The sequence below is a fragment of the Homo sapiens genome, chromosome 3, assembly GCF_000001405.40.
Source record: "Homo sapiens chromosome 3, GRCh38.p14 Primary Assembly".
Lineage (NCBI taxonomy): Eukaryota > Metazoa > Chordata > Mammalia > Primates > Hominidae > Homo > Homo sapiens.
This window is the reverse complement of record NC_000003.12, coordinates 95,634,147-95,706,235: the sequence shown is the minus strand read 5'-3', so window position 1 is coordinate 95,706,235 and position 72,089 is coordinate 95,634,147. Positions and strand designations below refer to the sequence as shown.

Sequence of the window (72,089 nt, the reverse complement as noted above, 5' to 3'; positions counted from 1 at the left end):
AAAGTAAAGCTTCCACGCGGTGGAAGGGGACCCAGAAGAGTTGCTGTTTCTGGCTTGGGTGTCTTATGCTTATATCCCCTTATGGCTCCTCCCCTTTTCCTTTTTCTGCCCTATAGGATTAGCTTATTTTCTATCTGCTTGTGGGTTGGGGGGCCTGATTGATTAAAAACATCAGACTGCAGCTAGAGCTTAAACTCCCTATATGATTGGTTGAAGTTTCAATCCCTTAGCTTGCAGCTATGACTCATTTTGGCTTAGGGGAAAGTCCCCTTAGGGAAGTCCAGCCAACTTAGCCACTTAGTCCTTCAATTTAGCCTATTTTAATTTTCTCCTCTTCTAAATAAAGATCATAGAGGTATCTTTCTCCTAAGTTTCTTGTTACGTTTAAAGGGAAAATAAAATGTAAAGTACCAAATAGCTAATTCTGTTTGAGCTCTGTATTAGACTGTTTTGACATTGCTATAGAAAAAATACCTGCTCTGGCATCAGCTTCTGGGCAGACATTAGGAAGCTTACAATAATGGCAGAAGGCAAAGTGGAAGCAGGCACTTCACAAGGCAAAAGCAGGAGAAAGAAAGAGAGAGACTCGGAGGTGTCATTCTCTTTTAAATGACTAGATCTTGTGAGAATTCACTCACTATTGCAAGGACAGCACCAAGGGGATGGTCTAAACACTTCAAAATAAATCTGTCCCTATGATCTGATCACCTCCCTCCAGGACCCACCTCCAACAATGAGGAATACATTTCACCATTAGATTTGGATGGGGACAAATATCCAAACTATGTCATTTTTCCCCTGGATCCCCAACCTCATGTTCTTTTTACATTGCAAAAAACAATCATACCCTCCCAATAGTCCTCCAAAGTCTTAACTCATTCAAGCATTAACTCAAAAGTCCAAAGTTCAAAGTTTCTTCTAAGACAAGGCACGTCCTTTCCACTTTTGAGCCTGTACAATCAAACACAAGTTAATTACACCCAAGATACAATGGGGATACTTCCATTGGGTAAACATTTCCATTCTAGAAGGGAGAAATTCACCAAAAGAAAGGGGCTACATGCCCCATGCAAGTTTGAAACCAAACAAGGCAGTCATTAAATCTTAAGGCTCCAACATAGTCTCATTTGACTCCATATCCTGAATCCAGGTCAAACTGGTGCAAGAAGGGGGATCCCAAAGCCTTGGGCAGCTTTGCCGCTGTGGCATTTCAAGCTGAGGTTGTAAGCTTTTAAGTTACTGGTGGCTCTGCCATTCTGGGGTCTAGAGGACAGTGGTCCCCTTCTCACAGCTCTACTAGGCAGTGCCCCAGTGGGGACTCTCTGTGGAGGCTCCTACCCACTTTGCCTTTACACTGCCCTAGTAGAGGTTCTCTTTGGGGGCTGCACTGCTGTAACAGGCTCTTTCCAGGCACTCAGGCTTTTCAGTAGATCCTCTGCAGTCTAGGAGGCTCCCAAGTCTCAACTCTTGCACTGTGTGCACCTGTAGACTTAACATCACATGGAAGCCACCAATACCTATGGCTTGCACCATCTAGAGCTGTGGCCCAACCTGTACCTAGCTGCTTTTGAGTCAAGGCTGAAACCAGAGCAGCCAGGATATAGGGAGCAGTGTTCCAAGGCTGTGCAGGGCAGTGAGGCCCCAAATCATTCTTCTTTATTAGGCTTTGGGTATGTGATAGAAGAGGCTATGAAAAGTTCTCTGAAATTTCTTCAAGTCCTTTTTCCCATTGTCTTAGGTCTCTGCACTTGTCTCCTTTTTTAGTTATGCAAATTTTCTAGCAAGTGGTTGCTCAGCAAATTGCTTGAATTCTTCTCCTGAAAATGGGCTTTTCTTTTCTATCACATGACCAGGCTGCAAATTTTCCAACCTTTTATATCCCACTTCCCCTTTAAATATAAGTTCCAACTTTAGGTCATTTCTTTGCTCACACATGTAAGCATAGGCTGTGAGAAGCAGTTTTGCTAAATCTTGAACACTTTGCTGCTTAGAAGTTTATTCTGCCAGATACCGTAGGTAATCACTGTCAAGTTCAAACTTCCACATATCCCTAGAGCATGAACAGAATGTAACCAAGTTCTTTTCTAAGGCATACATGAGCTGTATTCTAGTTCCCAATAAGCTCTTCATCTTCATCTGAGACCTCCTCAGCCTGGACTTCACTGTCCATATTACTATCAGCATTTTGGTCACAACAACGTAACCAGTCTCTAAATAGTTCCTAACTTCCCTCTGCTTCCTGTCTTCTTCCAAGTCCTCTAAACTTTTCCAACCTCTGTCTGTAATATGGTTTGGCTCTGTGTCCCCACTCATCTTATGTCAAATCATAATCCCCAGTGTCAGGGGAGGGACCAGGTAGGAGGCAATTGGATCATGGAGGCAGATTTTCCCCCATGTTTTTCTCATGATAGTGAGTGAGTTCTCTTGAGATCTGATGGGTTAAAAATATGGCACTTCCACCCTCACTTACCCTCACTCTCTCTTTCTCTGCCATGTAAGATGTACCTTGCTTCTCCTTTGCTTTCTGCCATGATTATAAGTCTCCTGAGACCTCCCCAGCCATGTGGAACTGTGGGTCATTAAACCTCTTTTCTTTATAAATTACCCAGTCTCAGTTAGTTTTTTATAGCAGTGTGAAAATAAACTAATACAGCCTGTTATTCAGTTCCAAAGTTGCCTCCACATTTTCAGTTATCTTTATAACAGTACCCAACTCCCAGTACCAATTTTCTGTATTAGGCTTTTCTTACATTTCTGCTATAAAGAAATATCTGGGACAGGGCAATTTATAAAGAAAGGAGGTTTAATTGGCTCAAGGCTCTGCAGGATTTACAGGAAGCATAGCTTCAGCATCAGCTTCTGGGGTAGCCTCAGGAAGCTTACAATCATGGTGGAAGGCAAAGCAGGAGCTGGCATATCACATAGCAAAAGCAGATGTGAAAGATAGAGAGAGTCAGAGGGGAGGTGCCACACACTTTTTAATGACTAGATCTCTTGAGAATTTACTCACTATCACGGGATAGCACCAAGAGGATGGTGCTAAACCATTCATGAAAATTCTGCCCCCATGATTTCGTCACTTCCCACCAGGCCCCACCTCTAACATTGGGAGTTACCTTCAACATGAGATTAAGGTCACCCTGTGCCACCATGTTTCTTAGTCAAAATGAGAGTATGCCAAAACCAGGTAGTAAAAGGAATCCTAGCTGAAGTCGGTATAACAGCAGATACAAAGGTTTCCCACAGAATTATACAGTATTTATTTCTCTAGTCTCTGAGCAGCTATTGTGTAAGGATAATTTAGCTGCTAATATAAACATCACATTGCTTTGCTAACCTGTGGAAGAAAAGTCATCATAGTTGGAAAGTCAAGTGTATTCTCTACCCCATGCAAATTGCAAATCAGAAGCAATATGGTATCTCAGGTGGAAGGGTGGAGATAAGTGATGCTATCCATGAGACTTAAGTCATGTAGAATTGCTTGTCTCAATCTTACTGTCATTTAATTCATCATTCTGGCTTCAAATAAAGACAGATGGATACTGGCAAATTATGGTGGTCTAGAATCAAATTAATAAAGAGATATTACCAAATGTAATTGTTGACTGGATTTGGTAACTTACCAAAATAGAGCAATTCAAAGATGCTGTACCGGGAAATGCAAGTCAAAACCACAATGAGATATAACCTCATACCTGTTAGGAAGGCTATTATAAAAGAGAGGGGGGGGGGATCACAAGTGGGAGACAGAGAGAAGGAGAGTGCAAGAAGGAGAGAGAGAAGGGAACAGAGAAGTGTTGGCAAATATGTAGAAAAATTGGAAGACTTTTATACTGCTGGTGAAAATGAGAAATAGTGCAGACACTATGGAAAACAATATGGAACCTTCTCAAAAGGTAAAAATGAGACTATCATATGATCCAGCAATCTAAATTCTAAGTATTTATCCCAAAGAATTAGAATCAGGGTCTTCATTATCTTCCTGTAAGCCACCAGTACAACTTAGTACAAACAGTGATTTTCACTGTCCTTATTTATCATTTCCTCTGTATATTCCAAATCCCTAAATTATCAAAGGTGCCAGTGCTTTTTCCTCTACTTTAGGAATGGGTCTTTCGTACTGATAAGGCAGTTAGTGACCCATACCCCCAAAATTGATTTACCACCTGCTTTTCAGACCATTCCTAGACAACTATTAGACCGTTATTGGACAACTCAAACATATGACAGCTTAAGTCGTCTAATATTCAATGCTGAGATGTAATTAGGAGTTCAAAATCATTATTGGGGAAGAATATGAAGCAAATCAAGATTGTGTAGAGGAGCAGTCTTGCTTCATTGTAGATATGACAAAAGTCTCTAATAACTAATGCAGAGCTCTAGAGAAAATGTTGCCTGTTTAGAGGAGTCCTTCACTGGGGCTTGCTTAGTTATGGCTGATTGGCTATTGTCAGTGAGAAGAGTGAGGCATCAACTATTTTTTTTTATTTTTAGTTTTTGTGGGTGCAGGATGGGTGTATATATTTATAGAGTATATGAGATATCTTGATACAGGCATGCAATGCATAATAATTACATCATGGAAAATGAGGTATTCATCCTCTTAAGCATTTATCCATTGTCTCACAAACAATCCAATTACACTTTTAGTTATTTTAAATGTGCAATTTGGTTATTTTGACTGTAGTCACTCTGTTATGCTAGTAAATACGAGGTCTTATTAATCTTTTCTAATTTTTTTAATGCATTAACCATCCCCAACCCCCCACCCCCAGCCTCTGGTAACCATCCCTCTGCTCTCTGTGTCCATGAGTTTAATTGTTTTGATTTTTAGCTCCCTCAAATAAGTGAGAACATGCGATGTCTGTCTTTCTGTGCCTGGCTTATTTTACTTAATGTAATGACCTCCAGTTCCATCCATGTTGTTGCAAATGACAAGATATCTGCTTTTTTTCGACAACTAAATAGTACTCCATTGGGTGTAAGTATCGCTTTTTAAAATCTATTTATCTGCTGAGGGACACTTAAGATGCTTCCAAATCTTCGCTATTATGAACTGTGCTACAACAAACATGGAAGTGCAGATATCTCTTTAGTATAATTTCCTTTCTTTGGAGTATATATCCAGCAGTGGGATGGCTGGATCATATGGTAGTTCACTTTTTAGTTTTCGGGGCAACTTGCAAACCATTCTCTATAGTGGTTTTACTAATGTACATTCTCACTAACAGTGTATGAATATTCCCTTTCTACACGTTGTCTCTAGTATTTGTTATTGCCTGTCTTTTGGATATAAGCCATTTTAACTGGAGTGAGTTATCACATTGTAGTTTTGATTTGCATTTCTCTGATGATCAATGGTGTCAAGCACTATTTCACATGCTGTTTGTCACCTGTGTGTCTCCTTTTTGAGAAGTGTCTATTCAAATATTTTGCCCATTTTTAATCAAGTTATTAAATATTTTTCTATAGAGTTATTTGAGCCCCTTATATATTCTTGCATTAATCCCTTGTCAGATGAGTAGTTTGCAAATATTTTCTCCCATTCTGTGGGTTGTCTCTCTCTTTACTTTATTGATTGTTTCCATTGTTTCCTTTGCTGTGAACGAGCTTTTTTTTTTTTTTTTTTTTTCTGAAATGGAGTTTTCACTCCATCACCCAGGCTGGAATTCAGTGATGCAATCTAGGCTCACTGCAACCTCTGCCTCTCAGGTTCAAGCTATTCTTGTGCCTCAGCCTCTGAAGTAGCTGGAGTTACAGGTGTGTGCCTGGTTAATTTTTGTATTTTTAGTAGAGACAGGGTTTTGCCATGTTGGCTGGGCTGATCTCGAACTTTTGACCTCATTTGATCCACCCATCTGGGCCTCCCAAAGTGTTGGGATTACAAGTGTGAGCACTGTGCCCAGCCATGTGAAGAAACTTTTTAACTTGATGTGATCCTATTTCTCCATTTTTTTTTTTTTTTGGACTGCCTGTGCTTGTTGGGTATTACTCAAAAAAATTTTCCCAGATCAATGAGCAGACTATCCCCAAAGTTTTCTGGTAGTAGTTTCATGGTGTGAGGTATTAAATTTAAGTCTTTAATCCATTTTGATTTGATTTTGGTATATGGTAAGAGATAGGGGTCTAGTTTTATTCTTCTGCATTTGGATATACAGTTTTCCCAGCACCACTTATTGAAGAGACTTTCCTTTACCCAGTGTATGTTCTTGGCTCCTTTGGCAAAAATGAGTTCATGCTAGGTGTGTGTATTTGTTTCTGTGTTCTCTATTCTGTTCCATTGGTCTTTGTGTCTGTTTTTATGGCCACTACCATGCTGTTTTGGTTACCATAGCTCTGTAGTATAATTTGAAGTCAGGTAATGTGACTGCTGGTGGGCATGTAAATCAGTACAACCTAATATTTTCCATATGGAAAATAGTATGGAGATTTCTTGAAGAGCTAAAAGTAGATCTACTATTTGTTATAGCAATTCCATTACTTGCTATGTACTCAAAAGAAATCATTATATTAAAAAGACATCTGCATACAGATGTTCGTCACAGAGCAATTCACAATTGCCAAGATATGGGATATATCTAAGTGCCCATCAACTGATGTGTGGATAAAGAAAATGTGGTGTATATACACCATGGAATAATAGCCATAAAAAAGAATAAAATAATGTCATTTGCAGCAATTTTTATAGAACTGGAGGCCATTATCTAAGTGAATAATTCAGGAATGGAAAACCAAATGCTGCATGCTCTCAGTTGTAAGTAGGAGCTAAGCTATGGGTACACAAAGGCATACAGAGTGATATAACGGACACTGGAGTGGGAGGTTGGGATGGGAGTGAGGGATAAGAAACTACCTACTGGGGAACAATGTGTACACTACTGTGGTAATGGTTATACTAATAGACTTCCCAGTGGGATATATTGTATCCCACTATACAATTCATCCATGTAACCAAAAACTACTTGAAACCCTAAAGCTATTGAAAAATAAAAAATAGCTGATATGTGACAAAAAAAGTTTTTAGACATTTCTTCAAAAATTTGACCTTGAGGATCCAGTATGTTATCATTAAATAACTTTAATAAAGTAGCAATTCTTATTCTTATATTAATACTAAGTAATACTGTTTGGAAGGCATTAAGAAATCAATACAATAAAATGGTGCATAAAATTATATTTGGCTTTACAAAGTTCACATTTAAATTTATGGAGATTGTGGGAGGGCAGTAAAAATTTGCATACACAGATAAGAAAAGTCACCAATAATTATTTATAGTCAAGATGGGACCTAAAGGAGAGAGAAGATCATATTTGGTATTTATTCTTGGAAATAGAATTAGAATAACAAAAAAGGAAACCCAAGAGGATGAGACAATTGAGATGGTTTTGAAGTGTAATTTCTGGATTCAGCGATAGCAGAATGAGAGCAAATCAGCTAGGAAAATAACACAAACAGAATGAAAAGCAAGGATATTGGCAAATATAGTTCAGGTCACCTGTATGGATAGGGCCATGTCCTTAGTGGGAAGAATGATTAATAGAAAGTAAATTACAGCCAAAATTTGGAAGCAATTGACTCTGAGAGTAAAAATACATATATATATCTTGTTTTTGACTGGCGAGAGGAGCTACTTTTGTTTTGAGAGCAGCGAAGTCATTGAACTTTTTCTTCAACACAATGTCTTACTCATGTGACACTCCACAAATTTGCCTTCTAAACTGAGTAACAGTATAGTGAACTATAATTATACAAGTTAAAATTATGAAATAGTCTTCAACTCCAGTATAACCTTAACATAAACATGTAATAATTTACAAAAGCTTGACTGTTTTACATATTAATATTTTCACCACTCCCTTAAATCAAATAATAGTGTCATCTGAACCATTACTATTATTATCTACTTTATTTCCTTTCTTTTTGTTTCTCTCTGTCTCAAAATATCATTCTCCCTGTCACTTTTTTTTCTTTTTTGAGATGGCGTATCACTCTTGTAGCCCAGGCTGGAGTGCAAGGGCTTGATCTCGGCTCACTGCAGCCTCCTCCTCTCAAGTTCAAGCTATTCTCCTGCCTCAGCCTCCTGAGTAGCTGGGTTTATGGGTGCCTGCCACCATACCTAGCTAATTTTTTGTATTTTTAGTGGAGACAGGGTTTGCCGTGTTGGCCAGGCTGGTCTCCAACTCCTGACTTCAAGTGATTCACCTGCCTTGGCCTCCCAAAGTTTTGGGATTACAGGCGTGAGCCACAGCGCCCTGGCTTCTTATCACTTTTAATCATCTCCCTAAAACACAGTAAAAAGCCTCATAAGTAGCTAAGTGCCAAACATTACTTTTCCTCTGAAGTTTTTCTAATCTAATAATAGTGTGTTGAATAATTTTGTAAAATGATTAATTTCAATTCGTACTGGATTCCCTTAGTTATTTTTCTAAAAGGTATATTTGGCAATGTGATTCTGTATGCAGAATCCATTATTACTGCCTTATAGTCAACAGTCTGGATCCTGTATAAACATCCAGCTCAGTCTTCGTACTTCTCCAGTACTCATCTCACATTGCTTTCATCTTAGTTTGTTTCCTGAAGCATTTTACCTTGTTTCAGACCTTCATGTTATTATACTTTCTATTTCTAATGTTTTCTTATTTCAGAGAGAGACATACAGCTCTTTTTGTTTAAATTTCTGTTAAATTTTATTACTCTGTGAAACTGTATTGTTTCCTTTAAAGCAGTATGCTATTTTTTCTTTAGTACCACTCAAGAGCTTTGAATATGCTTTTTATTACTTATTATGTAACTTAACTTGATATAATTCCCTCCCCATAAAGTATCCAAACTCTTAGAAAATGACTATGTTTCTAATCATTTTGCTTCAAACCTGTAGCAAAATTAATGCCTCATGATTGATGTTAAAGAAATGTTAAGTAATTCACATAATCAACTAATTTGGTAGGCCACATATTAAACCCTTCTATGTAGAATTTTTTATTTTATCTAGAGTTTTTATTCTGTTTACCCTGCTAAGAAGTCATCCTTCCAGCATTTTGTCTGGTTAATTCTGTTTGTCCTTCAGGGCTTGGACAAAGTTGCTCTGCCACTTTGATGCTTTTGCTTAAATCAAAGTGTGATTTTAGATGCCTAGCTCTCATAACTCGCATGTATATCTTCATCAGAATTGTAACATAGAACTATGTCATTCTTTATTCCTACTGTAAAATTTTGTGGGATATGGGATTTTGTCTTATTCGTGTTTGTCTCCAAGGTCAAGCTTTGCACCTATTACATAGTAAGAGCTCTGCATATTCATTATATGGATGAAATCCATATACCTACAATGGGCCTTCCCCATAGTTCCATGTGTAAAAATGTATCTCAGATAAACACTTGTTTAGATGACCTTCTTTGAATCCTTAAATAACACTAATCTCTAGCTTCTCAGTACATTTTATATAGGTACAGGGGTAGATTCTATATTTGTGGGGCCTAGAGGTTATATAATTGAGAAGTCAACTTAAATAAAACAAACATAAAACTACCTAAAAATACTGAAAAGGGTAATGAAAGTATGAAGCAATGAGAGTTTCATGGGAAATTTCATCTTTCTGATGTAAGTGATAAAAAGTTCCAGATTTTTTCCATTTTGATACTTAAATGTTACCATAACTGTTCCTTTATTTTTCTTTTCCTGAAAGTAAGGTTTACAAAAATCTTCTCTGTTCTCTATTATTAGTAATGAGTGTGCTGAACATTTTTTTTCAAGTGGTCTGTTTTTCTAACCTGCAGTTCCAAAGAGTCCATCAATAGATGTTTCCTTATCAAATAAGCATATTGTATCAGTAGGTATCTCCAACCTCAGCTATCCCTCATGCCACAAATATTTTCTTCCTATGACCCATAGGCTCATTAAGAATAGACACAAAGTTGACTTTTGCGTTCCTATCATTATGGCATACAACTCCATGACTCTTCATCTTATCACCCAACCTGCCCCCTATCAAATGAACACATGCTACCATTTTTTGTAGGTGACTTGTTTTAGTTTGTATCTCCATCAAACAAGGAACCCCTTTTTTGTAACATTGACTTTGATGCCATCTCTGACATTCACAGCTGGTCCTACCAATTTTGAGAATTAACATGTTAGGGAAACCTGAGAGCTGCCTGGTGGGAAACATATTCTCAATCTCATGCATGTAAATATACTTACCAAGATCCAGTTTAAGAGGTATCCCTAATATCCTAAGCATTGTGCTAGGCCTTATGGATTAAAAGAAGCTTGAAGAACTGCCTAAACCATAAAGGAGTTCTCATAGTAGGAGAAAAAATATTTATGCAAAATAATTTCAATAAACTGTTATAAATGTATGTGTAAAAGGTTTCAGAGAATGTAGTGATAGCAAAAGAAAAAAAGTGATATATAACCTAATGTGAGAATACTGGAAATGTTCAAAGGAAGGCTAAAGTAAAGAATTCATATTTAAATCGAGCTCAGTAAGTCCATGCCCTTTAATGCATGTGAATATATTTAGACAAAAAAGAAAAAGGTAACATCTAACAGCATGACTTGTTAGGAAGCTATATAGACCTCACAATTGCTGGTCTATAGGAAGTAAAAGATTAGTGGTAGAAATGAACCTGAGCAGGGAGGTAATGACAAAGCTGCCTGGGTCTACTATGCATGATAAGGAGTTTGGACTTCATAAACGGAAGAGGATACTAAATAACAAAACATATGTTTTGTTGCCTAAAATGTGTGAAACAGTATGCCACCCACTTAATACTTTCATTACATTTAATATTTTTTTTAACTTTTATTTTAAGTTCATGGGCACATGTACAGGTTTGTTATATTGGTAAACTTGTGTCACGAGGGTTTGTTTTACAGATTATTTCATCACTCAGGTCTTAAGCCTAGTATCCATTAGTTATTTTTCCTGATTCTCTCCCTCTTTCCCCCTTCCACCTTCAGCCAGGCCCCAATATCTGTTTTTCCCCTTTGTTTCCATGTGTTCTCATCATTTCGCTCCCACTTATAAGTGAAAATATGCAGTATTGGGTTTTCTCTTCCTACATTAGTTTGCTAAGGATAATGGCTTCCAGCTCCATCCACGTCCCTGAAAATGACTTGATCTCATTATTTTTTTTGTTCCTACATATTATTCCACGGTATATATATACCACATTTTTTTTCCATTCTACCATTAATTAGCATTTGTTGATTCCATATCTTCGTTACTGTGAATAGCGCTGTAATGAACATACATGTGCATGCATGTGCCTTTATGATTGAACAGTTTACAAAGGTCAACTCAAGATGAATTAAATATTTAAATGTAAAACCAAAAACTATGAAAACCCTGGAAGACAACCTAGGCAATACCATTCTGGACATAGGAATGGGCAAAGATTCCATGACAAAGATGCCAAAAGCAATTGCAACAAAAGAAAAAAATTGACAAATGATATCTAATTAAACTAAAAATCTTCTGCACAGCCAAAGATACTATGAATAAACAGACAACTTAAAGAATGGTAGAAAATTTTTGGAAACTATTTATCTGACAAAGGTCTAATATCCAGCAGTTATAAGAAACTGAAAAACAAATTTAAAAGAAAAAAACAAACAGCCCCATTAAAAAGTGGAAAACGACTTCAACAGGCACTTTTCAAAAGAAGATATATATGCATCCACCAAGCATATGAAATAAAAGCTCAACATTTAATCTTTACAAAGATCATGCAAGTTAAATATCTCCATTTGGAGATTTGTTCAAAAAAGAATATTTAGGGGAAAAAAAGCTTTGAAACTACTAAATGCAGACAAAATAATTTAATCTAATTCTGATTGTTTTAGAGGTCTCCGTACCTCCAAATTAAGAACTGTAAACTAGCATATGGTTCACGTACTGATATAAATATATTTGTGTTATATAAATTGATCTGGCCATATGGAAAAAGAAAAGAACTTGAGATATTTCAAGCAAGAGATGCTGAGCATGTGAACCAAGGCTGGATAGCACATAGGGCAATGAGAAGACACGAATATTTAATGATACACAATCTATAAGAATTGCTATAATGCAACAATTTACAAATATCAATGGAAATATATGAAAAAGAAAAGCAGAACAATATGCCAAGACTTCTTAGAATGTTAAATAATATTTTTCAGTCCGTGTTTAAGACAGAGTGATGCATAGGTATTTGTCAAGTGAGTGAGTAGAGTGATATCATTCTACACAGAAAAGATCTTCAATGTCTGTCCAACAATAGTAAATTCTGATACACTAAGACTGTGTATGGAGTTCCATATGTGAATGACAACTATATGTTGATGTAGCTTACTTGCATTGTTAAACAAGTAAACATTTACGTTGAAATATATGTCTCTGGTTTGCTTTACTGACATTGTCACATTCTTAGGAGGCTATGTGGATATAATATTAACATCTGGATTTTAAAAAGTGCCATTTTACTTTTCTGAATATTTGAAAGACTGAGTTTTTAAATATATCCTTGCTGTTATGTCTATAAGTCTAGGCAAAATATGTATGAAGAAGTATTCTGCATTGGAACTGTAACTGCAAAACATTTCCAACTATCGCCTGAAAGAGAAAATAAATTTTAATTTGTTTTATATCTATAAGTAAAAAATATTTGTAAATGTAAAGTTTAGCTTGACATTTCCCAAAAGAAAATACAGTTCAACTTTCCTAATATTTTATTTCCCATGTATATGGCCAATCTTATTAGTGTGGAGTCTTGCTTATGAGAAAACACATCAAGGAAAATTTTAAAGACTCAAAAAAGAAGAAAAAGTAAGGAGATTAGGAGAATTTTGTGTGTGGGGAACAACAACCAAAAAAACCTGAAGAACAGATTAATATTAATTATTATTTTTCCCTCTGGTTTGAAGTACAGGAGGTACTATATAAAGAAGACAAAAATTAAAAACCAAACAATGTGTAACTATGAAGCAGGATATAAAGCATTTCTTAAAAAGGAGAATTACTTTTACTTAGAAGAAATAAATAGATTATATATGAAACACAGCTGGATCATGTGTTAACTAAAATAATTATTGTGGCTTTTTTTGTACTTTATACAACTTGAATAAAGTCAAAAAGCTATGAAAACTGGATAATACATATTAGAAAGATAAAGACAGAAGTGTTTCTATGTGAAATTTCATCCCCAGTGCTAGCACAGCACTGGATCAAATAGTCATGTACCATGTGCCATGTCTGGATTCCACAAAATCAGAGCATGAGGAAAGGGTTCACCTAAAGGGAATTTATTTGGAAATAAATGATGGTTCACTTATTAGCACACATGAATAACTAGGAAGTGTGTGAAATGGGAAAGGAGGAAAAGGGAATTAGGAAAAGCCAATAAAGGATTAAAATAAACTTGGCTATCACTGTGGGTAACAGGTGATCAAGCCTACTGATAATGTATAAGTAGACTTATAAAATATATTTTACAATTGTTTATCTGAGTAATGCAAGGAAGAAGCTTTAGTGTATTTGTCTTAACTTCTATTGTTTAAGGATGGTCTTGGGGTGGCAGGGGTGAAAAGATATTAATCCACCTTAGTTCTGTGTTAGGTGTGGTGCCACTGAGTGGGCTCCAGCAGACATCCACACGTTTGGGATCATAAAATCTCTAAGGATAGAAGGAAGAGGTGCATGTCAGATGTTTAAAGTAAGTCAGTGTAAACCCCAAATGGCACAAAGCCTAGGCAGAGCTATTGTTAAAACCTGAGGCTGAAATCAGATAAGGTCTCAGTCAGATGAGGCCAAGATGACGTGAAGTCATGCAGAGGTGTCCATTAGAGCCCACTTCTTTGCAGTACTGCTCAGGTCTGCTCCTACCCCAAATCTACCATCACCACCTACCCCAATTCAATTAAATCCATCACCAGGTCTTCACTGTGGGAATATCAATAAACTCTATGGAAGACATAATTCAGAGAACCAATGGAACAAATTATATTTACTTTTAGTGTATAAAATCTAGTCAATATTACCTGAATTATTGTTTTAGCTGCATTTTTCTCAAATTTGTTACTTTTAAATCATAGGTGTAATTATATTTTGAAATCATTATACTTTCTCTGTTCCAACTATTACATATATATATTATATAAATATATATATATATAAAGGTGTCTTCCTAATAAGGATAATTTTAATTGCTCATTTTTAAAATGATTTCTTATTTTAATTTATTTGTATGTCTGTATGTATGTGGTATGATATCTGGCCTTTTTTTGTTGAAACTTTATTGATTTTATAACAAGAAATTTACTTACAAAAACATTGCCAAATACACGTACAAATCTAATGGAATGCTAGACTATGGAGATAAATCACAAACTGGATGTTACAGCTGGATTAATAGAGCAGTTCTGTGGACAAAGTATTTGGATGTGTCAATTTTTGAAATCACCATTTTTCCTTTTTAAAAAGTTTTTTAATTTTTTTCAACTTTTATTTTAGAATCAGGGTGTACATGTGAAGGTTTGTTACAAATGTATATAATGTGAACAATAGACACTGGGGGATACAAATGTGGAAAGAGAGGAAGTGTCACATTTGGTGTTTTGGGTTTTGTTTTGGTTTTGTTTTTTGAGGCAGCATCTCACTCTTTCACCCAGGCTGGAATGCAATGGTGTGATCACAGCTCAATGGAGCTTTGACCTCCTGGGCTCAAGTGATCCTCCCATCTCAACCTCCCAAGTAGCTGGGACCACAGGTGCATGCACTACATCCAGCTGGTTTTTTTCTTTAATTATTTTGTATAAATGAGGTTTTGCTATGTTTTCCAGAGTGATCTTGAACTCCTGGGCTCAAGCAATCAGCCCACCTTTGCCCCCAAAATGCCAAGAATACAGGCATGAACTACCACGATGGGCCTGTCCCATTTTAAATAGTGAATCTCAGAACTGCAAAGGCAATGCTTCTTGGAAGTTACCTTTCAGATTCTGAAAAGTATCATGGTGTTCTCCGTTGAGGCTTGCAGACACCCACAGTATTAATGTTAGATTGAATGATCAGGTACTTGATGAATGCCTGTATGCTTTCAGTATAGCAGAGATTTTCAGAATAATTTGTTATGTTAGCACAGCAAGTAGCCAACACACTTAGCAAATATTTACATCATACTTAAAAAAAGTTGTTAAAAGATTCATTGCATTTGTATTAATGTATTTCACATGTATAGAGCACTTAATATACTTTTCATATAGTATTTTATTTAATTCTCCTAACAAATGCAAGTGTTGGTAATATTTTCCCAGCTTTATATTAAAAAAAAAAAAAAGAAGCTCAGCTCTGTGAAGGTACCTCTCCAAATTCCAACAGCTAGGAGATATTACAGGTGGATGTCAGCACAAGAAATATGACCTAAGGTTGGTGCTCACCTATATGTTGCATAGATACATATTTATGGCAAAACCAACTAAATATTTTTTACTGCAATGTGATAAAACATTTTTGTATAAAGTATAGGTTTTTACTATGTTACATTTCCAGCACATCAGTTATGTAATGGAAGTAGCCTCAATATTATGTGCTAAGCATATTAGATATAATTCTCTTTTCTCAATCATGATGAGTATTTTCCACCTTTTAAAGATATGGAGCACAAAACTCAAAAAGTAAATTGCCCAGAATTACAATAGAAAAGAAAAGAGTCCCACATGCTTTATCTTATATCACCCTGGCAATATGAGGAGATTCTACACTAGGTGTAGGTATTCCATGCACTATCTTTTGCCTCCATGCTTTGAGGAGTGGAATGACAGCACAGGCGAGATGGGCAACCATCCAGCAGAACAGCGAGCATGAAGGAGGTGCTACCAAGTCGCAATACCAAATCCATATTATGAGAGTAATTCTACCCTATCACAAACCTATAACCTCTAGCTACGGTACATATGATTCTGCTCCATTTTCCTTTTCAGAATTCTCCTTGATATTCTTCAGCATGTTGTCAAATCTTATGGCCATGAGCCAAAGGGAGTACATAGAGTTTGATCTCAAGAAGAGCCAGGACAATAGACGTGGCTCTGATTGAGAAATACAGTTTATTTTCTGACATCATGGTTTATTATAATGCTACGTTGAGCATTATATATAAAATGCTAATTTTTCTGACTTCTTTTCCAACTAAGAAGTGACAAAAATCTACAAGTTAGAAAGAAGTTGATATTCGTTTTGTCCAGTTCCAACTCAATGGTCTGGGTTACTCTATTAACCATGAGCAAAGCCGCAATCACCTCACAGTAATTCAACATAGCAGAACAATTTGTGTTCAATAACATTAACCAATTAATCTATTGGAAACGTTTCATTTGATTGGCTTTTTATTGCTCCAATTTAAAAGCCATGAGTCTTTTTGTCATTGCTATTTATGAGACTAGTCAGCTCTATAAAATCTTTATCTGAACAAGGCAGAATAATTTAAAACAGGACTCAGGAAACTCTTTCTGTAAAGGATCAGAAAGTAAATATTTTCTGGCTTGGAGGACCACACCGTTTCTTTCACACCTACTACACTCTAGTGTTATGGAACAGAAAACACTGCCAATGTGTAAATAATTAACTGTGGCTCTCTTCCAATAAAACTTTATTCCATAAAATATTTTATGCACACTGAAATTTGAATTTTATCTTCATATGTAGTAAAGTATTATCTTTCTTTTGATTTTTAAATTATTAATAACAATGTAAAAACTATTTTTAGCCTGTGAGCTGTACAACAGCATGTAGTTGACAGGTTTTGGCCCATAGGTCATAGTTTGCTGACCCGTAAATTAAAGAATAGCATAAAGAAAGGAGACAAACAAAAACATTATTAAAAGGGACAATTGCTCAATATTAACAGTTGTTGCTTTATCATTTGTCAAAAATAATTTAAAATAAGAAACATTTGTCATGCGATTAATAAGTCTTTGGAAGACTGATTTGCTGTCCAAAAAAGATCAAATATGAAGTATGAGCACATTTATGCAAGTTGTAGGTATTTTATCAATTCCATCACTGACAATATTTGTAAATTTAAGCAGGGACATCATGTTTATACATTCTTATTAATCCTCCTTATTTATAAGAATGGTGCTCAGATCCAACTAGAAAATGTTACAAAAATGAGATTATGAATACTTCATGAATAAGTGAAAATTATGTCTCTGTCTTTATAATATAATCCATAAAATTGTAAATTGGTTATTTGTACAATGTTTATATGGGTAAGAAATAGGTATCATTTTGGAGATAAAGGATAAAAGAAGCATTATTTAAAAAAACAGTCCACCTCTGTAAATTCTCATAAAATTAGGAAGCAAATATGTCTATGATGAGCATAATAGATGTATATATTTGAATATTCATTAATTTGATTATTTTTGAGGAAACTTAAAACTTGTTTTGAATGAACTAAATTGTTTACAAACAAACTTCATCTTTTATGGCAAAATGACATCATAACACATCAGAAATTACAATAAAAGTCACAAGCATTTGTCCTGTTTTGAAGCAGATATTTCATACAAACTGCAAAAAAAAATACATACGTGTATCTATTGATTGAAAAATAAGCTTTATATAATATAAATAAATGATCACAAGATCCAAAACTCTTCCAAAATCAAAATAGAATACTAGTAATTACATAACTACCCAGTGCAAGGTCTTCTAATAAGCCCAAAGAAGATAAACGAAATATGTAACAGAAATGTTATGATATTTTTGTTTTCCTCTTTGTGTTAAAAACCAGTATCCAGGTACCTCAGATTTGTTAAAAAATAATTATTCTGTATTCATTTAGATTTGTATATTTATTTATTTATATTAAAATAGATGATGCTCTTAGTTCCCTAAATGTTTTTGAAAATGATCAATTGATGTTTGTGATGATATCTATAAAAGACACAGTAAAGGATTTTAATTTTGTCTAGTGAATGTGTAGGTTAGATAGACATTAAAAGATTGCCTTTAGTTTAGGATTCTGTAGCCACAGAAAAATAAGGCAGGGAACAAATACTGATTTAAAAAAAAAAAAAAGAAAAAAAGGTATTTATAAGAATACTAGGGCCAGGCACGGTGTCTCGTGCCTGTAATCCTCTGAGGTCAGAGCACTACTTAAGCTCAGGAGGTCAAGACAAGCCTGGGCAACATAGTAAGACCCTGTTTATACAGAAATACTTTAAAACTAGCTAGACATGATGACATGCACCTGTAGTCCCAGCTACTCAGGAAGCTGAGGTGGGAGGCACACTTGAGCCTGAAGGATCAAATGAGCTCAGGAGATAAAGCTGAAGTAAGTCCTGATCACACCATTGAACTCCAGCCTGTGTGACAAACAAGACCATGTTTCAAAACAACAAAAAAATTCTGAGGCCATCGTGGTGGTAATACAGTTTTTGAATCCAAAACTTCTTGTGAAGATAAGACAGGAATATCTGGATATCAAAACCAAAAATAACATGGGCAACATCTGCAAAAATCCTAGCCAAGAAGGTATTTTCAACAACGCTAAAAAACAAATGAGTGGCAAAAATCACTAACAAGCAAGCACATGATATTTATAAGATCACCTTCTCTTGGAGAGAAACAGGTTGAAAGCAATGAGGTGTCTGATGGACCTGAGAACAGGAAAAATACATACATAAGCAACAGATATTTCTAGAAAACATTGAAGTCTAATTTGAGAATAGCATCTGAATTTTGGACGGGTTTCATCCAAACATTGCATGAGAGTAAGGGTGGCTATAAGGTCAGAAGGAATTTGAATAGTTTAGTTCAAATTTACACTCAAAAGTGACGAATCAAAGAGCAATATGAAGTAAGGGCTACACATTTAAGAGAAATGTCTGGAAATTAAATAAAAATTGTACTGAAAGGACAGCAAAGAAAAAGACGATCCAGCTAAATATAAGAGACAGGAAAAGAGCCAGGAAATCTCATAGAAAATCTCCATAATTTTTCAGACTATAGATAACAATGGAAGATCTGTGAAATCACAAAATTATCTTGAAATGAAATTTCTAAATTTTTAGGGAACCAGATTTTATATAAAAGCGAGCTACCAAAAATAATCAAGGTCAAGTTTCATACAACACTTTTTTTTTTTTTTTTTTTTTTTTTTTTTTTTTTTTTTTTTTTTTTTTTTTTTTGTCGCCCAGGCTGGAGTGCAGTGGCGTGATCTCGGCTCACTGCAAGCTCCGCCTCCCGGGTTCACGCCATTCTCCTGCCTCAGCCTCCCGAATAGCTGGGCCTATGGGCACCCGCCACCACGCCCAGCTAGTTTTTTGTATTGTTAGTAGAGACGGGGTTTCATCATGTTAGCCAGGATGGTCTCGATCTCCTGACCTCGTGACCTGCCCGCCTCAGGCTCCCAAAGTGCTGGGATTACAGGCGTGAGCCACCGCGCCCAGCCCTTACAGCATTTTTATTAGGAAACAGAATAACAGAGTTGCAAGATAAGGAATAGCAGAATGGCATTTCCACAGACAATAAAAACAAACTTACCAGTGAGATAAGCATACAAAAGCGATCGGATTATGAAACTATAATCTACTATTCAAATGAGCTGAAAAAACAAATTGTATGAAAAATATAACGTAATTAGAAAACTCAAATTGGATTGCAGATCTTTGGAAAATAAAAGAACAAAATAAAGTGAGATTTGAAGATTAAACTGCAACTAACACAAGACTGTTTATATGCAACAGATAATTTTGTTTCAGAAATGGAAGAAAAAGAAGGAACATTTTTTAAATTTTCAAAATATAAGAGAAAACATAAAGGGATTTAAGTAAAATGAACAACGAAGATTAATAAAGAATATGCAACATTTCAACGTAAAGAAACACTGAAGATGAAAATAATAGGGAACAGAATAAATACTAAAAACTATATTTTAAGCAAACTTTCCAGGATTAAAAAGATATGAAATTACTTATTAAAGTAGCTTATAATATTCCTGAAAAGAATGGCTAATAACATATATTATCATAAAATTATTGATATTTAATCACAAAGAAAATAAAGTTTCTTGGGAATCTAGACCAGGAGTTGCCAAACTTTCTTCATGGATGGCCAGATAGTGAATATTTTAGTATTTTAGGCAGTCTGCCTAAACAGACAGTGAGATGGATTCCAGTTGAGACCACTGTTTGTCAATCCAGATCTTGTTACCCAGGCAGTAAGCAAAATACCTGATAGGTAGTTTTTTTTTTTTTTTTTTTAACCAAACACCTCCTCCTCTCTCCAGTAATTCACAGTGTCTGTTCCCAAAATGATAAAGTGCATAGACAGTCTGTTATTATCAATGCAGAATCAACAGAGAATATTGCTTTCCTTAGGTCTTTAGAAATCTACTAGAAGATGTGCTTAACAAAACCGAAGTGACTAGAGACCTAAGGAACACTGATAACTCTTAAAGATACAGTCATTTGCAGACTGAAGCAAAGTAGGAGATAGATATATAGATATATAAAGAGAGAATACGTAAGTGCTGTATGCTCTGACAATGTGGTTTTACTGGTTTTGTTGTTGTTGTTGTTGTTGTTGTTGTTAGTTTGTTTTTTGAGATGGAGCCTCGCACTGTCAACCGGGCTGGAGTGTAGTGGCGCGATCTCGGCTCACTGCAACCTCCGCCTCCCGGGTTCAAGCGATTCTCCTGCCTCAGTCTCCCAAATAGCTGGGATTACAGGTGCCCGCCACCAGTCCCAGCTAATTTTTCGTATTTTTAGTAAAGACAGGGTTTCACTGTGTTGGCCAGTCTGGTCTAAAACTCCTGACCTCGAGATTCGCCCACCTCGGCCTCCCAAAGTGCTGGGATTACAGGCGTGAGCCACCGCCCCCAGCCATGGTTTTACTGTTTCATAATAGTGGTTATTCTCTATAAATATAACACATAAAAATAAAAATATGAATATATATTTATATAAATTAAATATAAATAAATATTAGAAGTATCTTTATGAACCAAGATACACACACACACACACACACACACACACACACACACATACACACACACACATGGACCTGGACCTGTGCCGGTGGTGATTGTCATGAAGAGCTTCTTTGATGAGGAGCGGAATGCAGAGCAGTTGAGTCTATGGAGACATAGCATTCTTAGCATGATGCTGCCACGATGCATGCCAGTCTTCAAAGCTTAGATTAGGGTGAAAGGCCAGCAATGATCAATAACGTGAGAAAAATGTGGGTCTTATTGTTGTTCTCTTCAAATCACAATAATAATTGTTATGGGCAAAATACGCTATATTCCTATGAGGCTAAATAAAGTAGACAAGAGGCTACCAACATGGATGCAGTTAAAAAATTATTTTCAATGACAATTACCGTTATGGAACCTCTGTGGTATTTACTGACATAAAACAAACAAAACACAAAAGGTGCCAGAAATTTAATATAGCAATAGTTGAAGAGAATATAGACCATTTTACATCAGAGGAAGAAGTAAGTCTGCTGGAGAATGGAAAAGTTCAAAACACTAGTGTGCTCAATATTCCTCATGGTTGGCAGAGACTGGTCATTTGAATGCATTTGAAGAAAGGAGCCCGGAAACTCAGAAGGTATATTGTAAAATGCTGATAAAAGCCAGTAAGTCTTACCAAATGGCATAGCAAGTGGTATTTTCTTTTAGCCAAAATCTATGAAGCAATATGCTAGTCTATCTGTTTATACATTGTGTGAAGACCAAAGGTCTGTGATCTGGGCATTTTCTTATTCTTTTTTCATTATTACTTTAGAGACTAGGTCTTGTTATATTTCCCAGATTGGTCTCAAACTGCTGGGTTCAAGTAATCCTCCCACCTCAGCCTCTGGAGTAGCTGGAACTACAGGTGTGTGCCACCATGCCTTACTGAAGTGGATAATTTGAAGTACCAAAGGATGTAGTAATCGATGGTTCTACACATTCAAAAGTATAATGTTCTATTCTCAGTTATAAGAACAGAATGAAAAAATTCAATTAATGTAATAATGAAATATGTATATTTGATTAAAAACATTGTTGACATGCGCAGTGTATGGAATATCATTATGTCATAAGTAATGACATCTAGTCAATTGTGATAATTTATTTTAAAAGAGTAAGGTTCCAATTAAATCAGAAAAAATCTTGCTGGAGATGAAAAAGCATCCAGATCATATAAGAGATTTCTGTCTGAAAGAAACATTCAAAAGCAAGTGTTTAGTGAATAATTTATGAATAATGAAAAAGCTGACACTGAAATCTCAAAAAATCTTCCATTTCTCTTGAAGAATAGGGTGAAGATTCTTAAGAGTAGTGTCTCTGTCACTCCTGCTGTTGAAAAAATCTCCATGATCTTCTTTTAGAAAAAGGACCTTCACCTAACTCAATGTGGTCTGAAGTGCCTGCAAAAACTTTGATTCCAACTTTTTTTTTCGTCATTTAAATCTTGAATGGGAACACATACGGAAGTGAACATAATTGTGACTTGACACTTTTAATTTTAATTGGAATGCTAGATGAAAAACTAATCAAGGAAATCCAGGAGGCTTCTCCCATTTCTGAAGAACTATCTAGAGATGTTTGGAACCACAGTTGCTTTTGATCTGTGCCATTTTGAGCCTTCTTTGATGAATGATGTCAAATGCCTTTTTTGTTTCACTCCCTTTGAAGAACCATGCCATTATTCATCAAAGCCCAATTCAACCCTGATGTTTTATTCCAATATGTGTGCCAAGAAGAGATCTGGATGTTGGATAAGTGCCTCTCTTTATTCTAAGTGTGGGAGGGGATTTAAAATATCTTGAAAAAGAGCTCCACAACTTTTCTACATTTGGGGAAGCCTCAGCGATGAGCAATTACCAGTAATTTTTTTGTTATATATCCTAAAACATTCAGTTTCATAGCATTAATGCAATCGACTGTAAGGTGCAATTTTACTCATAATTTAAGAAAAATGCCAAGGAATGACAGAGTTATTTTGTAAAAACTCTCCTCCCATTCATGTGGGGATACTTCATTTGTTTGGAAAGAACATATGTCTTTGATGTAAGTCATGATAGTACATCTTTAATGACAGTTTTCATGATGATGCTTTTGGCTCAACCCATAGACTAATCCAGCGATGAAAGTTACAGCTATCATGTTTATGTCTTCTGCTTTTAATGAGACTCATGTGTCCAGAAATGCTATCTCTGAAATATTCACTGGGTCTTAAGAAACATTTGGAAATATTTCATTGAGGAACAGCAGTCTTGCTGTCCTCTTTTATTTACCTCGTCTGATGTTACTATTAGAGTATCTCACCTTTCAATAATTATGGTCAGATGTGTCATGTTTTTCATTTCCTCTGAGTTCAGTAGCCATGTTTTACCATGGATTGGTCTATACATTTTATAGTCTTGGAAACTGGAAAACCATCTCAGTTAGCTTTTTGTGACATTCAAGAAAAGTATTTATTCTAATCTATTCTCAAACTACAAATAGGCTTTTCCCTCTCCCCTCACCCAATCGTGGATGAAGCAAGCTCACTTGGATGGAATTGCTTGCTCTCTTCCTTCTCATTCAAGAAACCTTCTGAAAATTCATTTCTTCATTGTGGTGGAACAACTCCAATTTCCTGGATATTATGTAAGTACATAAGTATATACCTGTTTGTCATCACTACCCTAATAGAGTTTTTCTTACAGGTACCTGCTGATGCATAAAGCCTGAATAAATATCAAGCCTTTTAAGGAATTTCATTTTTATAAAAAATTGTATGTACTTCCAGATTTTAAATATATTTTACTTTGATTAGTGACACTGTCATTTGTTTTCAACTTACTTTTCCTTTTCCCCCCAAAATTGTGCATTTTTGAGCCAAACAAACTGTAAAGTTCGGAAAACAAAAATAAATTTTTTGGTTACAATGCAGAATACCTTTTAAACAGTAGATAGATGTCTGTATTTCCTGTAGCATCTAAAAATATCTTTTGGTTTTATTTCAGTTAATTTACCAATTATGGAGATTAAATTGTTTACATTGTCATAAAAAGTGTAATTTTTTTTTCTAATTCATAAATTAAAAAGTTATGCCAAGTAAAGAAGAAAAAGGAGGAGAAGAAAGAGGAACTAAAGATTGAGTAACAGGATTATTTACAAAAAGTATCCGAATGTTAATATCAGTCTTTCTTACTTTACATTTCAATTTTGATTTCTCATAATTACCTTAAAGAAGCTCCTCTATGTTATCAGATTTATTTTTTCAATCCCTGTGAAAGCAAGAAATTACTTTGCATCTAGATTCCCTGGACATATGAAATAATATGAACACAGCAAATATCTTAGAATATAAATTATTTAAGAATGAATATTCATGGTTAATTTTTATTTTAAATCATTAAGTATTTAATATGTTTTATTTAATTATTGCTTTAGATGTGGAATTTTGTTCAAAATGTAACTTCGTAAAACTGACTATTATAAGAAAGTTTATGCAATGAATGTTTAATTACCACATTTTCTTAAATTTATCTGAAATAATATTTCTTCAAATATTTCATCAGAAAATCATTTGTAACAAATTGAATCTCATAAACCCTATAGCACTTATAATCTTATAAATCTATAGCACTTATAAGATTCTTATGTTTAATTCTGGAGATAATTTAATAGGTAAAACTTCTTGTGATTCACAGAATACTGTAAAATATCTTATACACTCTCAACTTTTTTTAATTTATTTTTTCTCTTTTTGTCCTGTTTCAGTAAATTGTCTTTTCTTCTTATAGAGTAAGTATAAGTTTATATTCTATTGAAATATTTTATTGCAATTTTACATAAAAATCAAGGGTCACTAAATTAAAAGTCCAAGAGCCTATGGGAATAAATATTTTTATTTATAGAGGTAAATTTTTTTTCTTTTTTTTTTTTTTTTTTTTTTTTTTGAGACAGAGCCTTGCTCTGTCCCCCAGGCTGGAGTGCAGTGGCGTAATCTCAACTCACTGCAAGCTCTGCCTCCTGGGTTCCGGCCATTCTCCTGCCTCAGCCTCCCAAGTAGCTGGGACTACAGGTGCCTGCCACCATGCCGGGCTAATTTTTTTTTTTTTTTTTTGTATTTTTAGTGGAGACGGGGTTTCACTGTGTTAGCCAGGATGGTCTTGATTTCCTGACCTCATGATCCACCTGCCTCGGCCTCCCAAAGTGCTGGGATTACAGGCGTGAGCCACCGCTCCTGGCCTGACAGAGGTAAATTTTTGTAATTCGCTAAATTAGTTCCCTTCCTTGGAAACTTTTTTGCAGTATGAGAAAAAAACAACAACAGCAGCAAACAAAAACAAAAACAAAAACAAAAACCCTGTTTGGTTTGGTGACTTCTTATGAAGGCAGAAGAGTTAGAGACAGAATGTCTTTTGGTATATTTTTGGAAAACACTTCACTTTAACATTTTTCAGATCCTCAGCTACTAATAAGTCTTCTTTTTTGCAAAGTGTGTGGTGACATTTTAGACGATTGATGATCTGCATGCCTTTACCTCTCCATTTGAGCCGCACAGAATGACTGTGATATTGTACTGGAGAAAAAAGACTTAGTATTACCCACTCATCACACTTTTATTTTAAGACAACTTGGCACAACAATTAGATGCATTGTGTATTATCTCATGCATATAAATTACCTATAAATTAGGAAGATTTTTATGATTGATTTTAAAACTTAGAAACATAAGTTGTTTTAATTTATTGGCTTCAATGTTTGGAATTCTTAGACTCAAACATAGCAATATTTTCTACTGAAATTAAATTGTAAGTTAAGAATATAATTATGAACTCTACCTTAGAGGCAAAAGATTATTTCTGATAAATATAGATATTTTGAAAAAGTTATTTTTTCTTCATAAAATTTATAAACTTTTAGTAAATAAATATCTGAATGTTCTCAGAATTGTAACCTTCAGTAAAGTATCTGTCACTTTGTTACTGCATATCACTTCAATATAATTTAAGGTCACTTAGTTTTGATAGCTTAGAGCAAAGATTGATAACCCTTAATCTTTATTAAGCTGTTTTATTGAAGACCATCAAGATTTAATTTTTAAAAATCTTACCACTTGTTAGATAAATGGCTTATGAGTCCCGTTCTTTTCGAACTTTTCTAATTAATCTGAATGTCATTTGAGAGGGCAGGGAATAGAAGAGTTGGGAAAAAAAAGTCTTGCAGGCTAACTCTTACAAATATGATTTTTATCAATGTGAACTCCCAGATAATGCCATCTGTGCTAATCCCTAACCCTCTCTACTGTAGTGCTTTAAGTTATCTTTCACTTTGATTTATCAGACAGCTGACCCTAGCCTAGCCCTGTCAGCTTTAGTTCAGAGGAACTCTCACAAAAGATAGTCCTCTGATCTGACAAATTGATTGGCTACAAGGAAGTTTAACTGGAAAGGAATCTCCCTAGCAAGTGATAAAGTCCTCTTTTTATTCCCAGCTTACAGCTTTGGGTATGTGGATAGAATTTATAAAATGGCCAGCAGAAGATAAAAAGCATTATGAGTAATTTGGAAAGCTAAATATAGGGGATGCAATAAAAGGCCCACAGGTTTCTGTTTAATGACAGGTCTGAGGGTTTCAGCAACTATATTTTATTTAAGAGCTTTAAGTGGAGGCTAATTGAAAATGATCATCCTAATTAGAAAACAAATATTAAAATTCTCTTAGTGTTTCCCAGCTGGCTTCAACTGGAGCATAATTATTAGGTGTGAGGATAATAAATTACAATCTATAGAAAAGCTATTAATCAGATTAAGAAACAGGTTGACACAATATCCTTTCTCTGATGAAGCTGATGAGTAACTTCTGCCTATGACACTTTGATTCTTGTCACATAATCTTACTATTCTCAATCAATACTCTAGTACATTTTTATCCAAAAGGTGTATGACATTTATGGTTGAATTTCCCTCAGGTTTTAAGAAGAAAAATGGAGTTTTTAAATTTTAAAAAATTGAAAAAGTGTTAAAAAGCCAATTTCAAATCTAAAAGATCCATTTTCTAAACTATTTTGCTATTTTAATTATACCAAGCTGCAAAAATTAGGGTTTGCTCTTCCTTCCTTCCTTTCTTCCTTCCTTTCTTCCTTCCTTCCTCCCTCCCTCCCTCTCTCTTTCTCTCTTTCTCCCTTTCTCCCTTCCTCCCTTCCTCTCTTCCTCTCTCTCTTTCTCTCTTTCTCTCTCTCTTTCTTTCTTTCTTTCTTTCTTGTTTTGATGGAGTTTCACTCTTGTTGCCCAGGCTGGAGTGCAATGGTGTGATCTTGGCTCACTGCAACCTCTGCCTCCCAGGTTCAAGCGATTCTCCTGCCTCAGCCTCCTGAGTAGCTGGGATTACAGGCATGCACCACCATGCCGGGCTAGTTTGGGAATTTTAGTAGAGATGGGGTTTCTCCATGTTGGCCAGGCTGGTCTAGAACTCCTGACCTCAGGTGATCTGCCCACCTTGACCTCCCAAAGTGCTGGGATTACAGGCATGAGCCACCACTCCCGGCCATATTATTGATATTTCCTTCCTGCCTTCCTTCTACTTTATCTATTTTCCCCTTATCCATTGTACCCTTTCATTTTTTTTCCATATTTTCAATCCATGAAAGGTATGTACAAAAATGAACATCAGCCTATAACTTTTTCTTAGGGATATTTATGATGACTCATCTCCTTCTCATGATGTATTCCTAAAGCAGACCAAAATCAAGGATAGAGAAATTGATTTCATGTTTTGATGGAAAGAGCTTACATCACTGATTCAACATTGGGAGGCAATAGAATATATATCTTCAGTCCTCATTTATGCCAGGAATGGAGATGTGGAGCCCAGAGGAAAGGAAGTCATCCTGACGTGAAACAGTTAAAAATTATCCATGATGATAACATCAAATTGAGAGTCCAGCTGTGCAGCAGCAAAGATTACACCAAAGCAGTGCTAACCCTACTCCCAGTAAAATCCTGTGGCCATCTGAATGGCCATGCTAGGAATGACATGACTTTGTAGGTTTCCTCAGTACCTACCCTGCTTTTATTCTAACTTGATCCTCTCACCTTCCTGGCAATCATGTTAGCCACATGGTGACATTCTGTTTTATTCTACATCTGCCAAGGTTATCCAGAGTAGGTTTGCATTATATGTAGTTTTCTCATAAGATGTTGTTGGATGAGGGAAATAAATACTTTAAATTGACAGACTCTAATTTTAAAGTTAGGTATCTGAAATAATATTGGAGACATTTTCCAAGAATGAATACAGGTCTATTACTTGTAAGGACACAATTATCCTTTCAATGATGATGTTAAATAAATTTGTGAATAGTTTAATAAATATTATAAATAAACAACTAATAAATAAACCCTCTATTTATAGTACCTAGCATTGCCATGCATAGAGTAATTTTTCAATAATTTTTTAAAGATTGGCAATAACCAATACATGTAATTGCATATCTTATTCAAGTCAGATATGAGATTCTAGGATAAGAAAAAAATTGACTGGAAATCTTTTAATTTATATTCTAAATTAAATATATAAAAACATATTAATATTAGCTAAATTCTTTTTGTAAAATATTTTTATACTTTAACACATTTTAATGTGATTTCTTCTATCTTTTTAATGTTCACCACTTTTTAAAAACTACCAAATATTTATAACTATTTACAGCTTTATTAAGTAAATTACTACTTCCAGGAAACTGCTAAGGGTAGTAATATACACCCTTCATATTTTTAATTTTTTAATTACCTAATATGTTACTCATAATGCTTTTTTGTTAAGGATGATGCTAGATATTGGTTTAACAAAAAGAAAATAAAAGGAATTTGACAAAATAAAGCAAGGAAAAGGAAATAAAACCTCATCAATAATATGACCTAGAATTAAGGAAAAGTTAAATTATATTTAACATTTTGAAATATACTAATTGTATATTTAAAAACAAAGAAAAGAAAATATGTCTAATAGAATATGACCCCTCAACATACTTCGTATCTTAAAAGTCAGGTTAGATTTTGTCTTTTTCTTCGCTATATTAGGTGGAGTTATTTATTCCAATATTCAGATATTAAGGGCTGGTGAGAAGGATCAAACTGAGACAGTAAACCATGAGTGTTTATGTTGCTGAGAGTCCTTGTCTGCTAAATATCTCCACTTCATGTGAGTGGAAATTTCACCAAGGACTTCATAATTTCACCTAAGTTACTATTTGGATGGAAGCTGCCATTGTCCACCCCCAACATCTAGTTACGCAGAAGTATCTGAAGTCCGTGTGTTCAGTCTCAAAACAATGACAAAAGCAAAGGACCCTTAGACATACAGCATTTGGGGAGAAGGTACTTTGGAATTGAAAAAAAAAAAAATAGAGCACTCCAAGCTAATAAGGTAAGAAATGGTCAGTTCTGTTAGATGTATGCAATGTTTTAGAAACAAGGGTTGTTTTAAATTTGTTTGTTTTAAATAATAATGGCAAAAGTTTCTGAAAAAGTAAACTTCAATTGTCAAGGCAATCTATTACTAGGAATAACATTTTCCCCGATAATTTATTTTAATGACGAGAAATTGGGTTTATATTTAGCTATAACTTATGTCTGTCTTTGGGACAATCTCACTAAACATTTGATTATCTCCTTTTTGATTTATTTCTCAGATCTTGCTTCTGCCTTAAAACCATGGTGAATATTCACCTTCCTGTGCTGCTTCCAACATCTGCTCACTGCATTGTGGCACAGCACTTCTCTGCCCCCACTCTATACCTGATATTTCTAGCTAACGATTTCTTCCATTCCTCATTTTACATGAAATAATCATAGCCATTTCTTTCTAACAACATTTGTGTTCTGTCTCTCAATTTCACAACTGTTCTAGGTAAAAGTAACAACAGTCATAGAAATAATAATAAAAAGAGTGAATATTCCCTTTATGTTGTTTTAATTTAGCGTTCAGCTTAGACCAAGAAACACTGATGTTCTCAAAGAAACTGATCATGAAACTCCTTTTTGTTTATAGATCCAACTGGAGACATTTCAGTATGCCAATCTTAACAAACGTGCTATAAAAAAACAAAGATATTATAAGAGTAGCAGGTTTGTCAAATAATGTTATTGAAAATGCTACGAAATCTGAAAATAAAGTACTATACTTTCCTCTTTAAATTTTTGATTAGGCTACATGTCAAGTTGCACTTCTATATTTAGCAAGGTATAGAGTAACTCTTGATTTAGTAAGTGAAAAGATTTTTCATTGACAAGCTTTTTTTGAAAAAATCTTCTATACATAAATCATTATAAAAGTAGCTTGAACTACAGAACTCTAATAAAATGTTATTAAATTCGAAAATATTTTGGTATATATTTGATATACATTTTTTATTTCTTTTAATGGAAAACTGAATTGAATCACCCATTTTTTAAAAGTATCTATTAACCACTATAAAAGCACAGGCATCAAAAGCACAGACTAGATACCAATATTAAAGGTAAATTTTTAAACATCTTTGGTATCCAACTGATGTTTACAAGAACTGGCATTTTTGCATACTTTAAAATAATGTTTGCATTTTATAAGCTACACATTTTTGTTTCAATCTGCTTTTAGTACGATGATGTATCATGTTGAATCATTCAGTCATGCTGGTTTTGATCCACATGGTTTTCAAGCCAGTTGAGTTATTTTAAGCACAGCATGAAAGAAGAATTTTCTCTTTAATCCAAACCATTTCCTTCACATAATGTCAATGTATACATGAGAGAATTAGCAGAGATTTTGCCAAGTATGCTATGATACACAATAAACAAAAGGCAAAGTACAAAATTATTTTGTTTTTCAGTTAAAATTATTCCACCTTAGAAAGTGTTTTGAAGTAATAATTCTTGAAAAAATTTTAACTATAGTTGCATATAATAATTTCATACAGGTTTAATATTTGCTTATAATGCTACAAATAGGAGAGTATTTAAACAGAAATGCCATTTATTTCTGTAGTTCTTGATGATCTTCTAGGTACACATAATAATATATCCTGTTCTCTAACAATTATGAAACTAATTTTTCATAATACTGTTATTAAATTCATACATTTTTTTCCTCTATCTAAAATCAGTCTTGAACTATTTATTGTCACTCGTTTCACATTTCACTGGAGGGGAAAACACAAATAGTTCTGCTATCCTGTTTTGCCTATGAAATATTTCCTAACAAACATTGCCATGTCAAATATAAGTGGATTGGCTTTAGAAGATTAGTCAAACTGTTCTACTATTTACCTGTGAAAATTGAGGTCATGAGTTCACATAATGAAATGAATTCCCTTACACAGTATTTCTGCTAGTTGCTAAGTCATAGCTAAATGGATCCTTTTAGAAACAAAATAGCATGTTTTTGACTCAACACATTTTTATGGTTTAAATGTGTCCCTCAAAGCTCAGGTGTTAGAAATGTATGCCCAATGCATGTTTAAGGTATAATTAGGTCATGAGAGTTCTGCCCTCATGAATGGATTAATACCATTATTGCAAGTGCAATTTAGCTATTGTGAGAATGGATTCCTGATAAAAAGCGTAAGTTCAGTCCCTTTTGTCTCTCTCTTTCTTGCCCTCTCTCACACTCTCACCTTCCACCATAGGATAAAGCATCAAGAAGGCCTCAGCAGATGCTAGTAGTGTGATATTAGACTGCCGAGCCTCCAGAATTGTGAGAAATAGTTTTTTTCTATAAATTACCCAGTCTATGGTATTCTGTTTTAGCAACACAAAATGTACTAAAGCAGAAAATTAGTACCAGAAGTGGGTTTATTGCTATAACAAATACCCAAAAAATGTGGAAGCACCTTTGGAACTGGGTATTGGGTACAGACTGGAAGAATTTGGATAAGCAGACTTAAAAAACTTAAATTGCTGTGAATTGAGTGTTAAAGGCATTTCTGGTGAGGGCCCAGAAGGAAAGAAGAGCTGCAGGGAAACTGAAATTTCCTAGAGGTTACTTAAATTGTTGAAATGAGAATGTTGGTAGAAATATGGACACTAAAGGCCAGTCTGATGAGGTCTCAAATGAAATTGAGAAACAAGATACTGGAAGTTAGAGTAGAGGCCACCCTTGTTACACAGTTGCAAAGAACTTGTCGGAATTGTGTTTCTGACTTAGGGCCTTATGCAAGGCAGAACTTAAGAGTGATGAGCTAAATTATCTTGTAGAAGAAGAAATATCTAAGCAGCAAAGGGTAGAAAGTGCTACATGGCTTCTTTAGGCCATTCACCGTAAAAGGAGAGAACAGAGGAATGATCTAAAGATGGAATTTATAATTAAAAAGGAAGCAGAAAGTAAAGATTTTGAAAATATTTAGGCTAGTCATGTAAAGAATGAAAAGGCATGTTTAGGAGAGGAAACCAAGGGTGTGGCCAAGTGACCCTTTGCTAAAGAGATTACGATTGGGTAGAAGGGAGCCAGGTAGTATTCATCAGGACAATGAGGTAAAACTCTCAAGGCATTTCAGAGATATTAGGCTGCCCCTTCCGAGGCTGGTCCAGAGCAGAACCTTGAAGGCAGTTTTCAGAGAGGAGCCTGTGGGACCTCAGGATTCACCATCCTGTGCTGCTTCAAACATTGGCTCACTGCATCGTGGTGGAGCACTTCTCAGCCCCCACCACTACCCATAGCTCAGTGGGCCTAGTTGCAGCTTGGCTCACCACACTGGAGGGCACAAACAGTAAGCCTTGGCAGCATCCATATGGTGCTGACTCTGCGGACACACGGAGTGCACAAGCTGTAGGGCTGTGGTGGCCTCCACCTGGATTTCAAAGAATGTATTGGACAGCCTTGGGGCCCAGGCAGGGCAGAAACTTGATGCAGGAACAGAGCCACCACAGAGAGCCCTCACTGGGGCAATGCCCAGCAGAACTGTGGGGTCAGGGATATTACATAAACTCTAGAACTGTAGAGCTATCAGCATAAAACTTCAGCCTGGGAGAGTTGCAAGCCTGAGATTCCAACCTGTGAGAGTTGTGGTGTAGCCTATGTCCAACAAAGACATACAAGTGTGGCTGCCTGAGACTTTGAAGGCCCACCCCCAGTCCAGCATGTCCAGCTATATGTCCAGGAGGAGGAACATAGAGTCAAGAAATATTATTCTGGAACTTTACAATTTAATGTTGTGCGTATTGTTGTTGTGTTTTGTACTTGGGACCTGTTACTCCTTTCTTCTGAATTATTTCTCCTTTTTTGAATACAAATGTCTATCCTATGCTTGTTACACCGTTGTATTTTGGGAATAGATAATTTGCTTTGATTTCACAGGCTTACCTCTGGAGGAAAATTTGCCTCAGGATGAATTGTGCTTTGAGATTCACTCATATCTGATTTAGATGAGACTCTGGACTTCGACTTTTTTGAGTTAATGCTTTAATAAATTAAGAATTTGGGGGTATTGGACTGGAATGAATGTATTTTGCATGTGAGAAGGACATAAATTTTCAGGGCCAAGGGTGGAATGCTGTGGTTTGAATATGTCCCCCAAAGTTCATGTGGTGGAAACTTAATCTACAGTGCAGGAGTGTTAACAGGTGAGACCTTTTAAGAAGTAATTTTAAGAAGTAATTAAGAAGGCAGAGCCTTCATGAATGTAATAATGCCATTGTTGTGGCAATGTGTTCCTGATTTTTAAAAATGAGTTTAGTTCCCCTTTTGTCTGTTTCTCTCATTCTTTTACCCTCTTAACATCTTAACATGGGATGATGCAGCATAAAGATTCTTGCCAGATCCTGGCACCTGGATACTGGGCTGCCTTTCTTTTAGAACCATAAGCAATAAGTTTCCTTTCTAAATAAATTACTCAGTCTGTGGTATTCTGTTCAGAAACACCACAAAAAGTGTTCACAAAACAAACTCATTAACCCAGGTATTTTCTGGACTCCTAATAGCATGGCCTTAAAATGTATAAATTTATATAAAAATGGACCCATAATAATACTTTGCTAAACGTTTTGTTATCTATTATCTATAGGTCAGAAAGTGTTTTATATTTAGTCTTCTCTGGATATTTGTAACATGGAGAAATGAATACAATTATTATTCTTTACAAATGGAAAAACTTGAAGTTGGTTTTCAGATGTTTAGTAATTTTTAAGGTTATTTTTGACAGATGACTTTTAGAAGAGCAGCAACTAAAGTAAGAGTAAATATCACTTAAATGTCAATTAGTGACAGATAATTAACCAGATGCTCCATGGGGAAAGCACATACAAATTACAATAATTTTTATAAGTTGCCCAACATACTTTAGAGATAAAACTTCAATGAATTACATATGTTCTCAAAATTCTATGAGGGTAACAAAATGAAATGCAAAGATATTAAAAATATATTGAAAACTATTAGTGCAAGTTTTCTTCAAATATAACTGATAACTTTAAATTTGTAATTAACTTACTGACACGTACAACAATTATTGTTAGTTGTGCTTGAACATTATGGCTATGATGCTTTTTTATGTTCTGGTGTCGCATGGAAACAGTCTAATTAATTAATTTATTTTACTTATTCTGATAGCTCTTGCTTTCTAGTAAAATGTTAGCAAATAGTTGATATTGGCTTTTTGAAATCACATTGTTAGGTACCTGCCTCCTATAAAAAGCAAATAGAAAACTCTTCTATTCTTAAAAGTCATCATGATATCAGAATCATATATTACTCTTCTAAATAATAGATACATATTTCTGAATAATTTTATGTTAAATTACATAAAGACGGGACTTATTACATCTAATGCGATATCTCAGTCACAGGTTAAACATCACAAAAATTATTTCTTGATAAATTAAGCAGCTTTAAATCTTCTGTCATCACAATTCAAGGAGACTTACCTTCTAAGAAAAGCACACATTCAATCCAAAGTCATTGCGTGACTAGTTCTCCCTCGGGTAATGCAATGCCCAACGAAATGTTAAATACACTAGCGTGTCATGGTAGCAAGTAGGACTAGAAAAAAAAATCGTAGTTAAAAGGCAGTAACAGTGTTGTAAACATCAACACCTTTAGGTTTCTCAAAGGTAAAAGACTTGCTGTCATAATCAATAATAACTGTGAGCACATATGGCTCCACTAAAATGGCATCAATAGGAATAAAATTAATAATACAGAGACAACAGTAAAAGAAATAAAATTGGACTTTTCACCAATTATACAAAGTCCACTGATTCTGCATAAATAATCGCAAGCAGTTTTTCGGCATACTCTTACTACAGATTGCATCACTCAGCTATGACCTTTTAATGAAATTGAGATAAAATTGCAAAGCAGACATTTAACTTATTTCAAAGACACAATTGCATTTTCTTTAAGAAAAAAATAAAACTCCTAGTCAGTATTGTTGTAAAGTCATTTTACCCTTAGCATTTACCAGGTTATGCTATATTTTGAAATATTAATACATCGGGAAGGCAGTAGACTACAGTAGACTGCTTTTGTACAATTTTCAGTCCCACCACTTACTAGCTGTGTGAACATGGACAAAGGAAGGGAGTGTTCTAACCTTCGTGTCCTCATTTGCCAAATGAGGATAATAATGGTATGACTCTGGTAGAACATGGGTGAAGATTGACTGGAATTTGGTAGCATGATACCAGGAAATGATAAAAATTTATAAAGAGTGTCTGTCACAAAGGGCTTCTTTTATTTTATGTGGAAAAAACAGGTATATATTACATAAGCACAAACTTACTTGTTTAGGTTATTATTTTTGCTTTATTGTGTGCATTTCCTTCTGGCCACTCTGCTTCCCTGTTTCCCCAGGCAGTATAGAATAACAGTAGAATCCACCATAATCTCTTATTGACATATATCTGTAGAGTTTTATATTCCTGTACACCCATATATACATTACTTTTTTAAGTTTTACAAAAACAAACTGTTGTTTGCAATATGCTATTTTTTCAAAGATAATTTCTATAAATTATTCCAAGTCCTCTGAGGTAGCTCTTACACCTTTTTGAATGACTGCATAATATTTTCTAGAATATACATAATTAGTCCTTTATTGAAGACTGAGCATTCGCTTGGTTTTAAGGTGATTTCCCTATTACAAAATTATATACTAAAATGTTTAAATGTCAATAAGTTATGCCTTTATTTTTATGGGTTATAATATCAGGTTTGGAATTTCTGTGTTGAAATGCACATGCTTATTTGAGTTTAGAGACTGTACTAGAATACGAGCTCTGCAAAGAGCTTTGTTGCCATCCAATAATATGTCCCAAGGATCTAGAAGAGTGCTTAGAATATTTTATTGTTCAACAATGTATCCAAAATGCTTAGATATGTGACTACAATTTATTAAGCTCAATTTGTATTTCTCGAATAAATGAACAAAAGGATATAATAGTTCATATTTTTTAGACCAATGTGTCATTTTCTCTACATCCCAATCACCAGTAGATTCTGTAACTAAATATTCTGTAATTAAATATTATAATTTTTTAATGAATCTGAAAGGAAGAGAATCTACCTTATTGTATTTAATTTAGATTTTCATAATGTATTTTATCATCTCATTTCTTTGATAATTTGGGTTGCTCTTTTGTGAGTTATCAATTAAAATCCTATCTGTTGTTTTATTTTTTCTTAATTTGTAAGAGATCTCTGTATTACTATAGAAATGGACTCTTTAATCTTTCTTCTGCTTTATAAATATATTTCAGATCTATCATATATTTACTTTGTTTATCATACCGTATATTTTCTTTGCTATTCTTTGCTAAGTAAATGTTTTGTTAATATTATAAATTCTGAAGCACACTGAGTGAAAATGTTACATATAGAGTTCATATTTTTCTTCAGGATATTTTACTATTTTAATATTAAGTCTTTTGTCTGTTTTATAAGACATAAAATAATATAAACTTCTTTATTTTCTTACAGATAAATAGCCTCTTATATAAAATACTCTTTAATAACTAATCTTGATTTTTCTCTTAGAAGGTAACTACTTTAGTCATAGCTGTAGTCTGATAAATATAAATATAAAATGGGATCTAAGTACAAACTCTTTATTTGGTTCCATGGATTGTTTTTCTATATCTGTACCAATATGATTAAATTAGTATGGCATTATAGATTTTTCTGATACTAGGAAATCTCGTCACCCATTATTATTTATCTTTGCAGAAGATTCCTTATGTATCTAGTATTCATTTATTCATATGAAATTTAAGACAATTTCATCCTACTTCATGTTTCACCTCCCAAACAATCCTATGTTGGCATTCTAGTAATAATTACATTACATTTTTATACCTCCTGGAACATAAGGAATATTCTACAATGGATGTATTGACATTTTTTCCTAAACTTAAGAATTTTTCAGTGGTGAACATTTCTATTAGCTAACTAACTTAAACCACTAAACCCTTATAAAAAATCCATACTTATTTAAGTTCTCCTTAAATTATTTACCTTAGAAATTCAACCCCAGGCCTGGCACAGTGGCTCACACCTGTAATCACAGCACTTTGGGAGGCCAAGGCAGGTGGATCATGATGTCAAGAGATCGAAACAATCCTGGCCAACATGGTGAAACCACGTTCCTGCTAAAAATACAAAAATTAGCTGGGCTTGGTGGTGTGAGCCTGTAGTCCCAGCTACTCGAGAGGCTGAGGCTGGAGAATCGCTTGAACCCGGGAGGCAGAGGTTGCAGTGAGCTGAGATCGCACCATTGCACTCCAGCCTGGCGACCGAGCGGGACTCCGTCTCAAAAAAAAAAAAAAAAAAAAAACAAAAAAAGAAAGAAATGTAACTCCAGCCTCTGATGAAAAACGTAAGTTCTTACTAGAATAAAATTAACAATTTCAATTAGTTTTCTTCACTGGATTCAACATCTCTAGCTAGCAACATAACTTCAACTAATTTAACCAGTCATTGTTAAATATGAGTTATTAATATACTTAAATTTTTATGCAAGTCTTATTTGCTCCTCACAATAAAATGACTTTTTTGTGTGTGTTATATCTTTGGTTCTGATTTTCTGGATTTTCTGAAGCAAATAGATTTGTCAGCTTCATTTTATTGGCTGAAAAACTACTTGAACAGATTGTACATAAAGTTAAGAGTCATGTGGAAATACTTTATATTTTAATTGTATAATTTAATACAATAATAAATAAAAGTTGAGAAAAAGATGTAGCATGATCTTGTACTATTCTTTTAATTTTATTCTAAATTTACATTTTTGGAATTAATAGTTTCCAATTGAACTATAGTTAAATTACCATCTAAAATTTTATTTTTACACATTGAAATTTTTAAGGGCCAATGGACCTACAATCCACATAAATGTAAACCTATTAATTGATCTAGCTATCTATCCATACTTTCACTTTTAAAGACACTCAATAATGGTGATAACATTGAATTTGAATTAATAAATATTAGCCTGCTCTGTCTCAAATGGTCTCTTTTCATATTATTAGCTTTGTTTCAGATATACTGCATTTACTAGTTTACGTATCTTCTCCATTTTTGGTATTTCTTTAGATACCTTCTGCTACAATTGCACATAAAAAGAAATAAAAGATGTCAGAAGAATAAAAACACATAGTAAAGTTCATGTGTTTAAAATTGAGTGGTATCATCACTGGAAAAACATAAGATTCATAGACTACAAAGATGTTACTGTTGTCACTAAAACAATGTGGTTTTATCTATCTAAACTCATTTCCTTAACCCTCAAAATATCTAGCTGTGCTTTATTTTACTTACCCATAGTTTGATAGTAAAACCCCAGAATTGAATAGATATTTCTGAGACTTCTAGGATTGTGATTTTTTAAATTCATTATTTGTTATATAAGCATTTATTGAAAATAAGCAGTGTGCTTCTTTTGGAAATATAATGGTGATCAAATCATAGAAAACCATATAGCATAAAATCTAGAGGATTAAGCAGAAAAATGTATTTAATGGAAGAAGTAAACATTGTTACCATCCCATATGGAAGAGAAACCACATCTGGGGCGGTGATCAGGAACCTCCCTACAGGGAAATAAGAAGTAGAACAAGTTTAGGTATTGATCAGGAATGTTGAAGGATGGGAGAGAAAATGGCTTTACCTTCTCTCTCTTTCAAGAAGAAAGAATTAGTAAATGCTGATGATAAAGAGGAAATATCAGATAAACTGAAACAGTATGACAAATATAAACAGCAAACTGAAGTAATACGTGTAAAGTGAAAAATAATCCATGTAGCCTAAAATGATAAACTGAGCAAATGGTACAGAGGCATTTTGATTCTATCATAAAAGCAGTGTGATATCATTGGTAGAACAGATATGGTCAGGCTTGTATGAGTCACACCTCTCAGTTAACAGTGTGGAAAAAGGATTAGAAATAGTAAGAGTGGAATATGTGCTGTGAAATATAGAGAAAGCATAAAAGCGTATCTTTTTTTATAAGCTCCCCCATATGTATGTATGTATGTATGTGCATTTGTGTATATATATCCTATATATATTTCTTATTTTAGTCTACCTATGGAATGGTATATTGCTTATTGTAATCTATAGAAAAATGATACCAAATATACAACCTCTTCAAATTGTGCAACACAATTGTTTCGTTAATAAGTTCCACTTTGTTTTTTTCAAAGCATGCAGTTTTGGGATTTAAACACCCAGGAAAGTCATCTTGCCAATTAAACTTGATTTTGTCCTAAATTCACGGTTATAATTAATCCATTAGCCATCACTCATGCCAAGCAGCAGTCAGTGGATAGAAAGCAGAAAAATTATGTCAAATACATTAATTTCTAAATTCCATGAAGTTGTTTAATGCTACAGTTACTTTCTCAAAAACACTTTGACATTTTGACAAATTTGTGGAATGATCTCTATTTCTCTTGCAAACAAAATGCATTTTACTCCAATAATTGATCATTTCACTCTAAATGATGATCAGTTCTGGTTGAATAAATGCAGTTATTTGACATCTGCCAACACTAATATTTTTCTTCCAGTTTTATCTTTACATCTTCTAGTCCAGCTATGGACTTTTTAATCTTCTTAAAAATAATACCTCATAATTAAAATAAGTTTAGTTGCCATATATTGTTTGCTATATATTCTTTTAATGGTCTTTAAATGCATTGTCTCTTTTAGGCAATTCATTTCTAGAAACTTGAATTGAAGCCTTACACGTTCTTTTTTTCATTTACATAACTGAATAGCTTAGTAAGTGTTGTTTTTTACATTTTGTCTCATTCCTTCCTATTGTATCTGGGTTGCTTATCTACCTAGTGCCATCCTTGACTTTTTAAATTCATCTCTTTTATACTATTGCAGATTTTGAAAATAATGTATTCTTGTTAACACCTATCCACAGTTTGTGAGACATATAAAAGTTAAGCTCTCCTTTAAAAAGTTTGTTTTATACAAAAGTATGAGACGCTGCAGTCTTGCTGTACTTTCATACTCATTTGGATATTTTTATATCCAAGTCCTCTCATGAGCTCTTATATATATAACTTAATACTATCACAAAGTCATTTATATCAAATTTTCCAGGCAATTTTTAAACAATTTGTTTTATAAAGAAAAGACTGAAACTCCAGGAATGGAAAGGAGTGTAGACTGAGAGAATGGTTGCAGGGTGGCCATGGTGGAATAGTTTTGGAACATCGTTAGAGCGGAAATTCTGTGTTGTAAATGCAAAATTACTCCCTGATACATAGCACATAAGATCTTTAGTCAAATGGATACTTTTCATAAATGTTAATTTTCCCTTAAAGAGTGCAATATATTTCCTAAATATAGCCTTATCAGGTAATCATTGTGTGAATAGAAGTGAAAATATACAAACTAGATGAAGTCGAAGGCTACCATTCAAGTATTTACTAAGAGAGGACTTTGCTTATTGCAACTATCCAAACTACTTGACTTTTATTAGTTTAAACAAGTAAATTTTATGAACTGGTTTTATCATAAATTTAGGCAAGCAGAACACTTTTCTCAACCTCTCTGCCATCAGTCTGCTATTTAAAATCTGCAAATACAGAGAATCAATTCAATGGGAAGGCACCTAACTGTTGTATTAAAATCCTCTGTTTGTGTCTTAAAATTTGAACTAGTATTTAGTATTGAGAACACGTAGACTATATAAAATAAGATGTTCACATATTATTTGTATTGAAATATGAAGTTTCTCAATATTTCACTTCTAAAAAAATGATCAGGGAACTGTTTTTACATTTTCAGTCTTTGTTAGTGACTTATTCTCTTGGAAAGCTCTTAAGGTTGTAATAATATAATTGTCATCTTATTAAGTTGATTTCCTAGAACGAGCCACCTCACTTTAGCAGCTACATTTGTATTTTCTAGATACTAAGTCTCAATATTTGCAGTTGGTTTTGTATACAAAATATTACATTTTGGAAAGAAATGAATGTGATCCCTTCAGTCAGTATAATGACTATAGTGTCATCTTACATGACTCACATACCTAGCCTTGGATTTACTTTCCAAATCAATTCCAAATCCAAGCTTTGACTGGATTTTCCAAAATAATAAACCCATCTTATGGTGTATCTGTCTCCAAAGAATTTTTCTATGCATTTTGATGTGCTTTGTGTCAATGGATTTTTAGAACATATGCCAATATATATACTTTATCATCTCCGAAAGTGACTAAGCAAAGCAAAGACTGAGTCTGATATCAAACATGTGAAAATAACTGTATTTGATTATAAAACAAATGAAAAAGAATTTAAAAAGTGACTCTAGTGAGTAGGGCAACATAACTTGGCAATCATCTCTATTTAATTTATAAAATGATATCTTGCATGTCTACTTATGTGTATCATTACTCTAAAGCTGTGTTGTTCAATATATTAGTCACTAGGTGTAAGTTGATATTGAGCACATGAAATGTAGCCAGTTCAATGGAAAAATGGAATTTTCAATTTATATTATTGAATTGACTATTTAAATTTGAAAACAAATTGTGTAAAATAAGTTTTTGATTAAACACAAGTTTATTGGTTTGGTATAGCTACATTTCACTTTGATCATTGCATTCTGCCAGATTTTATAGTTGTAGTTCATGTGGCAGATGCATAAGCAGTTTCTGGTATTACACATAAATACATCACTCTTCTAGAAAATGTCATTGTATTGTTTCAGTTTAAATGAATCTTTTCAACACAATGATTTAATGTTGTAATGTGTGTATTTGAACATTTCACATAGCAGATTAGAGTGATATCTATGTAAATTCTCAGATTTTGATAATGCAATTGTAAGTACTAAGTACTTTAAAGTGTTTCTTATACTTATTTTCTTTCAAATTAAATTATTTTTCTCATTGAAGTAAAAAAGTATGGTCACATTTATAAATTTAAAACAAACCTTATTTCTGCTACAGAATTGAGTGGGGATACAGAAGCTAGTACAGATTGAGCATCCCTAATCTAAAAATGTGAAATCTAAAATTCTCCAAAATCTGAAGTTTTTGAATGCCAACATAACACCACGAGTGGAAAATTCCACACCTGACACGTTATTTTTCCACTGTCTTAATGGCATGTCATATTTCTTACTGTTAAGTACTTATGTCTGAATATGTATAAGAAAATAATTGCTTATCTATAGCATAAAAATTCAGTCAGGAATGATGGGGATGTCAAATAACCAGAAGTGATCCAGATCGGTAGCTGAGATAGACACTTTTGCTTTCTCATGTTTTAATGTATGCAACTTTGTTTCATGCACAAAATTATTTTTAACTTATTTTTAAATAGTGTTTAAATAAAATTCTATTCAGGCTCTGTGTGTAAGGTTTTAGGTGAAGTGGTGGTTAAATAAATTATTATACCTGAAATAAGTTATTATTTCAGGTAGGGATCGGAACCAAGATGGCCAAATAGGAACAGCTCCGGTCTACAGCTCTCAGCATGAGGGACGCAGAAGACAGGTGATTTCTGCATTTCCATCTGAGGTACCGGGTTCATCTCACTAGGGAGTGCCAGACATTGGGCGTGGGTCAGTGGGTGCGTGCATCGTGCGTGAGCCAAAGCAGGGCGAGGCATTGCCTCACTTGGGAAGTGCAAGGGGTCAGGGAGTTCCCTTTCCTAGTCAAAGAAAGGGGCGACAGACGGCACCTGGAAAATTGGGTCACTTCCACCCGAATACTGTGCTTTTCTGATGGGCTTAAAAAACGGCGCATCAGGAGATTATATCCCACACCTGGCTCGTAGGATGCTACGCCCATGGAGTCTCACTGATTGCTAGCACAGCAGTCTGAGATCAAACTGCAAGGTGGCAGCGAGGCTGCGGGAGGGGTGCCTGCCATTGCCCAGGCTTGCTTAGATAAACAAAGCAGCTGGGAAGCTCGAACTGGGTGGAGCCCACCACAGCTCAAGGAGGCCTGCCTGCCTCTGTAGGCTCCACCTCTGGGGGCAGGGCACACACAAACAAAAAGACAGCAGTATCCTCTGCAGACTTAAATGTCCCTGTCTGACAGCTTTGAAGAGAGCAGTGGTTCTCCCAGCATGCAGCTGGAGATCTGAGAATGGGAAGACTGACTCCTCAAGTGGGTCCCTGACCCCTGACACATGAGCAGCCTAACTGGGAGGCACCCCCCAGCAGGGGCAGACTGACACCTCACACAGCCGGGTACTCCAACAGACCTGCAACTGAGGGTCCTGTCTGTTAGAAGGAAAACTAACAAACAGAAAGGACATCCACACCAAAAACCCATCTCTACATCACCATCATCAAAGACCAAAAGTAGATAAAACCACAAAGATGGGGAAAAAACAGAGCAGAAAAACTGAAAACTCTAAAAAGCAGAGCGCCTCTCCTCCTCCAAAGGAACGCAGTTCCTCACCAGCAACGGAACAAAGGTGGACGGAGAATGACTTTGACGAGCTGAGAGAAGAAGGCTTCAGACGATCAAATTACTCCGAGCTATGGGAGGACATTCAAACCAAAGGCAAAGAAATTGAAAACTTTGAAAAATATTTAGAAGAATGTGTAACTAGAATAACCAATACAGAGAAGTGCTTAAAGGAGCTGTTGGAGCTGAAAACCAAGGCTGGAGAACTACGTGAAGAATGCAGAAGCCTCAGGAGCCAATGCAATCAACTAGAAGAAAGGGTATCAGCGATGGAAGATGAAATGAATGAAATGAAGTGAGAAGGGAAGTTTAGAGAAAAAAGAATAAAAAGAAACGAGCAAAGCCTCCAAGAAATATGGGACTATGTGAAAAGACCAAATCTACGTCTGATTGGTGTACCTGAAAGTGACGGGGAGAATGGAACCAAGTTGGAAAACACTCTGCAGGATATTATCCAGGAGAACTTCCCCAATCTAGCAAGGCAGGCCAACATTCAGATTCAGGAAATACAGAGAACGCCACAAAGATACTCCTCGAGAAGAGCAACTCCAAGACACATAATTGTCAGATTCACCAAAGTTGAAATGAAGGAAAAAATGTTAAGGGCAGCCAGAGAGAAAGGTCGGGTTACCCTCAAAGGGAAGCCCATCAGACTAACAGCGGATCTCTCGGCAGAAACCCTACAAGCCAGAAGAGACTGGGAGCCAATATTCAACATTCTTAAAGGAAAGAATTTTCAACCCAGAATTTCATATCCAGCCAAACTAAGCTTCATAAGTGAAGGAGAAATAAAATACTTTAGAGACAAGCAAATGCTGAGAGATTTTGTCACCACCAGGCCTGCCGTAAAAGAGCTCCTGAAGGAAGCGCTAAACATGGAAAGGAACAACCGGTACCAGCCGCTGCAAAATCATAGCAAAATGTAAAGACCATCAAGACTAGGAAGAAACTGCATCAACTAATGAGCAAAATAACCAGCTAACATCATAATGACAGGATCAAATTCACACATAATAATATTAACTTTAAATGTAAATGGACTAAATGCTCCAATTAAAAGACACAGACTGGCAAATTGGATAAAGAGTCAAGACCCATCAGTGTGCTATATTCAGGAAACCCATCTCACGTGCAGAGACACACATAGGCTCAAAATAAAAGGATGGAGGAAGATCTACCTAGCCAATGGAAAACAAAAAAAGGCAGGGGTTGCAATCCTAGTCCCCAATAAAACAGACTTTAAACCAACAAAGATCAAAAGAGACAAAGAAGGCCATTACATAATGGTAAAGGGATCAATTCAACAAGAAGAGCTAACTATCCTAAATATATATGCACCCAATACAGGAGCACCCAGATTCATAAAGCAAGTCCTGAGTGACCTACAAAGAGACTCAGACTCCCACACATTAATAATGGGAGACTTTAACACCCCACTGTCAACATTAGACAGATCAACGAGACTGAAAGTCAATAAGGATACCTAGGAATTGAACTCAGCTCTGCACCAAGCGGACCTAATAGACATCTACAGAACTCTCCACCCCAAATCAACAGAATATACATTTTTTTCAGCACCACACCACACCACACCAATTCCAAAATTGACCACATACTTGGAAGTAAAGCTCTCCTCAGTAAATGTAAAAGGACAGAAATTATAACAAACTATCTCTCAGACCACAGTGCAATCAAACTAGAACTCATGATTAAGAATCTCACTCAAAACCGCTCAACTACATGGAAACTGAACAACCTGCTCCTGAATGACTACTGGGTACATAACGAAATGAAGGCAGAAATAAAGATGTTCTTTGAAACCAATGAGAACAAAGACACAACATACCAGAATCTCTGGGATGCCTTCAAAGCAGTGTGTAGAGGGAAATTTATAGCACTAAATGCCCACAAGAGAAAGCAGGAAAGATCCAAAATTGACACCCTAGCATCACAATTAAAAGAACTAGAAAACCAAGAGCAAACACATTCAAAAGCTAGCAGAAGGCAAGAAGTAACTAAAATCAGAGCAGAACTGAAGGAAATAGAGACACAAAAAACCCTTCAAAAAATTAATGAAGCCAGGAACTGGTTTTTTGAAAGGATCAACAAAATTGATAGACTGCTAGCAAGACTAATGAAGAAAAAAAGAGAGAAGAATCAAATAGATGCAAGAAAAAATGATAAAGGGGATATCACTACCGATCCCACAGAAATACAAACTACCATCAGAGAATACTACAAAAACTTCTATGCAAATAAACTAGAAAATCTAGAAGAAATGGATAAATTCCTTGACAAATACACTTTCCCAAGACTAAACCAGGAAGAAGTTGAATCTCTGAATAGACCAAAAACAGGATCTGAAATTGTGGCAATAGTCAATAGCTTACCAACCAAAAAGAGTCCAGGACCAGATGGATTCACAGCCGAATTCTACCAGAGGTACAAGGAGGAACTGGTACCATTCCTTCTGAAACTATTCCAAGCAATAGAAAAAGAGGGAATCCTCCCTAACTCATTTTATGAGGCCAGCATCATTCTGATACCAAAGCCGGGCAGAGACACAACCAAAAAAGAGAATTTTAGACCAATATCCTTGATGAACATTGATGCAAAAATCCTCAATAAAATACTGGCAAACCAAATCCAGCAGCACATCAAAAAGCTTATCCACCATGATCAAGTGGGCTTCATCCCTGGGATGCAAGGCTGGTTCAATATATGCAAGTCAATAAATGTAATCCAGCATATAAACAGAACCAAAGACAAAAACCACATGATTATCTCAATAGATGCAGAAAAGGCCTTTGACAAAATTCAACAACCCTTCATGCTAAAAACTCTCAATAAATTAGGTATTGATGGGATGTATTTCAAAATAATAAGAGCTATTTATGACAAACCCACAGCCAATATCATACTGAATGGTCAAAAACTGGAATCATTGCCTTTGAAAACTGGCACAAGACAGGGATGCCCTCTCTCACCACTCCTATTCAACATAGTGTTGGAAGTTCTGGCCATGGCAATTAGGCAGGAGAAGGAAATAAAGGGTATTCAACTAGGAAAAGAGGAAGTCAAATTGTCCCTGTTTGCAGACGACATGATTGTATATCTAGAAAACCCCATTGTCTCAGACCAAAATCTCCTTAAGCTGATAAGCAACTTCAGCAAAGTCTCAGGATACAAAATCAATGTACAAAAATCACAAGCATTCTTATACACTAACAACAGACAAACAGAGAGCCAAATCATGGGTAAACTCCCATTCACAATTGCTTCAAAGAGAATAAAATACCTAGGAATCCAACTTACAAGGGATGTGAAGGACCTCTTCAAGGAGAACTGCAAACCACTGCTCAAGGAAATAAAAGAGGATACAAACAAATGGAAGAACATTCCATGCTCATGGGTAGGAAGAATCAATATTATGAAAATGGCCATACTGCCCAAGGTAATTTACAGATTCAATGCCATCCCCATCAAGCTACCAATGACTTTCTTCACAGAATTGGAAAAACTACTTTAAAGTTCATATGGAACCAAAAAAGAGCCAGCATCGCTAAGTCAATACTAAGCCGAAAGAACAAAGCTGGAGGCATCACACTACCTGACTTCAAACTATACTACAAGGCTACAGTAACAAAAACAGCATGGTACTGGTACCAAAACAGAAATATAGATCAATGGAACAGAACAGAGCCCTCAGAAATAATGCCGCATATCTACAACTATCTGATCTTTGAAAAACCTGAGAAAAACAAGCAATGGGGAAAGGATTCCCTATTTAATAAATGGTGTTGGGAAAACAGGCTAGCCATATGTAGAAAGCTGAAACTGGATCCCTTCCTTACACCTTATACAAAAATCAATTCAAGATGGATTAAAGACTTAAACATTAGACCTAAACCCATAAAAACCCTAGAAGAAAACCTAGGCAATACCCTTCAGGACATAAGCATGGGCAAGGACTTCATGTCTAAAACACCAAAAGCAATGGCAACGAAAGCCAAAATTGACAAATGGGATCTAATTAAACTAAAGAGCTTCTGCACAGCAAAAGAAACTACCAGCAGAGTGAACAGGCAACCTACAAAATGGGAGAAAATTTTCACAACCTGCTCATCTGACAAAGGGCTAATATCCATAATCTACAATGAACTCAAACAAATATACAAGAAAAAAACAAACAACCCCATCAAAAAGTGGGCGAAGGACATGAACAGACACTTCTCAAAAGAAGACATTTATGCAGCCAAAAAACACATGAAAAATGCTCATCATCACTGGCCATCAGAGAAATGCAAATCAAAACCACAACGAGATACCATCTCACACCAATTAGAATGGCAATCATTAAAAAGTCAGGAAACAACAGGTGCTGGAGAGGATGTGGAGAAATAGGAACAGTTTTACACTGTTGGTGGGACTGTAAACTAGTTCAACCATTGTGGAAGTCAGTGTGGCGATTCCTCAGGGATCTAGAACTAGAAATACAAATTGACCCAGCCATCCCATTACTGGGTATATACCCAAAGGACTGTAAATCATGCTGCTATAAAGACACATGCACATGTATGTTTATTGTGGCATTATTCACAATAGCAAAGACTTGGAACCAACCCAAATGTCCAACAATGATAGACTGGATTAAGAAAATGTGGCACATATACACCATGGAATACTAAGCAGCCACAGAAAATGATGAGTTCATGTCCTTTGTAGGGACATGTATGAAATTGGAAATCATCATTCTCAGTAAACTATCGCAAGAACAAAAAACCAAACACAGAATATTCTCACTCATAGGTGGGAATTGAACAATGAGAACACATGGACACGGGAAGGGGAACATCACACTCTGGGGACTGTTGTGGGGTGGGGGGAGGGGGAAGGGATAGCATTGGGAGATATACCTAATGGTAGATGACGAGTTAGTGGGTGCAGCGCACCAGCATGGCACAGGTATACATATGTAACTAACCTGCACAATGTGCACATGTACCCTAACACTTAAAGTGTAATAATAATAATAAAAAAATTGTTATTATTTCAGGTGTGGAAAACTTTTCAAACTTTTCAAAAACTTATCAGGAAAAGACCAGAAAATAATATTTTACAAAACAAAAGGTCTCAAAAAGCTATCAAACAATTGTCTATAGTATACAAGATCTTTCTACTAATATCAAAAATCAATTGATTCGAATATTGAAATAATATAAGTATTTTTCTTTAGCCTAAAATGAAACATGAAATAAAAAGCACTCTTCAATTAATACATCGGTTATGTTTTATTTCAATTTTTGCAAAGAAATGCTGTCAATTTGTGGCTTATTCAACTTTTGTCATATATTATGTCATTCACATATGTCAAAGAAGATAATCTGCTAGATATAAAGATGTTATTTTCTATCACAACGGTTGGTCCTCAGCTCCAACTAGACAAAATTTTCTATTAATTAGAATTCTAAAACAGACTGCATTCCTCTTCACATTTTGTTCTGCTATTAGAAACACACTGAAAATATCCATACATTTTCTGATCAAACTTAATGAAAAGTTTCATGGATGTTCAGTTGTTAAAACCATTTAATATGTGTATGCAAGTGTATAAATCATCAACAGGTTATGCAAATTTTGAAAGAAAAAGAAGGCAGTCAATTAACATTTTTGGGGTTCTTTTTGAGACAGAGTCTCACTCTGTCACCCAGGCTGGAGTGCAGTGGGGCAATCTCAGTTTTCTGCAATCTCTGCCTCCCAGTTTAAGCGATTATCTTGCCTCAGCCACCCTAGTAGTTAGGATTACAGGCATGTGCCACCATGCCCGGCTAATTTTTGTATTTTTGGTAGAGATGGGGTTTCACCATATTGGCCAGGCTGGCCTCGAACTCCTGGCCTCAAGTGATCCACCCTTCTCAGCCTCTCAGAGTGCTGGGATTACAGGCCTGAGCCATCGTGCCCAGCCAATTAACTTAATGATACTGTGTTCTCTACCAATGATTGTTGTTTGAATGGCAAAAAGTTTCACACAGATTTTCTGTACTGTAATTTCCAATTAAATATTTCCTTGAAACAAGAGAAATGCATGCCAATATTCGATAGTTAAGACCCCCCGAAATTCAAGTGATTTATGCTTTCTCACCAATATCACAATATATGTTAACTAATATGAAGCTAAATTTAGTAGAAATTGAAATTTTTCACAATACAAATCTATGATAATAACATATTCCTCTAACAGGATAAATATGTAGAAGGTGTTTATTGTAATTGACAGTGTCATGTAAATTGGCTGCAAAACTACTTTTTTTCTAAGAAAACTTTGAGGAATGCTTTGCTGATATTAATAAACAGTTGATTTTAATTTATCAAATGCCTATTTAAATTTAATGTTAATGCTACTGAGTTGACACAGTCAGTAGATTGATTTAACTTAGGAAGCGGTATTTTTGGAACTGTTACACATTTGCCTCTAAGTTAAATTTCCTCCTTCCAGGCATAGGCTATGGCTGTGGCTTCCCTCATGTCTGCGTTGGCTGCCCAACTGCTCTGTCCCCCGCAGAGCTGCCGCCCGCGCTCTCGCACCTTCCACAGCACGGCATTTTGGAATCACCAGTGAGACAATTGTGAAACCAGCTTCAATTTCTGAGGAAGAATTGTTGAAGTTAATAAATAAACTGAGTAATGTTGATAATTAGATAATTAGATGGCCACCTTGTTCAGCTGCCTCTTCCAGAGCACACTGATGAGAGAAAGATCTGCAATGCTTTTTCTCCAGACAAGGATGTTGATGGCTTTCCTGTAATGAATGTAGGACGAAAGTGTTTGGACCAATATTCCATGTTACCGGCTACCCCATGGGGTGTGTGGGAAATAATTAAGCGAACTGACATTCCAACCCTAGGGAAGAATGTGGTTGTGACTGGAAGGTCAAAAATTGTTGGAATGCCCATTGTAATGTCACTGCACATACGTGGGGTGCATGAACGTCCCAGAGATGATGCCACCGTTAGAATATCTCATGGATATACTCCCAAAGAGCAGTTGAAGAAACAAAATATTTGCAGATATTGTAACATCCGCTGCACGAATTCTAAACCTGTTCACAATAGATATAATCAAGGAAAGAACAGCAGTTGTTGATGTGGGAATAACTAGAGTTCAAGATCCCGTAACTGCTCAACCCAAATTGGTTGGAGACGTGGGTTTTGAAGGAGTCAGATAAAAAGCCGGTTACATCATGCCACTTCCTGGAGGTGTTGGCCTCATGACGGTGGCGATGCTAATGAAGAATACCATTACTGTTGCAAAAAAGTTCTGAGGCTTGAAGAACAGTAAGTGCTGACGTCTAAAGAGCTTGGAGTAGCCACTAATGAACTATTGTGTCTTCTATGTCACAAACAGCACTCCAAGCCAGCTCAAGAAGCAAAGCAGGCCAATAGAAAGACAATATTTTTTATTTATTCTACTGAAGTGGTTTAAAATGATGCTTTGTATTTATTGAAAGCTTAAATTGGAGGGTGTTTGTGCACAATAGCTCTGCAGTACCTCACCAGGGAGCATTCCACTATGCAGGGGCGTGTATCTAGCTAACAGCAGCCATTAACCCAGTGATGAACCTGGGAGACATTTGTCATATTGAGATGGATATTTAACTCTGTCAAACCACCTCGGTTGAATATTTGCCTTCATTAGGACTGCGTTTCCCAAATGCTATTTCAATAAGAGTTGATACTCATTTTAGGCACCAAAACTTTTGGATTCAACTGATCAAACCAAAGGAAAAGTGTTGCTAGACAAAATTAGGGAAAAGGTGAAAGAGGAAAATATGGTAGTAATCGAGTAGAAAAAAATTCCTCTAATTTATATATGCATTGATTAGTAACCAGATTTATCTAAGTAGGACTGAATTGGCTAGGATAAAAAGAAAAAATACGTATTAATCCTTTTCCTAAGCTGTCTTTTTGAGGCTTAGTCAGTCATTGGGAAAATGTTTAAGATTGTTCCTTGATATTTGTCCTCATTTTATGTATGCTACCCTTCAGTACGTTCTCCCCATTTTAGATTTCTAGGATTGAAAGGCTTACTTTATAAATTAGTCATGTGTATTGTCATATTTGGCTTTGCTATATACTTTAATTTCATTGTTAAAATTTTGTACTGTTAGGGAATATCTGTATAGTTTATTTAATTTATGTTAAAACCTATTTTTGAAAAACAAACTTGCCTTGATAATCATTTGGGCAGCTTGGATAAGTATGCAACTTACTTTCCACCAAAGAATTGCCAGCTTTTCTGAGATGTATCCTGTTGATTTTTTCAGAATTTTTTTTTCTTTTTTGAGAAGGAGTCTTGCTCTGTTGCCAGGTTGGAGTGCAGTGGCGTGATCTTGGCCCACTGCAACCTCCGCCTCCTTGGTTCAAGCAAATCTCCTGCCTCAGCCTCCCGAGTAGCTGGGACTACAGGAGTACACCACCATGCCCAGCTAATTTTTGTATTCTTAGTAGAGATGGGTTTTCACCATGCTGGCCAGGATAGTCTCGATCTCTTGACCTCATGATCTGCCTGCCTTGGCCTCCCAAAGTGCTGGGATTACAGGCTTACAGGCGTGAGCCACTGCACCCAGCCCGGAAGATTTTTAACAGTCTGAGTTAATATTAAATTTAATCACACTCTCTGAATGTTATCTATTTCTTTTTTAATCAAACAAAGAAAAAAAAACAAACTTAAATTTCATTTTAAAACTGAAACTCATTTTGTTCATGTGGATACAAATACTAAAGCAAAATTTTTTTCTTCATATTGATTCATTTATTGGAAAACTTTTGAGTATATTTGCAACAACTCGTGTATGTGAAATTACTTTTTCAAACGTAAATTCATAAAATCTAAATACACATAAAATGCTTCCGATGAAAATTTAGTATCTGAATTAAAATAAGCTGTACATATAAAATATAAAGTAGATTTCAAAGAATTAGTATTTTAGAAATCATCTTGTTTTATGTCTTGATTTAAAAATATAACATATTAGGCTAAACACAAAATAGTATTAAAGTTGATTTTAAAAATTACATATATGGCTCAGGTTACACTTCTATTGGAAAATGCTCTGATCAAGCATGATTATCAGGGTGAGATCAATGCCTACATAAAGTATTCCAATGATTTTCTTAGACTTTTTGACTTGAACATGATTCCCAGGGCTCTAGGAATCCAGAAATATGCTGTGACACAGGGTTTGGTTTTTATTTTATAATTGGTTGGCTTCATAATCATGTGTATGTGAAGACTATATAGAATTTAAACCAAAAGCCTCTAAAAATCTATATGAATATAAAAGATGAAATTGTTTAGCTTAGTCAAAAGAAAGGCAAATGATGAGTTATGCTCATTTACTCATTGTCCTCACTATTTTAATGAAGAAGATTGGTTATCAGTATGTTACCATAACCATATTTCTAAGCCAAGAATAGAAGAAGTAATGTTTGGCACAGTAATCTTTGTCTTTTTTCTTTTTGAAGAACTTAACAATGACCATAGATCATAGGCTAATTACTGAAAGCATTTCTTGGTAAATTTCAGTTATGATTCCATTCAAATAGGAAATATGTACGTACATTTTTCCCTTTTTTGTTTTATTTGAAGAACATTTTGTTAGTTCTTTTGAAATTATATGTTTTCTAAATAAAATTTCTTCATAACAATTTATATGTTTTAATTTTTATTCTATTATTTTTAATGTTTACTAGATGGAAACATGCAAAAAAAGAAAAAGAAAAAAAACCTCGTCGTTTACTACATGTGAGAAGAAATAGGGAATTAGGGCTGCAGAAAAAAAAGCAATAAACTTTAACCTATGTAAGAATAATAAATCAGGTAACTCACTTATTTGCTATTTCTACATGAAATCTTAATAGAAAATGTTATTGCCTGAATGAAATTCACCAAAGCTTGATAGAATTGTTCCTTCTAACTTCTAGTATTTCTAGGAGTCACTATACTCCCACCATGGTCAGCATAACACATAAATACCTTTTAGGGAATATAGATGCTCATTAAAAACAGTCTGAATATCTCTCTAAAATTTTAATCTATGAGTCTTACGTCAAATAATTATATTTTTAAAAAGTAACATATAAAATAAGTTTTAAGACAATAGTTTCTTTTTATATCAAAGCAAAATATAATTAAAATGTAAAAGTCTAAACCTGGGATACAACAAATTGCACTTGGATAATTTTTTAAAGGACAGAAGATTAATTTGACATAAAAATTAACAAAGCCCAAAGCATTGCTGAAAAGGGTCTTAAGATTTCAGTTTAGATTAACACCTTCAAAGTTAGAATCAACTTAAGTTTTCTTACATACTTTGTTAAAATTTTTGTAAAGGGAAGAATATAAATTTTTATAACCTTTTAAAACTTTGCTTATCAAAAGCATTAAACTGTACTTATTTTCATCTGTGGTGATATTTTTAAATGACTGAAAATGAATATTTTGACTTCAAAAGCCATATAACTCCTTGGCGGCATTACTGAATGTGAAAGGCTATTTCAAGGAGTCTAAAAGAAATAGACTATTAAAAACTCTAAATTTAGTTATTTATTATATCTTCTTCAGGGTAGTTTCAGTAGTAATAATATGGAGTTAACTTATTTTTGCACTAGATGTAATTCATTTCATTCTGTTCATAATAATAATTTAACATTTTTTGTAATAGGAAGGAAATAGACCATGATCAATTTTAGTTACACATTAATGTCAATATTTACTTTATTAACGATAAGCAGAGCTTTTGAAAATAGGTTTATCAATTGAGGTACAAGGAGAGATACATGCTCACTCCTTTACCCACAAGGCCTGTGAGCACATATGTATATATGAACATGTATGTCCCCATATCACTTCGTAATATGAAAACTGGTAGGCAGAAAATAATAATTTGACAAATACAGAATCTCAGCAACATAGAACTAGGAACACAAGTGACTTAGAATCACACATATCCCTTGCCTGAAGCTAAACTAAGAGCCAAAATTATGCTCCAAAAACTTAGATGAATAGTATAAGACACAGAATTCAGTATTTGTAGAAAGATCAATAAATTCTTATTTTTTTTATTATTATACTTTAAGTTCTAGGGTACATGTGCAAAACGTGCAGGTTTGTTACATGTGTATACCTGTCCAATGTTGGTTTGCTGCACCCATTAATTTGTCATTTGCATTAGGTAGTTCTCATAATGTTATCCCTCCCCCATCCCCCAACTCCACGACAGGCCCTGGTGTGTGATGTTCCGCTTCCTGTGTCCAAGTGTTCTCATTGTTCAGTTCCCATCTATGAGTGAGAACATGTGGTGTTTCGTTTTTTTGTCCTTGTGATAGTATGCTGAGGATGATGGTTTCCAGCTTCATCCATGTCCCTACAAAGGACATGAACTCATCATTTTTTATGGCTGCATAGTATTCCATGGTGTATATGTGCCACGTTTTCTTGCTCCAGTCTATCATTGTTGGACATTTGGGTTGGTTCCAAGTCTTTGCTATTGTGAGTAGTGCCTCAGTAAACATACGTGTGCATGTGTCTTTACAGCAGCATGATTTATATTCCTTTGAGTATATACCCAGTAATGGGATGGCTGGGTCAAATGGTATTTCTAGTTCTAGATCCCTGAGGAATCACCACACTGTTTTCCACAATGGTTGAACTAGTTTACAGTCCCACCAACAGTGTAAAAGTGTTCCTATTTCTCCACATCCTCTCCAGCACCTGTTGTTTCCTGACTTTTTAATGATCGCTATTCTAACTGGTGTGAGATGGTATCTCATTGTGGTTTTGATTTGCATTTCTCTCATGACCAGTGATGACGAGCATTTTTTCATGTGACTGTTGGCTGCATACATGTCTTCTTTTGAAAAGTGTCTGCTCATATCCTTTGCCTACTTTTTGATGGGGTTGTTTGATGTTTTGTTGTGAATTTGTTTATGTTCCTTGTAGATTCTGTATGTTAGCCCTTTGTCAGATAAGTAGACTGCAAAAATTTTCTCCCATTCTGTAGGTTGCCTGTTCACTCTGATTAGGTAATTTCTTTTGCTGTTCAGAAGCTCTTTAGTTTAATTAGATCCCATTTGTCTATTTTGGCTTTCATTGCCATTGCTTTTGGTGTTTTAGTCATGAAGTCCTTGCCCATGCCTATGTCCTGCATGGTATAGCCTAGGTTTTCTTCTAGGGTTTTTATGGTTTTAGGTCTAACATTTAAGTCTTTAACCCATCTTGAATTAATTTTTGTATAAGGTGTAAGGAAGGGATCCAGTTTCAGCTTTCTACATACGGCTAGCCAGTTTTCCCAGCACCATTTATTAAATAGGGAGTCCTTTCCCCATTTCTTGTTTTCATCAGGTTTGTCAAAGATCAGATAGTTGTAGATGTGTGGTGTTATTTCTGAGGCCTCTGTTCTGTTCCATTGGTCTATATCTCTGTTTTGGTATCAGTACCACGCTGTTTTCGTTACCGTAGACTTACAGTATAGTTTGAAGTCAGGTAGCGTGATGCCTCCAGCTTTGTTCTTTTTGCTTAGGATTGTCTTGGCAATGAGGGCTCTTTTTTGGTTCCATATGAACTTTAAAGTAGTTTTTTCCAGTTCTGTGATGAAAGTCATTGGTAGCTTGATGGGAATGGCATTGAATCTATAAATTATCTTGGGCAGTATGGCCATTTTCACAATATTGATTCTCCCTATCCATGAGCATGGAATTTTCTTCCATTTGTTTGTATCCTCTTTTATTTCCTTGAGCAGTGGTTTGTAGTTCTCCTTGAAGAGGTCCTTCACATCCCTTGTAAGTTGGATTCCTAGGCATTTTATTCTCTTTGTAGCAATTGTGAATGGGAGTTTACCCATGATTTGGCTCTCTGTCTGTTATTGGTGTATAAGAATGCTTGTGATCTTTGCACATTGATTTTGTATCTTGGGACTTTGCTGAAGTTGCTTATCAGCTTAATGAGATTTTGGGCTGAGACAATGGGGTTTTCTAAGTATACAATCATGTCATCTGCAAACAGGTACAATTTGACTTCCTCTTTTCCTAATTGAATACCTTTTATTTATTTCTCTTTCCCGATTGCCCTGGCCAGACCTTCCAATGCTATGCTGAATAGGAGTGGTGAGAGAGGGCATCCCTGTCTTGTGCCAGTTTTCAAAGGGAATGCTTCCAGTTTTTGCCCATTCAGTATGATATTGGCTGTGGGTTTGTCATAAAGAGCTGTTATTATTATTCTGAGATATGTTCCATCAATACCTAGTTTATTGAGAATTATTAGCATGAAGGGCTGTTGAATGTTGTTGAAGGCCTTTTCTGCATCTATTGAGATAATCATCTTCTTTTTGTGTTTGGTTCTGTTTATATGACGGATTACGTTTATTGATTTGTGTAGGTTGAACCAGGTTTGCATCCGAGTGATGAAGTCAACTTGATCTTGGTGGATAAGCTTTTTGATGTGCTGCTGGATTCTGTTTGCCAGTATTTTATTGAGGATTTTTGCATTGATATTCATCAAGGATACTGGTCTAAAATTCTCTTTTTTTGTTGTGTCTCTGCCAGGCTTTGATATCAGGATGATTCTGGCCTCATAAAATAAGTTAGAGATGATTCTCTCTTGTTCTATTGATTGGAATAGTTTCAGAAGGAGTGAGACCACCTCCTCTTTGTACCTCTGGTAGAATTCAGCTGTTAATTCAGCTGTTAATCCATCTGGTCCTGGACTTTTTTTTGGTTGGTAGGCTATTAATTATTGTCTCAATTTCAGAGCCTTTTATTGGTCTGTTCAGGGATTCAGCATCTTCCTGGTTTAGTCTTGGGAGGGTATATGCGTCCAGGAATTTATCTATTTCTTCTAGATTTTCTAGTTTATTACTTAGAGGTGTTTACAGTATTCTCTGATGGTAGTTTGTATTTCTGTGGGATTGGTGGTGATATCCCCTTTATCATTTTTTATTGTGTCTATTTGATTCTTCTCTCTTTTCTTCTTTGTTAGTCTTGCTAGTGGTCTATCTATTTTGTTGATCTTTTCAAAAAAATCAGCTCCTGGATTCATTGATTTTTTTGAAGGATTGTTTTGCGTCTCTATCTCCTTCAGTTCTGATCTAATCTTGGTTATTTCTTGCCTTCTGCTAGCTTTTGAATTTATTTGCTCTTGCTTCTCTAGTTCTTTTAATTTTGATTTTAGGGTGTCCATTTTAGATCTTTCCTGCTTTCTCTTGTGGGCATTTAGTGCTATAAATTTCCATCTACACACTGGTTTAAATGTGTCCCAGAGATTCTGGTATGTTGTGTCTTTGTTCTCGTTGGTTTCAAAGAACATCTTTATTTCTGCCTTTATTTCTTTATGTACCCAGTAGTCATTCAGGAGCAGGTTGTTCAGTTTCCCTGTAGTTGTGCAGTTTTGAGTGAGTTTCTTAATCCTGAGTTCTAATTTGATTGCACTGTGGTCTGAAAGACAGTTTGTTGTGATTTCTGTTCTTTTACATTTGCTGAGGAGTGCTTTACTTTCAATTATGTGGTCAATTTTGGAATGATTGTGATGTGGGGCTGAAAAGAATGTATATTCCGTTGATTTGGGGTGGAGAGTTCTGTAGATGTCTATTAGGTCTGCTTGGTGCAGAGCTGAGTTCAAGTTCAGGATATCCTTGTTAACCTTCTGTCTCATTGATCTCTCTAATGTTGACAGTGGGGTGTTAAAGTCTCCCATTATTATTGTGTGGGAGTCTAAGTCTCTTTGTAGGTCTCTAAGGACTTGCTTTAAATCTGGGTGCTCCTGTATTGGGTGCATATATATTTAGGATAGTTAGCTCTTCTTGTTGAATTGATCCCTTTACCATTATGAAATGGCCTTCTTTGTCTCTTTTGATCTTCGTTGGTTTAAAGTCTGTTTCATCAGAGACTAGGATTGTAACCCTTGCTGTTTTTTTTTTCTTTTCATTTGCTTGGTAGATCTTCCTCCATCCCTTTATTTTGAGCCTATATGTGTCTCTGTCTCTGAGATGGGTCTCCTGAATACAGCACACTGATGGGTCTTGACTTGTTATCCAATTTGCCAGTCTGTGTCTTTTAATTGGGACATTTAGCCCATTTACATTTAAGGTTAATATTGTTAAGTGTGAATTTGATCCTGTCATTATGATGTTAGCTGGTTATTTCGCTGGTTAGTTGATGCAGTTTCTTCCTAGCATCGACGGTCTTTACAGTTTGGCAAGTTTTTGCAGTGGCTGGTACCAGTTGTCCCTTTCCATGTTTAGTGCTTCCTTCAGGAGCTCTTGTAAAGCAGGCCTAGTAGTGACAAAATCCCTCAGCATTTGCTTGTCTGTAAAGGATTTTATTTCTCCTTCACTTATGAAGCTTAGTTTGGCTGGATATGAAATTCTGGGTTGAAAATTCTTTTCGTTAAGAATGTTGAATATTGGCCCCCACTCTCTTCTGGCTTGTAGAGTTTCTGCCAAGAGATCCACTGTTAGTCTGATGGGCTTCCCTTTGTGGGTAACCCGACCTTTCTCTCTGGTTGCCCTTAACATTTTTTCCTTCATTTCAACCTTGGTGAATCTGACAATTATGTGTCTGGGGTTGCTCTTCTCAGGGAGTATCTTTGTGACATTCTCTGTATTTCCTGAATTTGAATGTTGGCCTGCCTTGCTAGGTTGGGGAAGTTCTCCTGGATAATATCCTGAGGAGTGTTTTCCAGCTTCGTCCCATTCTCCCTCTCACTTTCAGGTACACCAATCAAACGTAGATTTGGTCTTTTCACATAGTCCCATATTTCTTGGAGGCTTTGTTTATTTAATTTTACTCTTTTTTCTCTAAACTTCTCATCTCACTTCATTTCATTCATTTGATCTTCAATCACTGATACTCTTTCTTCCACCCTATCAAATCGGCTACTGAAGTTTGTGCATGTGTCGTGTAGTTCTTGTGCCATGCTTTTCAGCTCCGTCAGGTCATTTAAGGTCTTCTCTATACTGTTTATTCTAGTTAGCCATTCATCTAATCTTTTTTCAAGGTTTTTAGTTTCTTTGAGATGGGTTAGATCATCCTCCTTTAGCTCAGAGAAATTTGTTATTACTGACCTCTGAAGCCTACTTCTGTCAACTCATCAAAGTCATTCTCCATCTAGCTTTGCTCTGTTACTGGCAAGGAGCTGCAATACTTTGGAGGAGAAGAGGCACCCTGGTTTTTAGAATTTTCAGTTTTTCTGCTCTGTTTTCTCCCAATTTTTGTGGTTTTCTCTATCTTTGGTCTTTGATAATGGTGACCTACAGATGGGGTTTTCTTGTGGATGTCCTTTTTGTTGATGTTGATGCTATTCCTTTCTGTTTGTTAGTTTTCCTTGTAACAGTCCGGACCCTCAGTTGAAGGTCTGTTGGAGTTTGCTGGAGGTCTACTCCAGAGCCTGTTTGCCTGGTTATCACCAGTAGAGGCTGCAGAACAGCAAATATTGCAGAACAGCAAAGGTTACTGCCTGATCCTTCCTCTGGAAGCTTCATCTCAGAGGGGCACCAGCTGTATGAGGGGTCAGTCAGCCCCTACTGGAAGGAGTCTCCCAGTTAGGTTACACATGCATCAGTGACCCACTTGAGGAGGCAGTCTGTCCATTCTCAGAGCTCAAACACCATGCTGGGAGAACCACTGCTCTCTTCAGAGCTGTCAGACAGGGACGTTTAAGTCTGCAGTTTCTGCTGCCTTTTGTCCAGCTATGCCCTGCCCCCAGAGGTGGAGTCTACAGAGGCAAGCAGGCCTCATTGAGCTCCAGTGGGCTCCACTGAGTTCGAGCTTCCTGGCCTCTTTATTTGCCTACTCAAGCCTCAGCAATGGCAGACGTCCCTCCCCCAGCCACGCTGCTGCTTTGCAGTTTTATCTCAGACTGCTGCGCTTGCAGTGAGCAAGACTCTGTGGGTGTGAGGCCCACTGAGCTAGGCACAGGATACAATCTCCTGGTGTGCTGTTTGCTAAGACCATTGTAAAAGCAGAGTATTAAGGTGGGAGTGTCCCGATTTTCCCAGTAGAGTCTGTCACAACTTCCCTTGGCTAGGAACAGGAAATCCCCCAACCCCTTGTGCTTCCTGAGTGAGGAAATGCCCTGCCCTGCTTTGGCTTGCCCTCTGTGGGCTGCACCCACTGTCCAACCAGTCCCAGTGAGATGAACCAGGTACCTCAGTTCAAAATGCAGAAATCACCCATCTTCTGCGTTGATCATGCTGGGAGCTGCAGACCAGAGCTGTTCCTATTTAGCCATCTTGGAAGGGAAGACAAGATCAATAAATTCTAAAATTGAGGACAACAAGTGAATTATTGGGTAGACATCCATGTTTGAGAAGGACTAGAATATGAGGTAGGGAATTAATGGGGTTTTAGGGACACAGCCTAATTCTGCAGATTTTATTAATGAAGTAGGATTGTAATCAAATCCAATCAAAGATTACATAAGCAACTCCCCAAAATGTAACTGGAGTGCAAATTAAATGTATGCAGGCATACAAACAAACAAGCATGCGTATATACAAACTTATGTAAATATATAATGATATGGTTTGGCACTGTGTCCCCACCCAAATCTCATCTTGTAGCTCCTATACTCCCGATATGTTGGGGAAGGAATCTGGTGGGAGATAATTGATTCATGGGGGTGGGTCTTTCCCATGCTGTTCTCATTCTAGTGAATAAGTCTCACAAGATCTGATGGTTTTAAAATGGGAGTTTCCCTGCACAAGCGCTTTCTCTTTGCCTGCTGTCATCCATGTAAGATGTGACTTGCTCCTCCTTAGTTTCCACCATGATTTTGAGGTCTCCGCAGCCATGTGGAACCATAAGTACATTAAGCCTTTTTTTTTTTTTTTTTTTGGCCACATTTCAAGTCTCAATTGCCCAGTCTCACGTTTGCCTTTATCTGTGTGTGAAAATGGACTAATACAGTAAATTGGTACCAGGAGACTTGGGTGCTGCTGAAGATACCCAAAAATGTGGAAGTGACATTGGAACTAGATAACAGGAAGAGTTTGGAGCGCTCAGAAGAAAGAAAAATGTGGGAAAGTTTAGAATTCCCTGGAGATTTGTTGAATGGCTTTGATTAAAATGCTGATAATGATATGGAGAATGAAATCTAGGCTGAGATGGTCTCAGATGCAGATGAAGAACTTCTTGGGAACCGGAGCAAAGGTTACTCTTGCTATGTATTAGCAAAGAGACTGGTGGCATTTTACCCCTGCCCAGGAAATTTGTGGAACTTTGAACTTGAGAGAGATGATTTAGGGTACCTGACAGAATAAATCTCTAAGCAGCAAAGCATTCAAAAAATGACTTGGGTGCTGTTAAAGGCATTCTATTTCATAAGGGAAGCAGAGCATAAAAGTTTGGAAAATTTGCAGCCTGACAATGTGATAGAAAAGAATCCCATTTTCTGAAGAGAAATTCAAGCTGGCTGCAGAAATTTGCACAAATAACAAAGAACTGAAAGTTAATGCCCAAGACAGTGGGGAAAATATCTCCAGGGCACGTCAGAGGTCTTCATGACAGCCCCTCCCATAACAGGCCCAGAGGCCTAGGGAAAAATGGTTTCATGGGCCGAGCCCCGAGTGCCTCTGCTGTGTGCAGTCTGGAGACTTGGTGCCCTGTGTCCCAGCCATTCCAGCCATGACTAAAAGGGGGCAATGTATTGCTTGGTCTGTTTCTTCAGAGGGTGGAAGCCCAAAGCCTTGGCATCTTCCACATGGTGTTGAGCCCTTAGGTACACAGTAGTCAAGAATTGAGGTTTGGGAACCTCTGCCTTGATTTCAGAAGGTGTATGGAAATGCCTGGATACCCAGGCGGAAGTTTGCTATAGGGGCAGGGCCCTCATGGAGAACCTCTGCCAGGACAGTGTGGAAGGGAAACGTGGGATCGGAGGTCCCACACAGAGTTCCAACTGGGACACTTCCTTGGGGAGCTGTGAGAAGACAGCCACCATCCTCCAGACCTCAGAATGGTAGAGCCACTGACAGCTTGCCCTGTGCATCTGGAGAAGCCACAGACACTGAATGCCAGCCCATGAAGGCCGCCAGGAGGGAGGCTGTACCCTGCAAAGCCACAGGGGCAGAGCTGCCCAAGACCATGGGAACCCACCTCTTGCATCAGCATGACCTGGATATGAGACATGGATTCAAAGGAGATCCTTTTGGAGCTTTAAGATTTGACGGCCTCACTGGATTTCAGACTTGCATGGGGCCTGCAGCCCCTTTGTTTTGGCCATTTTCTCCCATTTGGAATGGTTGAATTTACCCAATGTCTGTACCCACCATTGTATCTAGGAAGTAACTAAATTGCTTTTGATTTTACAGGCTCATAAGTGGAAGAAACTTGCCTTGTCTTAGATGGGAGTTTGGACTGTAGACTTTTGAGTTAATGCTGAAATGAGTTAAGACTTTGGGGGACCGTTGGGAAGGCATGATTGGTTTCAAAATGTGAATCCCATGGGATTTGGGAGGGGCCAGAGGTGGAATGATATGGTTTGTCTCTGTGTCCACACCCAATTTTCATCTTGTAGCTCCCATATTTCCTATGTGTTGTAGGAGGGACCCAGTAGGGGATAACTGAATCATGCAGGAGGGTCTTTCCCATGCTGTTCTCATGATAGTGAATAAGTCTCACGAGATCTGATGGTTTTTAAAATGGGAATTTCCCTTCAAAGCTCTCTCTCTTTTTGCCTTCTGTCATCCATGTAAGATGTGACTTGGTCTTCCCTGCCTTCCACCATGATCATGAAGCCTCTCCAGCCATGTGGAGCTGTAAGTCCATTAAACCTCTTTCTTATGTAAATTGCCCAGTCTTGGGTTTGTCTTTATCAGCATCATAAAAATGGACTAATACATATCCATATATAAGTTAATGAGTAAATTTGAAAAAAAAAAATCAGTGAGATAACCAGAAGTCATGAAGTGGCACATAGTGGAGGCTCAATAAATGTATTCCCCAAATTTACCACCGTTGTGCCTCTCATAATACTATGAAACTCCAATATAAAATATTGGTGACTTACTGTGTTAGGTGGAATAATGGCCTGCCAAACACATTCTCATCCTAATTACCAGAACCTGTGTGTATGTTATGCTAGGCAAAGGAGGATTGAAGTTGCAGATGGAATTAACTACCTTGAGATAGAAGATTTTTTTATTATCTAGGGATCCCAAATGTAATTAGAAGGGTCATTGTAATGAAAGAGAGAGGAAAAAGAGTCAGTCACAGTGACATGATATGAAAAATATTTATCAGCTATTGATGACTTTGCAGATGCGAAGGCGTCACAATCCAAGCTATGTGGGCATCCCATAGGAACTCGAAAGTCAAGAAAGTGTATTTATCCCTAGTGCCTCCAGAAACGAATGTAGCCTGGTAGATACCTTGATTTTAGCACATTTCTGATCAATGAGCCTTAAGATATGAAATTAGAATAACAAACCCTGGAAAGACTGCATCTTTCTTAAAAAGAAAGAGATTGACAAGAGAAACGCCAATCTTCTTTAGCAGAATATGGTCCTATCTATATGAGCATCTAGAATTATGAAAACTGAGGATGAAGAAACACAAATATGAACCAACTGTACTGATGAGTTTCTTTTTATGAAGGATAATTGTGTGCTCTTACTACATTTTGACTTCAATATATTGCACATGGACACTAAAATAAATCCAACTAACAAACTGCCAAATACTGTCCGGGCGCAGCGTCTCACGCTTGTAATCCCAGCACTTTGGGAGGTCGAGGCGGGCACATCACGAGGCCAGGAAATCGAGACCATCCTGGCTAACACGGTGAAACCCCCGTCTCTACTAAAAATAGAAAAAATTAGCCGGGCGTGGTGGTGGGCGCCTGTACTCCCAGCTACTCGGGAGGCTGAGGCAGGAGAATGGCGTGAACCCAGGAGGCGGAGCTCACAGTGAGCCGACATTGCGATCTGCACTCCAGCCTGGGCCACAGAGCAAGACTGCGTCTCAAAAAAAAAAAAAAAAAAAAAATCTGCCAAATACGTTACTGGAATAAATATGTCTTTTGAATTCATTTATCTCAAATACCAGTCTGACATAGTATCCAAAAATAAATTAATGTTAGTCTGCCATTGCTTTATTTTACTAAGTTGTTGCTCACCCCTGATTTTCATGATAAATTTATATGTTTTTAATCCTTTGTCTTAAAACCTTGCAAAGGGGTTCCAACGAATCATAGATTCACTATTCTCCTTTGGAAATTGGAATATTAACTACTTTTGGTGAAATCCTGTCCCAAAGATCTTCAAAGTTTTCTGTATTTAGTTACCTAATTTATAAATGTATCTTTTCTCTTATAATATTGTTTGATGAACTAACATACCTGAACTAATTTGGACTCTATATGAGACTTGTTAAATATCTTTACCTATTAAGGGTTTCACAAAAGGAAGTTGGCGCATATACATAATGAGAATGTTGACAAGAATCTACAAATGTTGGGGTAGTTTTGTAAGTTTTCATTTGAAAATTTTATTTTAAGCATCATTTGCTGACAAGTTTTGCTATTTTCTATGGGTTTAAGGAAGAAATTATCATCTTTAGTAGAGAATTTTCTCTTCCTTCCTTAGAGGATCTGGCAGTGAAATTGATCAAGGTCTGATACAAGGCAAAAATGTTCCCAGTTACACCATTCCAAATGAAATTAGAAATGATGTATACTAGACTGCCACTTTAAATGTGGATTCTTAGCAAGGCCAAGTTTATTCTTGGAATCACTGTGGAGCTCAAGCCAAACTATCTTATTGTGCAGTAATATAGGCATCAGTCTCCAAATCTAGTTACAACTCAGCCGACAGGTAGTTATTTAGGGAGACCATCCACAGGGAGTGATTGTCGTCCCATCTGTTTAAGGACTGGCTGCCAGTGATAGCAAAAGATAGGAAAGATCCATCATTCTAAATGGCGGATCAATGGCTGAGAGCATACTGTGAGAATGAAAGTCAGGAGAGTGTGATTTTGTATTGGGGAAAAGTCAGAATGATATTGACTCTCTCTAAGTCATGTAGAATTGGATTTAGAGATACAGTTCTTACAGTGAGTGCTCCATGTAACGTGTTAAAGTCATTCAAACAGCTGTTAGACAAGGCACTTCAAGTCAGTACCTATCATTAAAAAGAATAAAAGTATGTGCATTTAACCACCCTCAGAGAAAAAGTAAAATGTCAATGTTGTGTGACTCCCAAATCTCTCCTCTAGTATCTTTTGAGGTGAAACACGCAAGTGAGCATTTAATAGTAAAACACAATTTTCTCCCAGCAAGCAGATGGGTTGTCTACTTAAACAAGATATAGTTCAATCAATCATGAAATAATAGACTATCAGGAGGGACCAAGACATTACCTAGTAAAATCTTCTCAAATTAAATGTGACCTAAAGAAACTAAGTGACTGTTTCCATGATTAAACAAACAAACAAACAAAAGCCTGTTGGAGGACTAGGGTATAAACGTATTAAATCTTGTGTAATTTAGTATTTTGTTTTCCTTCTACAATATGACAGCATCTCAGTTAGCTATTTATCAAGTAATTATATATTTGGGAAGACATAATCATTATGCATCAAACAAAAACAAAGTAATAAAATATAATAATCCACTTGTGGAGAATACATTGAGTCCGTACCTGATATTCATCCCTCCTTTAGCTATACTACATAAACTAAAGACTAAAAATTCAATTCCTCAGAGTCTTTAGCATCTCTTGTTTCATATGTTGTAAAAGCTCAGCCCACTAAATGAACTCCTGTGTTTTGGAAGTTGAAAGTAAAGAAAACACTGAACTTTTGCAAGCAGTATTATGGAAGCATTTGATTTTTCTTCTATCCCATTGCCAATGTCCTTGAATCTATCCCTGGGTACTGGGATGAAGGCTTCAATTTTGTGTAAATCTAACGGGTACAGTACAGTTTGCAGTCAATAGATGTGGTAGGTTCTTTATCATGCCCAGTTTACTATTAAAGTATTCCTGTGGTTAGCAACAATGCTATGGCTTCCGGATTCCCCTTGACTGTAGCAAAGTCAGCAGCTTCTCCAGCCTTACAATTTAGTGGTATTTTTTTATATCATTTCCAGAAGCCCAATCAATGGAAAGTCTGTTCTTCTTCTCTTCTTTCAATGTAGTAAGCACTTTTCCTTTACTAAATCCTTTTTTCTCTTTCTACTTGAAATGATGTGTTTTTTAAAACCTGTAATGAACCATGACTAATGTATACTTGTTTGATATAAGCTATGTTTCCTAAATATTCAAACAAACGGAGTATGAATTAAGACTTGAATATTGAAAGGTTTCATAAAGGAAATGGAGCTAAAGTTAGATTTAAAACCATCTAAGATTCTGATAGCCCAAAAGATAAGAAAATGAGAATTCAGATGTGAGAGACAACCTGAATTTATGACATTAAGAATGAACTTGCATACATCTAATTTTCCACTATGTCCTGAATGCCCACCATAGGCCAAGTAGCAAGAATATGATGGACTTGAATCACTGTAGACACTGTCTTGAATACAGTGAAGATTATGTTTGGGGAAAATATTGAATAGACTATTGAATTAAAAGGGGGGAATTAAAATAGTGGAAGCCTTTAAAAAGTGGAAGCTATTGAAAGAAATCATCTTTGAAGGATTTGGAAAAGGGAGTGACATGATAAAAATGATGTTTAAAGCATAACATGGGCAGTAATATATTAGACAGTAGAGGAGCTGGACTAGAGGAATATTAAGATTAATGATGCTGGAAAGGAAGGCATAAATACAAGAGCAAGGTCTTTTAGGGAGGGATGAAGTCTATAAGCATAGGGATTCATTTTAGTGAGCAGTTAACTCTAGAAGATAGACATTAATAAAGGTTTTCATATAAGACTATAAAGAAGATGAGACCGTTGGTATAAATAAAAACTGTATGGAGCTAGAAAGGGGGAAAATGTGTCTTATATGACAGAGGACTTCTCAGAAATGAGAGACGTTCTCCTCTGCAGTCTGTGGGCTGTTGCGGGGTGGAAAGGTATAGTAATTGGAATCCAGTGAAATAGAAGTAGGTTTACGAGGGTTATCTGGGGAGTCCACTAAGAAAATGATAAAGGACAGAATAAAGCTAGACTGTAAATTTAATATAGATCAAGTCTACCTATGGGGTTCTATAGTCCAGAGTATAATTGAGAAAAAAATGTAGATACTGTTTAAACAATGTGTGTAAATATAATGTTAGACAAATTGGAAAATAAATAAATTATAATAAATGATAACGTCAAGATTTCTAAACCAACTTTAGGTTTAATATAAATGCAAATAACCCCCAAGAATGGCACATACACGACTCTCTGGTTTGTTTCCTTTTTTCTCTAAAGTTTCAAGGTGCAAGACAATTTGCTCTAAGATGGCAGCCCAGATATTCTGAAGAGACAGTTGCTCCCATGTGAGAGGGGACAGAGTATACTCCCTAATGGGAAAATAGTTCTCTCCCTGCTGCATCTAGTTAGCCTTCCAGTAGAGGCATCTTTCTTGGGCAGACATTTATTTCACAGGCTCAAGAGTTATCTTGCCCCCATCCTCCCTCTGCCCACATAAGATATGGGGCCTGAACGAATGGGCCTGAAGAGTGCTTTTCTGGACAAGGGAGTAGGCTATTCCTTCTCAAAGTTCTCAAACCCTGGCTGGATACAACTTTTTTTTTTTTTTTTTTTGAGATGGAGTCTCTCTCTATCGCCCAGGCTGGAGTGCAGTGGTGTGATCTGGGCTCACTGCAAGCTCTGCCTCCCGGGTTCACGCCATTCTCCCTTCTCAATCTCCCGAGTAACTGGGACTACAGGCGCCCGCCGCCACGCCCGACTAATTTTTTTTTGTATTTTTAGTAGAGACGGGTTTTCACCGTGTTAGCCAGGATGGTCTCGATCTCCTGACCTCGTGATCCACCCTCCTCGGCCTCCCAAAGTGCTGGGATTACAGGCGTGAGCCACGGTTCCTGGTCCTGGCTGGATAAATCTTAAAGGAAAGTTGCCAAGAGTGGTCATTCATGCCAGTATCATAGAGTTAATAGAGGAAACTGTAGTAGTACATCTGGGGTATGAAAGGGAGCAGGGATTGAATTAGGAGAAGAGAACAATAAAAAAATAAATAGAGACTTTTACAGGCAACAGTTTCAGGCTTCCTACTAGGAGGAGGAGGAATTAAGCTAATCTTGGTCCTATCTCCCCTATAAGCAGAAAGTAGCTCTTTCAGTATTTTCTTCACAAAGGAGGAAAGACCTGCTTTCCGTCTTCATAAACCCCAGTTTGTTTGGAGCATAGAAACTGCTCTAAGGCCTCCCTTCCCTTCAACATCCTTCATTTTGATGGTGACTAAGTTTTTCCTGTTTCTTACAGAGACATTTACAGACACGTAAGAAGCTAGACATCTATGCTAGGCAGAAGACAGAAGCCTGGAAGTTGGGAATCTTGCCTTAATGGAGTCTTAAGACAGCCGTATGAGCTGAGCCTGAGAACATTTAGCCCAGAAAGTAACTAATGTTGTATTGGGTTCCCATTTCTACAGAAGGAAGGAGATGCATCTAGCTGTTGCTACCAATTGCTAACTATTCCCCTGCTGCCCACTACCCACACAAACACTCCGCACAAACACTCCACTGTGGACAATTCTTTTGAGGGCTTGAGGGACAGACCAGGGCTTGAGGGAGGAGGGAGTTTCTTAAGCAGAAGGGCTTAGATAGCGGGTTATGGTGCAATTGTCTTCTAATACTGAATTTGACTTGTCATTGGCTTAGGAATGGCAGGGGAAATCAATGATTCAGAATTTCCTCCACTCACATCTATCCTTAAGGCTATGGAAGTTGTGTCCCAGGAAAAGTTATGCTTCAAATGAGGCTGGAGCCATAAGCCCTCTCTGGTGTCTCAGGATCAGGAGTACCTGAGCAGTGACAACCTGAGTGTGACAAAGAAGACATAATTGACATATGTTTTGCCAAACCTCATCTTGGACAGAGGCCCTTGGCATCATAGGCTAGTTGTGGGCATTATACACTCAGGAAGCTCCTGCTTGCCCCGTGCCAAGAATTTTAGGACTTCTACATAACACAAGCTGCCTGATGTGGGAGAAAAACAGAGGGCTGGGTGCTATTCACATCTAGTTATTAGCCTGATTTTCAGATAAGTCAATGAAGCAACATAGATTGAGAAGTTTTTACATGTGTTTTACAACTTAGTAAATGAGCTGAGATTTGAACCTATTTAGAAATGAGGTCTGATACATCTGATTAATTTTCTCAATGAAAACATACTGTGGATCTCTGCAGGTCAGGCACTGAAGTAATAGTAAATAAACTGGCTCATATTGTCAGAAGTTTATAATCTAATGGAGCAGACAGATAATACAAAAGAAAATAAACCAGCAAGAGGTCTATTGTATATAGAGGCAAGGAAGTAAAATCATGGTAAGAGAAGTATGGTCTTATAATGTAAAAGGAGGCTATTGTGGATATTGTATTTGGCATTTGGCATCTATTTCAGCCTTCCTCTGGTGTACTTTTTGTTCTACAGAGGCTATAAAACTTGCAGTCAGGGACTTAGATGCAAATTGAATTAAGTTAGAAGATCCAAAATGAGATATTGAAGGCAGAAGTGAGACTTTTTGAGCTTATGGCTGCTTTTAAACATGGTTGTAGGGTTGATTTTTTTTTCTTAATTATAATTTCAGCCTAGTCACTTGCTTTGTGGAAGTTCAGGGTCTGTGGCAGTTAGGAAGTGCAGGCCAGTGTTGCCATAATTGTAAGTTCTTGATGTTAGCCATTCCAGTAATGGCCTCCTGATTCTCCCTCTTCCTGATTATGACAAAGGCAGACACTCTCTCGGTTGGCAGCCACTTGTGCCTGTTCTTGGAGCCATTACAGGTTGTCTACCTGAGTGCCTACCCTTTGTAACTGATGCCTAATTGATAAAAAGTACTAATTTAAATTGCATCTTATTAGGAAAAACATTTCTCAAGAAATAACTCACGTTGATAACTGAAGGATGAATAGGAGTTAACCAGCTAATGACTGGGTAATAGAACCTTTCAGGCAGAAGAAATAGCATGGGCAAAACCCTGACACTGGAAAGGATTGATATCTATCCTGACATCAACCCTGAGAAGAAAAATAAACTTATTTTTTAAATATTATCAACCTTAATTAAATCTAGGATCTGTTAGTAAGGACTTCATTGCAAAAATGGTTCTAGTGGTAAATTTTCTCTAAAGTACTGAGGTAATCCAGGCTGACTGGTCTGTGGAAGGAATGAGGAAGGGTAATGGGGACTCCTGGTATATGTTGCTATAGAAGTAATCGAGTGTTTATCATGTAGGGTTGAACAATTTGAAATTTCTCTAAAAGTAAGAGAAAGTGATTGCAGACAGCAGAGAAGAAGAGTAATGAACATATTTGGAAAAGAAAGTCTCAAACTGATTTTAAGGACAGTATTAAGAAGGAGCAAAAACAGGTACAGGGAATGCAAGCAGAATACTGTTGTGATAGTCTAGGCAAAAGTTGATGACAATATGTAAATATAAAATGTGAGATAAATTGGCAGATATAAGATATTGCTAAGCCATGGAACTTAGTCGATATGTAGTGGAAAAAGAAGGTAGAAGGATTTTAAACATTTCTTATTTCCTGGAAATAAGATGTATTGTCAAACCTGAATTCGAATCTTCAAACATTTGATGTGTATGTGTCAAAAACAGAAGAAGCACATTAAAAAATTCCTGGAATTAAATTTTTAGCTTTTAATTGTATTTTTAGAATTGAAGCATTATCTTCTATTCTGAGAATAAAAATAAACTTTTTTTTGTATCATCACCCTTAATTAAATCTAGGATTCATTAGTAAGTTCTTCATTGCAAACGTGGTTCTAGTGGTAATTATTTTCTGTTGCCCAAAGTACTATTCTTTTGTCACAGATTATCTTTGTTACAATTAGCACATCACGAGCCTTTCTCATCATGTTTACTGGGTCACACACAAGCATACAATTACAAAGGCAGGGGTGCATGGAGAATGCAATGTGAACTGTCTCATGAGACCAAGTCTTCAGTGAACAAAAGTTGGGGTCTAAATTAAATAGTTGCTATAAAATTATAACTGAGAGAATAGAATGTTTATGGTTC

At 36.1% G+C, this 72,089-nt stretch overlaps 1 pseudogene across 1 annotated transcript; it reads left to right on the top strand.

Moving 5' to 3' along the window:
* Window positions 1–23,042: 23,042 nt before the first annotated feature.
* Window positions 23,043–51,813, top strand: MTHFD2P1 (methylenetetrahydrofolate dehydrogenase (NADP+ dependent) 2, methenyltetrahydrofolate cyclohydrolase pseudogene 1; annotated as a pseudogene). The gene is made up of 5 exons (NR_077228.1): window positions 23,043–23,635; window positions 25,111–25,234; window positions 37,471–37,826; window positions 42,896–42,992; window positions 50,389–51,813. The product of NR_077228.1 is annotated as a methylenetetrahydrofolate dehydrogenase (NADP+ dependent) 2, methenyltetrahydrofolate cyclohydrolase pseudogene 1 (transcript).
* Window positions 51,814–72,089: the final 20,276 nt, after the last annotated feature.